Raw genomic sequence first — 72089 nt, 5'->3', positions numbered from 1 at the left:
ACTCAAGGACAGGGGCCATAAAGGAAAAGACAAAAGTAAGATGTACTAAAGGAAATAAGAGAGTAAAGTGAAGGTTTTATTTCCGGCTATTTTTAATGGGAAACATTGTGTATGTTTGAGAAAAAGGGAGAAATAAACCGGTATAAAAGATTGAAGGTGTTGGGGCCAGCCCGATGGCGCAGCAGTTAAGTGCGCACGTTCCACTTCAGTGGCTCGGGGTTTGCCGGTTTGGATCCTGGGTGTGGACCTATGCACCACTCATCAAGCCATGCTGTGGCAGGCATCCCACATATAAAGTAGAGGAAGATGGGCACGGATATTAGCTCAGGGCCAGTCTTCCTCAGCAAAAAGAGGAGGATTGGCAGTGGATGTTAGCTCAGGGCTAATCTTCCTCAAAAAAAAGAAAAAGAAAAAGATTGAAGGTGTTAATAAGGGATGGAGAACATGTGGAACAAAATACGCTAGGCAAGAAGGTTGTCTACCTCTAAAACCCAAATGGACACCACAATCAGAAAGAAATGCAAGATGAATTCAGATCAGCAGTTTCTCAGAAGGTCAGATCTACGCATGGTGGTGAAGCCGTCTGCCCACTTTTGTTTGCATGTGTTGGGAGAGGTGATTTGGGGGTTGAAGGGAGGAGGAAAATCTCTGTCCCTTAAGGAGAAAGTTAGTAAAGACTGACTAGAGATGACTGTTAAAGAATAAGATGCAATTCCAGGACAGTCCCAAAAGAATCTCACTGAATAATTGGCTGGTGTTTGTACAACAACTATGACTATGAATGTGGTCGACCAGCACATCAAATGACAAATCCCTATAAACAATATCATTACTGTATTATAGGAGAAATCCCACTTCTTTGAAGACCCATCTTGATATTGCAATTTTTCCTTCCAGTATGTTTTATTTTATGGAATTGGTATAATGAAGTTGAAAAAGGAATCTGGCATAACTAATTTATCAAATGAAAAATTCTGATATTAAGATAAAAACTCTAAGTGGTTTTAAATTTACAAAAGTATTTAATCAAATGAACAAATATACTATACACACCCATGCCCTTACAAATTCAGAGCATTTCCCTATAAAATCTTAATGAGGATTATGTTACATATATATATATATATATATATATATATATATATATATATACACACAGTGCCATCAAAATCCGACTTCTAATTGTAAGGACTCTGAATGTTTATTTAAGTGTTTTTATCGCTTGTAATTCACTTTGAAAATATGCCAAACTCCATCACATCCAGTAAAATTAAGACAGTGAAGGAATAAATAAAAATCAAATCACTTTGTGAAATCGCGTCATATGAGTATAATTGGATACACCTAGCTGCCTCATACTGATACTTAATAAACATTTTTTTCACGGTGCAGTATAATCATCAGTCCCCACCGAGCTGTGTATGCAAAACTGAGGGAACAGTTGGGCCTTAATGAACAGAGATATTTGCATTTCATTACTAGGTTGCATAATTCTCCTCATAAACTTTATGAAATATTTTTAATGCTCAATTCATTGCAGATGAAAGTGAAAAAATTGTGTAAAAAAATCTATCCTGAAGTCTTTTATTCCTCAGCAACGTCCTTTTGCTAATTTTCCTTCTTTCAATAAAGAAGATTGAACCCGGGTAAGATTACAAATGTAAAGTTCTGTAACTTTACCAATTACTCCCTAAGGTCGATGAAATGTTCATTAGTCAGTTGGATCAAGGCAGCATTTTAAAACATGTACATATTTACGTAACTCCTAAGGGTAGTGGACCTTAACTTATTTTGATTGGCATTAACTCTTTTAATAAAGACTGACATTATTTAAAACTTTTGGGTTTTGTAGTTCCACACCACTACTGCTGAGTATGAGAAGATTAACAGTGACTACTATTACAGTAATTTAAATTTTTTCCTGTTGAATTTTTCTTTGATGTTATTTTAGTTTTTTGCTCCGAGTAGAGCTCAAACCTCTTCTTTGTTTCTATGATGCTCTCAACAGAAGACAAGTGTCAAGATACTCTGGTTAGACCCTATTTCCCGGGGATGGAATTCCTTCTCCTGATTAAATGTCAGCACATTTGTGATTAAGTTCCTTTTCTTCCTCTGCTCCCAAAGAGAAGTGGGTAATCCCTATTTTTGGGTAATCCTTACCCCAGGAGAGACTTGGGTGGTGACCTTAGTCAAGCAGTGTTCTAGAAACTGGGACAAGTTTTTATTTCTCGGTCCTTTGTCGTTGGAATAGAAGGCATGCTTTCAATGGGTCTTTTCTTGGTTTAGAATCATAACCTGCTGACTAGGGGTAATAGTGAAAGAGGAAGACACATAACACATAACTTCGTTATGCTTTAAGTGTAACTATGATTGGAGAAAGTGAGTCTTTCTTTAGGTCTGAACTCAGTCAGAGCATCTTTCATTAGAATATGAGGCCCAACTTCCAATTGATCATTTGATGTTTAATTGCCTTGCTCCGTGGGATAATGTCCTATGTATATATTCCTTCAGGAACATTTATGGAGCTTTTCCTCATTACCCTGCTTAAAATAACCACTCTCCCTTTCTCTCTATATCTTTGTCTTTCCCTACTTCTTTTATAGCACTTATTACTTCCTGAAATTATTTTTTCCTTTATCTGTCTCCCATAACTGAACATGTACCCTGTGCGATCAAGGAATTTGTTCTGTCTTGATCACCTGGAACAGAATGGACACTCAATAAATATTTCTTGACAAAGGACATGTGTGGTGAATATATCCTAAAGTGATTTTCTCTCCTTGAGTGTAGACAGAACTTTTGATTTGCCTCTAGCTGGTAGAAAATGGATGAAAGGATTTTTCAGATTTGGTTAAGGTCCCAAATCAGTCAACTTTAAGTTAATTAAAAGCAAGATTAGGGGCTGGCCCCATGGCTGAGTGGTTAAGTTCAGTATGCTCCACTTTGGCAGTCTGGGTTTGTGGGTTCAGATCCTGGGCTCAGACCTACACTGCTCACCGGCAGCCATGCTGTGGTGGTGACCCACATACAAAATGGAGGAAGATTGGCACAGATGTTAGCTCAGGGATACTCTTCCTCAACAACAACAACAACAAAAAGATTATCCTGGATGGATCTGACAGGTGAAATTCTTAAAAATCTCAGTGCATTATTAATGTCACTATTTACTAGCATCCTATTCCGTTACTCCCAACCAGATGTTTATGGACACGAAAGAAAGAACTAGGGTTGTCAGGGTTTCTTCATACAAATATTTACTCTTTTAATTTTAAGATTTAATTTATGATTATTATAAACTTCTTCAAGAAGTTACAGCCTAATTATTGTAGTAAAACATTTGAACAAAACTTAAAGACACTTTCAAAGCTACATATGAACAAATACAAGAGTATAGCACAAACTAAGTTGATGAGGATTGATTGACTGGAGTATAAGGCAGAAATAAAAGTTAAAAGAGGAGGGGCTGGCCCTGCGGCCGAGTGGTTAAGTTTGCGTACCGTGCTTCAGCGGCCCAGGATTTTGCCAGTTCGCATCCTGGGCGCAGACATGGCACTGCTCATCAGGCCATGATAAGGTGGCGTCCCATGTAGCACAACCAGGGGTACTTACAACTAGAATATACAACTATGTACTGGGGGGCTTTGGGGAAAAGAAGAAGCAAAAAAAAAGGAAGATTGGCAACAGATGTTAGCTCAGGTGCCAATCTTTAAAAAATAAATAAATAAATAAAAAGTTAAAAGATGACAATTTTAGGGGCAAGCTTGGTGGTGCAGTGGTTATGTTTGCATGTTCTGCTTCAGTGGCCTGGGGTTCATGGGTTCAGATCCTGGGAGCAGACCTACATACTGCTCACCAAGCTGTGCTGTGGTGGCATCCCACACAGAAGAACTAGAAGGACTTACAACCAGGATGTACAACTATGTCCTGGGGCTCTGGGGAGGAAAAAAGAGGGAGATTGGCAGCACATGTTAGCTCGGGGCCAATCTTCCTCATCCCCCCCACAAACAAACCCTCAAAAAGACCCCAAGGTGATGGCTTCTGCCAGTAAGGCTTGGATTACATTAAAAAAAAAAAAAAGATGACAATTTTACCTTCTTTTCTGAGTCATCTTGCCTCTGAAGAATTATTCCTACTATGACTATTTATAATTTGCTTTCATTTTATATGATTTCATTCAAACCCTTGTCTACAGCTGCTATGCATATGGAGATGACTCCCTAAGTCCTTTGTCTATCCCAGATCTCTTTCCTGAGCCCTGGTCTTACAGATATAACTCTTTACAGGACTCACATCCTTGGGTCTCTTACTCTTATTCTGGTGATACCAGAGAGATCGTCCTATAGCATAAGTCTGCTCATGCTCAAATTCTTTAGCACCTACAAGGCCATCCATCCATTGTCTGTTCTTTCCTAATGTTCCAGTCTTGACTCTCATTTCTGTATCCTCTACTCCAGCTGCATTCAACTTCTTTCAGATCCTGAATGCACCAGGCAATTTCATCCTCTGTCTTGTGCCAATCCTTGTGCATGGAAATTGCCTCCATGTCTTTCACTACCTTTCATGGCTTCCTCCGTGATGATGTGTAGAAATGATAACATTTTTTTTTGATGTCCCAACTCCCATATTTTCCACAAACATGTATGCTAATAGCTGTCACAATAGGTTTCATGTCTGTATTCTCCACTTGAATCTAAGTGCCAATAGAGCAGAAACTGTTTCTAGATATCTCTATGACATCAGCACATACCATCTTACACATGATAAGTGCTCATTAAATATGTGATTAGTGAATGATTGAATAGGAAAGTGTGCCCTTGTCATTGGTATTTTACTTCTGTTAGTTTGAAGAAGTTATCTATGTTTGTTATTTTTAAAAAGTCAAAAACATTTTTTTTTCAACTAAAAAGTAATATATTCTTATTTTGATGATCTGAGAGTAGACTGGTATAACCATTCCAGAAAAACATCTGAGAATATTTAGTCAAATGAACAGCTGTGTCCCTTGGACTCTAGCAGCCTCTCTCCTGGTTACACATCACAGGGACATTCTCGCATGGGCCCAGGAGGGGACATGTGGTGGAATCTTCGTCACAGTCTTATTTGTGGTAATGAGGAGGCGGAGGCCATTTAGTTGCTCATCACTGGGGAGCAGAGAAGTAGCGTAACGTCGATACACATTTCAGGCTATTCTGCAGCATTCAGAAGCAACAGATATATGTCCAGAGATATGAACCTATCTTTAAAAATATAGTGCTGAGTTAAACTGTAGTACTCAGAATGGTATCTACAGAATGATGCTATCTATTTAAATTAAAATACATGCACAGAACAATACAAGAGTCATAATAATAGTTTCATTTAAAGGATATGCACCAAACATATTATTTTCCTATGAGAGGGAGGGGGTTGGGAAAGAGGCAAGTGAATGCAATGGATTAAGTTAGTCGAATAGGCCAATAATTGTAATGCGTCATGAAATGAGGATTATGATTGACTCAATATTCTGAACCTGAGGTACCTCTACTCACAAGCACAAAAAGAAACTTAGAAAATAGGAAAGTAGTACGAAGGAAAATTTACATTGTTTTTCAAAAGTATAAATGACCTAAATAGAATAATCTGGAATATATAACATAATAAAAATTGACCTAAGTGGAAATGGAAGTCAAGAATATCAGTAACCATAGAAAAACTTAAATTGTCGGAGAATTAACTCTAAAAATGACTCATAAGCACTTTTCTGTAAGTTCTAGCAAATCCTTAGGGAATAAATAATTCACATACTCATTAAATTATGCTGTAGAATAGAAAAATGTAGAAAGCTTCCCAAATCATCCTTACTCACTTTATATAGCACTGATTCCAGTACCTAACAATGATGGAACAGAAAGAAAAATAAACACTGTGGTAAAGACTCCGACCCCATTTTTACATTTGACAGCTCTCAGGCCCTGCCCCTTCCTTTCCCGTCTTGCCTCACAACTGCGCAAGCTGATAAGAAGTCCTGGGCACTCCCTCCCCTGGAGCTGGAGAAGTGAAGCCACGCAAACCCTGGCTTCAGTGCAAGAACCCTGATGCAGGTCTTTCGCCTTAAGCACAGTAAAAACCAAAGCCACCTGTGTCTTCATTCAACTCACTTTGGACCAGCTTTGGTGCCTGCCTTGCTCTCCCCAGAAGCCCCTCTATGTGAGTAACACATCTTTTCACGTGCTCTTATTGCACATGTGGCATCATCAGTCTCTTGATATCTGAACCAGTTTTAGGTTGGCGTTGATCCCACCCTTTGCAGGGCAACTACAAAACAGTGGGCATTGTGAGACCTGAGGGTCTTCCTTCTCTTGCTTTTTGGCTTGCTGATTGCCTCTGCTGCCCGCTGGCAAGCATGCGCTGAGCTGCTGCCTCCTGGCTAGCGTGTGTTTTGAGTTGTCTTGCTGTCTGCTGGTAAGCTTGCGTTTTGCTACATTTTGGGTTGTGCTCAGTTGTGATGTGTTTGCTGAGTCCTACTAAACATCTGTTATAGATTTAACGAATCAAATTGGAAGTTTTGATAATAAGCATTTACGGACAGGAGTATGGGATTTGAGGTCCTCCTCAAAGGGGCCCTGGGTCATGGGTTTTGACCTAGACGGTTTTATGTGTCTCATTTCCAGCCTGAGCCATGGCTGACTCTAGGCTCAGGTGAACAACTCTCACCCTGTGACCACTGGCTGTGTGTCTCAACCTGGCATTGGCCCCCTGGGCCGTATGCGGGCCCATTAGTTGGTTGCTTGTGTGAGGAAGAGTGGTCACTATGTTGCATGCCGAGATCTACATTCCTAAATTCACAGAGCTCACCAGGACTCTTCAATGCCTTAAAATGCCTCTGCTGCTGCTGCCCACACCTCTGTTGCAACACAGATCCTGATTCTCAAGATCATAGAGGACGAAATCCCATGGCAACCTACGGCGTGGCCAGAGGATACCACCACGCTACCGGATAACTGTGAAGCAAACCGAAAAAGACTGAGCTGAATGAGTACCGAACCTTATCAATGTATCACGTGATCAATTCAAACCCGACTTAATCCCAAGGTGCCTAAACCCCAAAAACCATTCACCATGGGGGAGGCCCCTAACCCTGATGGTACTGATGTGGTACTCTCTGAAGATGAGACTGACAGACAGTATCAGGATGGAGAGGACCCCCTCTTCCCCACAGTGTACGCAGTAACCGAAAACCAAAGCAAAACAAAATAAAACAAAACGACCTCTTCATAGAGTGGGAGGGAACAGGAGCTGTAGCAAGGGTCTGTGACTTGACCTAATTGGAAATTCAAAATTTACTAAAAGAATTTATGCAAAAGAAAGATAAAAAGGGTGCCTGGTAGCTATTGTGTCACTACAATATGGGTTCTAAATTAACTTTAAGATCTGCTGAGATGCACCAATTGGCAAACCTTCATGGTCTAAATTGATACTGGAGTTCGAGTAACAGTTACACCCGGAGATCCTACTAAATTTAAAGAAGGTACCCCCTAACTTTTAGAGTTACCGACCACAAAATAAGGAGAAAGAGTTATGCCTCACCTCGACTGTGAGAAGTATTGCCTTGCATAAATTCCTAAGGGTCGTAGTGCCCAGTGCCCTAAACTATCCCATGGTGGGCGTGGATGTTCTGACCCATCAAGTCATGAAATAAAATTAAGCCTTTGGCACCTACAATTGGCTTAATAAAACGGAGCTCCCTGGAGTCCCCTTCCCCCGCCCCTGCAGGTTAAACAGTTAATATGGTCCACTATAGATTTAAACGGGGTTTGCAGAAATTAAGACCCACCATAAAAGACCTACTGAAGGAAGAGGTCATTGTTCCTAACAGCTGATTTTGCTAATGCTAATCCTTATAAAAATGAATGGTGCCTAACAGTGGGTCACAGCAAGCATCTTATTTTAGCAGAATAACAATAGATTATGTAATGGGAAAAAAGATCTCTATCTCACATTCTACACCAAAATAAATTCAGATCAAGTAAAGAGCTCATTATAAAAATGAAATAATAAAAATTCTAGAAGGTCATCTAGGTCAATATTTGGATAGTCTTGCTTTGAGGAAAGACTTTTTTAGAGTGACACTAAACCAGAAATCATAAAGGAGAGAAATGCTGGATTTGCACACCTAAATAAAATTTCCTCATAAAATAATAAAAATAAACAGAATTACAGGAAAAAAACCTGGGAACATGTGTGGTGTATATGACAAAAAATTGATACCTGTGAGTTACAAATCATCTTTACAAAGTACTTCTACATAAATAAAAAAGTAGACAAATGAAGAGAACTCATTAAAGAAAAAATGGAAATAACATTAAGGATATAGTATCTATTTTTACTAATAAAAATGTAAATTAAAGCAACAATGTGACAGTGCTGTTACTGAATCAAATTGCTGAATGCAGAGAATTATGAACACAGCTTCAGCTTCGGGGCAGGCAGATGGGAACTGTCATATGCTGCTGGTGGCAGGATGAACTCATAGGCCCTCCTTAAAGCCTACGTATGAGTCCAGGTTCTCTAGAGAAACAGAACTAATAGGATGAATATCTATCTATATGCAGAAAGAGCTTTATTAAGAAGAATTGGCTCACGAGATTACGGAGGCTGATAAGTTCCAGGATCTGCAGTCAGCAAGCTGGAGACCCAGGAGAGCTGATGGCTCAGTCTAGTCCGAAGGCTGGCGAGCTGGAGATCCAGGAAGAGCTGGTGTTTCAGTTCCAGTCTGAAGGCAGGAAAAAGCCAGTTCCAGCTGGATGTGTCAGTTCCAGTTCAAAGGCAGTTAGACAGGAGGAATTTTCTCTTATTCTGGGCAGGATCAACTTTTTTGTTCTATTCAGGCCTTCCACTGATGGGATGAGGCCCACCCACATTAAGGAGAGCAATCTGTTTTACTCAGTCTATCAATTTAAACGTTAAGCTCATCCAAAAGTACCCTCACGGAAACACCCATAGTTATGTATGACCAAAGATCTGGGCACCCTGTGGCCCAGTCAAGTTGACATGTAAAATTGACCATATATATTTTATATATCTATATCTATATCTATCTATCTATCTATCTATCTATCTATATATAATATGCTAAAAGTGTGTGCAGTTTGAACGACAAAATCTATTTGTAAAATTTATTCTAAGGAAATTATTAACAGTAAAGGCAAAAATTTAGTTCAAAGGTATTTGCAATATGATACAATTTTTATTTAAAAAACACATAGGAAAATATCCAGAAGTATATATACCTCACCTGTTAATATTATTCTTCTCTGTTTGATAGAATTAAAGGTGATTTTCTTTTCTTTTTTGCTTATATGTATTTTCTGATTATTATTAAACAAATATGAACTAGATGTGTAATAAAATATTTTTAAAAAATAGGTAAGGGCCAGCCTGGTGGTACAGCAGTTAAGTTTGCACGTTCCGCTTTGGCGGCCTGGGGTTCACTGGTTTGGATCCTGGGTGCGGACATGATATGGCTTGACAAGCCATGCTGTGGCAGGTGTCCCTATATAGAGGAAGATGGGCACGGATGTTAGCTCAGGGCCAGTCTTCCTCAGCAAAAAGAGGAGAATTGGCAGCAGAGGTTAGCTCAGGGCTAATCTTCCTCAAAAAAAAGAAAAATAAAAAATAAAAAATAGATGAACTCTCACATTTTGATGCATTTTTTCTGCTCTGTATCTATATCTACCCAACAAATTAAGTACACTGCTTTGTTCCTCTTAATATTTTAATTATACGTTAGACTTTGCCATGGCATTTAAATGATTTGAAAGCATTGTTTTAAATGTCTGCATGAAGCTTCATTGTTTGTATAAACTATCCTTCATTTAATCATATTCTATTGTTAAACAATGGGAGTATTTGTAACAGGGAAAAATTGGAACCACTGTGTTGTATATATATTTTGAGCCATAGTTCTGAATATCTTCTTAGGACAGATCTCTGAAAGTGGAATTACTTAATCAAATTTAATTTTAAGCTTTTGATATGTGTTACGAAATTGTCTCCTAGCTCAGCTCCAACTTAGGCTTTCTGCCTAACTGTTATTGTCCCATCTTAGAGATGAGGAGAGTAAGGCGTAGTGATTAAGTGTTTTGTCTGATGCCACAGACTCTGGCATCACCCTGTCTGGATCTAATCCCAGCCCCACGAATTGAGAAGCGGATGACTTCCCATTGTCCTGGGATCTCAGAATGGGTGGACAACAGGAAAGAGCCACATTCAGGAGCAGCTGGATACGTGATAACAATAATAGTGGCGTTTTCCTCCATAGATTGAAGGGCGTCACCTCGTTGAATTTAACGTACCTCAAAGATCTGCATCTCCATCCAGTTCGATATATCCCTGTGCTAAAACAAAGAGAGGTTGCCATCGTTGGGCTGTATTTTCTTATGTTTTTACTCATTGAACATTTGAAGGAAGCTATGAATATTTACGCCCCTCAGAGTCAGTCCTACACCAATGGATCCCCAGGTCCTCCTTACTCTCACTTGTTCAAGATTTGAAATTTAAAATGGTATTTGTAGTTCATTTTGTGACTTTAACGTGTGATTTGCACTGACAATTTGTCTCCATTAGAGAAGGGGATGTGTTTGCCTGTGTGCTCACCACAGAGGATTACCAGATGAACAAGCGTTACCATTGCATCGTATCTGCCACAGGTGTGTATATTTTCGGTAAGGAGTTGACATCCACTTTATTGTTGCTTTCCAGCCTTCTTATTCTGTCTCTACCAGCAGCCAATATTAAGAATTTTGTATGTATTTTTCTGGCTCACTTTTCATATTTCTATTGTGAAAATAAATATACATTTTAAACAAATAGCATATATACATATATATCTTTGAGATATATAGCATTTTATGTATGTTTTTAAAAATTAAATCAGAGCCAAAGCAACAGCAACATGTTTTATTAAATGCAGAATATGTATTGAGATGTACCCGTATTTCTAATGTATCTTGTTTACTCATTTTGGCAACTGTCTATTATTTATTAAATAAATCTACCCTAACTTATTTATTTATTACCATAGTGAACATTTAGGGGTTTTCTACTTTTTTCCATTATTACCAAAATATACTGTATATGTAGCAGTTCTCAAACTTAGTGGTCTCAAGATCCCTTTCCATTCAAATAATATTCAGAGCCCCAAAGAGCTTTCATTTGTGTCTTGTTATATCTGCTAATATTTACTGTATTAAACTGATAAATTAAAAAATATATTTAGCTATTTAATTTTCTTAAAAGTAACAATAATAAACTAATTATACGCTAACAGAAATAATACATTTTTTTATGAAAAGTGGCTAGATTGCGTTTGGAATTTGTAAGGATTTCTTTCGTGGTCTTGGCAAGGCTTGGCAAACTGCAGCCTGTGGGCAAAATCGTGCTCAATGGATGTTTTGGGACATCCTATAAGCTAAGAATAGTATTTACACTTTTAAATGGTTGAAAGAATCAAAAGAAGAAGAATATTTCATGACATGTAATAATGACATGGAATGTCATGATGATGACAAATGTCAGTGTCTGTGAAGAAAGTTTGATTGGAACACAGCCACGCTCACTCATCACGTGATGTCCACGGCTGCTTTAGCGCTGCAAGGTCAGAGGTGAGGAGTTTGTGAAATGAGGGCTACATATTAAGACTATCCAAATCTTCTACATCCTTGCTTCTTTTCTGACCTGCTTCATCTCTCGGTTTTAGAGAGAGATGTATTAAAGTACCCCATTCTAATTGTGGATTTATCAGTTTTCTCAATTCTGTTAGTTTTGCTTTCCATATATTGAGGCCAAGTTATTTTGTGCTAGCAAGTTCATGCTTGTTGTATTTATATCACTTGATGTTTGATGTTTCTTTTATCACGAAATTTCATGGTGTCACTTTTTATCCTTGTGAGGGATTTTTAAAATTCAATTTTATCTAGTATTAATATTATTACAACTTTTGTTAGTAGTCTCCATTGTATTTGTTAATCCTTTTATTTTCAATATTTTTGTACCTTTTGTTTGTTTGAATTAATTATATCTCTTTTACGGAGTATATAGCTAAATTGTAAAATTCATGCTAATATTCTCTTTTTTTTTTAAAGATTGGCTCTGAGCTAACATCTGTTGCCAATCTTTTTTTTTCTTCTTCTCCCTAAAGCACCCCACTACATAACTGTATATTCTAGTTGTGGGTCCTTCTAGTTGTGGCTTGTGGGATGCCTCCTCAGCATGGCCTGATGAGCGGTGCCATGTCCACGCCCAGGATCTGAACCGGTAAAACCCTGGGCCACCGGAGCAAAGCGAGCGAACTTAAGGACTCGGCCCCTTATCTGTCTTTTAATAGATAAATTTAAAGCACTTACATTATTGCAATTACTAAAATACTTGGACTTATTTGCTCTTTTTTTTTTTTTAAAGATTTTACTTTTTCGTTTTTCTCCCCAAAGCCCCCCGGTACATAGTTGTATATTCTTAGTTGTGGGTCCTTCTAGTTGTGGCATGTGGGACGCTGCCTCAGCATGGCTTGATGAGCAGTGCCATGTCCGTGTCCAGGATTCGAACCTGAGAAACACCGGGCTGCCACAGCAGAGCACGGGAACTTAACCACTCGGCCACAGAGCCAGCCCTTGGACTTATTTATTCTAATTTATTTTGTGTTTTCTATCCATCATATTACTTATTTGACTTGTTCTTACCCTCTTCATTTCTTCATTCGTTTTAAATGAATAGAGAGTTCTCTATTGTATTCTTCCTCCTCGGCGTTTGAAAATTATACATTATATTCCTATTTTGTTGACAGCTTCTCTCAAAATTTTAATACATATATATTTAAATTAACAAAACATAATTTACATCTTTGTTTCTTGAACAAGATGATGACCTTGGATTGCTTTAACACTAATCTTCCATATTCTGGGTTCTTTATCTATTTATCTCTTTTTTTGCACACCATTCTCCTTGCATCTTATGTTTACCTTCTTGGTTCAGTTTTCTTTCTGTGGTACTTACTTTAACAGTTCTAGCTGATGGTGTCGTGAATAATAAACTCAGCATTTGGCCAGGAATGTCTTCTTTTCACTCTAACTTTTGCACTGTAGTTTACATAGTCAGAATTCTAGGTTGATTTTCATTCCTTTGTTCATAATTTTATTTCTGGATGTTTATAAAATCTTTCTCCTCAGTTTTCATGATTTCTGGTGTCCCTATAATTTATTATTTAAATGTTTTCAAATTAACATTTTGTTGTCCTGCTCAGGACTTGTACATCTTCAATTCACCCTTTATCAAGTCTTAAAAATTGGCAGTCATTACCTCTTTGAATATTGCCTTTCTCCCATTCTTTTTACTTTAATTCTTGAATTCCTCTTAGATATATGCTTGAACTTTTCATTTTAGCATCTATTTCTCCTGATTGCTTATTTATATTTTCTATTTCTGTAGCTCATCCTCAGTGATTTATTCGCATCTAGATTCCATTTGACCATTTTTCTCTTCACTCATATCTAACTTATTTTCAAAACTATCCATCCCTTTTTCTTTTTTTAGTTTAGGTAAATTCTTTTTTAAAACAGTTTCATTGAAATATAATTCACATACCATAAATTTTAAAGTACATGATTTAGTGATTTTTAGTGTACTCATAGAATCGTACAACCATCATCACTATCTAATTTTAGGGCATTTCATTACATGGAAAAGAAACCTGGTGCCCATTCCAGTCGCTCTCTATATCCTCCTCCCCTCCTCCAGCAACCACTAATTCACTTTTTATCTCTATGGATTTGCCTATGCTGGGCATTTCATATAAATGGAGTCATGCGATATATAGTCTTTTGTGATTGGCTTCTTTCATTTAGTATAATGTTTTCAAGGTTCATCCATGGTGTAGCCTGTATCAGTACTACATTCCTTTTTATTGCCAAATAATATTCCACTGTGTGGGTATACCACATTTTATTTATCCATTCATCACTTGATGGATTGCTTTCACTTTTTGGCTATCTTGAACAATGCTACTATAAACATTAGGGTACAAGTTTTTGTGTGGATATATGTTTGCATCTCTCTTGGGTATGTACCTTGCAGTAGAACTGCTTGGTTATGGTGCAAATCTGTGTTCAGTATTTTGAGAAACTGCCCAACTGTTCTCCACAGTGGCTGCACCATTTTAAATTCATACCAGCAACATGTGAGGTTTCCACTTTCTCAACACTCAGTACTTATTCCTAGTGTCGTTTGCTTATAGCCATCCTAATGTGTGTGAAGTGGTATCTCATTGTGGTTTCGATTTCATTTTCCCAGTGATTAAAGACATTGAGCATCATTTCAGGTGCTAATTGTCCATCTGTATGTGTTCCTTGGAGCAGTGTCCAATCAAATCATTTGCTCGTTTTTAATTGTATAATTTATCTTCTTACTTTTGAGTTGTGAGTTCTTTATATATTCTGGATAAAAAAAACCCTTATTAGATTTATGATTTGAAAATCTTTCTCCAGTTCTGTGGGTTATCTTTTCACTTTTTTGATGGTATCCTTTGAAGCACGAAAGTTTTTAATATTCATGAAATCCGATGTATCTGGTTTTTCATTTGTCACTTGTGCTATTTGTGTCATATCTAAGCAATCATTGCCTAAACCAAGGTCATAAAGATTTTAATCCTATGTTTTCTTCTAAAGTTTAATAGTTTTATTTCTTACACTTAGGTATGATCCATGTTTAGTTAATTTTTGTATATGATGTGAGGTAGGAGTCCAACTTCATTCTTTTGCATGTGGATACCTTTATTAGTTCATATCTTGTTTGAATATGTATAAATATGGGTCATGCTTATATTGATCTAGCGTTTATGTGTACTTGAGACGGGAGACGTAGTTTTCCACGTCATCTCAATTGCTACTGTGACTCAAAGAAAATTCTGAAAACATTTTCTAACGTCGAGAGAATTTATGCAAAAATCGCAGACCTGAGCCGTGTGCTAGCACTGAGTAGAGTCGTCTCAGTTTTCCCAAGCCCATTCACTAGACTGCTGTTTACTAAATGGATGAATGGTTCTACACGTAAAATAAATAATAAATAATAAAAAAGACTATCATTTCTGTGGTCTTTACAAATATTAGCTTTTGTGACTTTAAAACTTGGATCTTATTAAAAGAACTCCTTCTTCTAAATCAACTCCTTACCTGTGCAGAATGAGAACTGATATTTATAAGGATAATCCCTTTATTGTACATGTAACTATTATTTTCCAAATCTTTTCCCCCATTTTTATTGACATATAATTGACACATAGCACTGCATAAATTTAAGGTATAGAGCATAATGATTTGACTTACCTATATTGTGAAATGAATACCACAATAAGTTTAGTTAACATCCATCATCTCATATAGATACCAATATTTTCTTAAAGTTAAAGGAAGATTTTAAAAAAAATTTTAATTGCATTTTACATTGGGAAGAGATCTTAGGACTTATCAGGCCTGATGCCACTCTTTCTCAGATCAGGCCGCTGAGGTGAAGAGTGCTGAAGCGACTTGTTCAAGGACATATAAGTAGTTAGTAAGAGACCCCAGAGTTGAATGCAAATGTGCTGACTTCTTTTAGGATCAGTACTTTCCCCCAGTCACATCACATTGCTCTTCAGAAAATGAGACTGAATAATACAAACTTGGAGGACACCTGTTGGGTTATGATGCCCCTAGGGAATGCTCCCACGTCTGTGCTGGAAATGAATTCCAAAGCGGTACAAAGACTAGCATAAAAATGATCAATACTGGAGCCCATAAGTGATGAAAATCATAAATGAATACTTAAGATATTTTATTTTAACTGAATATTCCTCCCTTACTATTTATACTTGAGTTTGTTCTTAAAATTGTTTTTCACAGACCTACAAGTAAAAAGCTGCATAGGTAGATGTCTATATCTTAACATTCCCCCGTTCTTGGGGTCCACCATGGAAAAAGTTTAGGTTGAGTATCCACCTTTCTTGCGGTTAAATAGCACCTTCTTAAGACACAGTTTAGAATGAATGGGGTCACTTTCTATTGAGGATTTGTTTAGCTTATGATTAAGAAAATCTAAAAGAAACCATTAGTAAAATTTTGTAGGTGAGAGATGGATGAACTGTGTAGGGGTGGAAGGATCCAGAAAACTAGCAATCTAAAATAGCAGTGTGTTTTTATAGCTTTATTGTTCAAAAGTGGTTTTATTTTTGTGTTTTTAATTTAATGGGCACATATAATGAGAAACTAATTAGTAACATATCAGCAAAAGAAAGTTTCAATTTTGTAAGAGAAATTAAAAGAAGGAATGTCTCCTTGCATTACTACAAACATTTCTTTCTGCTTAATTGCATTACATGGTGATGGTTTTAAATTGCAAGAAACGAAAGGAAAATATGTTTGTGCAGTCCTGAGAATAATTGTTTTAGTTATTTTTGCTTTTTTATCCAGAATTAATAAACCATCCATATTTTTTTAAAAATAAAAAGTTAGGCAATGTACCCTATACCTCTTCACATGAAGTAAGAACCATAATAACTTACCTTTGTTTTATAGATTTTTTTCCCAAGGAACTTAACTGCACTGGTCTTCATGACATCTTTAGGCAAAGAGAATCAGTAATCTACAGGTGAAAAGTAGAAATAGCAGGTCAAATCTGGTGTCTTCTTAAAGGCTTTTAAACAGTAAGTGAAGTAGGTTTTCTGCACTTTATCCTGTTTGTTTATGGAACGACTGGTCTAGAATTAAGATAATACTTCCTGACTTTTTATTCATTCACTCATTTATTCTTTCGTTTCAAAGTTATTAAGTGCCAACCAGGTATTGAACTACGTATTGACAGGCATTGGGCAAAGCATTGGTGACACAAAGATAAAAGAGAAAACATTTCTGCCCTCAAATTATTCACGGTCTAATGGAGAACAAAGAAGATGGACTCTTGTAGTGTAACACATGAAAAGGAAAATTCAGAGAATTTGGGGAACACCCAGAGGGGATCATGTCCAGTCTGGAGGACTCAAGAACATGGGAGACCCCTTGCTGCAGAGTCTAACTTACTGCAGTGTCTAGCAGTTCCAAGTTGTTTTTCAAGACCCTCTAGAGACATTACCTAGAAGGAATTATAAGTCCCAAGCATCACAATGTTCTCATTCCATGATCTGTTTTTGCAGAAGTATTTTACTCATGGGTAAGATGCAAAGCGGAAGAGAAGAACACGGACCTTGGAGTAATCACTCCTAGGTCCAAATCATGGCTTACCCACTTAGTGGCATTGCAACTTTGGAAAAATGACTACATGTTCCTGGACCCCAGCTTTCTAATTTGTAAAATGACAGTAATAATGAGGTAATTTGTAGGTTTACATGAGGCAACATTTAATGTGCTGATACAGTTCCTTCCTGGCACTTAACAAATGTTTTAAATCCATGAATATTCATTAACATTCGTTACCTTTTGAAGTTATTACCATAGCTAAAATTATTAATAGTAAAATTCAAAAACTTTCAACAGTTTTCAAATAATTTAATCTTATGGAGCAGTGTTTTAAAGTGGATACAACATCCAGGATGGCAAAGGGATTTCTCAAGTTACAAATAGCCTTTATTCTAAACATGTATATGTAAAGCCATTATTTGGATCTTATAATCACATTGTCACACATAAACAATGTTACTAATCCACGGAACCATCATCAAACACGTATTGAATATATGTTTTTGTGTTGGTGTTTCAGGTTAGAACGCAAAATCCTATTTAACCCACAATGTAAGTGAAAGGCAAGAAATTCCTTCCATTTGCTCCTTCACACATTGCAGCTTAAATCTCTTGATGCAGCTGAGTTAACGGCCAGTTTCACCACTTGCACCCACTTCTGCGAGAGTATTAACATTGTGGTTAATGAGTGTGGTTTTTGCACGGATGTAACACAGACAATGAAATATACACAAACATGTCTACATTGTGCAGTTTCACTATACATAATATTTTATTAGTCTTTACATTGGTTCTTTATAATGACTTGGTAATTCGTGTTGTGCATTATCAAAAATTTATGAAATGCTCTGAGAGTTCTCACCAAAGCCTTAAATAATTTTATTCATTCATTCAATAAACATACCTATTATGCTCTAGCTCTGTGCTAGGTGTTAGTTATAACTAATAAATAAAGGCATTTTCCAGCTCTGCAATTTCTGTAAAATTCCAAAAGAAAATACACCGCCACAGCATCATGTGCTATTCAGTGACGGACAAAACACCAGCTCTGCTTGACTGAAGTTCACAGCCCACAAGCTCGCATGTGGTATGGTGATAATCCTTTATCGTACAGAGGGGTATGTGTGTTTGTAGCGTTATATGCAATGTGTAGATTAATATAGCGTAAGTGGTTATTATAGCTTAAATTTGATTCATTAATCATTTTTTTTTTTAACAAAAATGTTTTACTAGTCTTCCTTCAAGCTTTTGGATAAGTTCAATTTAAAAATCTTGAAATTACAATCTATTACTTTAACTATTGGCATTTGCATTCCTGTGTATTAATATTTTCTCAATACTATGCAGCCAGGAAAACATCACAGAAATAAATTAGATGCTGAAGTTGATAAAAAGGTGCAGCTGTTATTAACTGCTCCTATTTTCACATTTTTGTGTTCAACTGAATACACCTAGCATTCTCACTGATTGAATCTGTAATAAGTAACATTTTTTAACTTGAGCTTATTAAAATACATCTATACTAATTAATTTTTGGATGTATTTTTAAACGTTGGGATTACCTGTAGGTGTTAAAAGGTTTTTTCCTGAAAGTCTTCTGAAAACCTGAACCAAGGAGATAGAACAAAAACAAATTATTTTTATTGTCATTGTCATCAATAACAAGAAACACAACAATAAGGAAAATACTTGGGAAGTAGACACCTATAAGATCCTATAGAAAAGCCATAAGGTCAAAAAGAGTGGAGATTGTTTCTGCTTACTAAATGGAAAAGTTTTGAAGGAAAAGCAATGTATCAATTCAAACCTTTGTGACAGATATTACTTGAGACAATTTATAAATTATCCAAATTATATTTCTCCCAAATCTCTACTAAATGCTAAGAAGTAAAAAAAAATTATAGAATTATTCATTAATATTTACTGTAGACATTACATTAGTTTTAGGTCAATTTTATGATATGATTTATTTGTTTAGTTAAATATATACTGAGAGATACAGATACACATATATTGAGGCCCTTTGTATAATTGGCATATATATATATATCCATTGTATATTACTTTTATGTCCATTTTATATGACTGGAAGTCACATTTTACCACGAAAATGAGAATATAGTAGTATTTTTGTTATTTTCATCATTATGAATTTTTTGTTATCACTATGATTTATTAAATGACATCTCCTCCCATTGCGGCGTTATTCTTTTGGAAACACGTAACCTCCTTCAGGGCAACCTGCCTTGCGTTGTGATTTCCAGGCAAAAAAATGTAATGAAAATGTGGGACCCTCCTGAAAAGTGTTTGTAATGAAAGTAGGAAATGATTTTCTTGAAATATTAGTAGATAAGAAAAGATTAAAATTAAATAAGAAATGGTTTTTGAAAACATCGAACGCTGACATTGGAGACAAAATAATTAACCAGCTTGTTCCACGAGAGTCATTGTTGCAGTAGCAGAGAAAAGTTACACGGAGGAGACTCTTGCGTGAGAAAGGCCTGCCTCTCTCCATCGCTCTTTCTTATAAGGCGCTGAACATTAGGTTAGACGGTTGAAAATGACAAACATTTCTCATCAGAAAACCAGGTGAGCCTAGAGACCTGTCATAGTTACCCCAAACCATGGCTGAGCTCACAATCCTGCTGGGACTCAGGGGCTACAGCTGACGGGTGGTGTCCCTTTGAACAGGGCTTGGGGTCACGTACCTCAGGTTCCACCACTGTCAGAACAGTTACTGAGGCACTGACTCCTGGCCTGCCCCACTTGTCTACCTTTCCTGTGGCATTGTGTTTGTGACCTCTGTGGGCGATGCACGGAGGGGCATATTCCGACTGAATATGCTGCAATGAGGCTACTGCGAAGGGGAGGGGATGACCCCGAAGGTGGTAGCTCTGAAATCTCGAGGTAAGTCTCAAAACTTTCTCACCACAACAGTCTTATGTTTATCCTCTATGGGAGCAATAATAAACTTTACTTTCCTTTTGTCAAGTTGCCTTATCTATAGTGACATCATATTTACGCTTCTAATAATAAGAATGTCACTGATGGCCTCGTACATTTTGCTGGAAAGAGACTTCCTCTTCCCTTCTTTCTGTATCTATGAGAAGTGCCCCAGCGGAAAGCCGCAATCCATGGGTCATGTGTATGCATTTGGCATGTTTTATGGGGTATACATTGCACTTCCCTGAACTGCAAACTCAAAATATGCCACTGAGAAAACTTGCTAGGCTCCATCCAAAGAGAGAAGTCCAGATCAGCTAGGTGGCTTTCTACAGAGCATAAATGGACACATGAAACGTTGGAATCTTTTCCTGACTGACTACAGGCGCTTCCAGGTTCAATAAAACATCTGGGCTATGTTAGTTGGAAAGGTATTCTTAATCAACTCATTTTTCTTCAGCAGCTCTCTGGGTGGCCAGAGGGTAGAGAGGAGAGGGAGAGAAGAGAAAGAAATATGCTATCACAAAGGGGCTGCAAAGTTTATCAGAGCCATATTTCTCTAATTTTCATTGGACATATTCTTCTAAAATTAGAAGCCACTCCTCTTATGTAAAACTGAAAAAAGAAAAACTCCGAAAAGGACATGCCGGGGAATGCTTGCCTTAAATGAAACTCGGGTGTGAAAGGTTTTTCACAGATGTCTGCAAGATCCAGACAGATAATGTAAATGCACGAAGTTGACCAGGTGAGGACTGTAGTGAGCTGAAGAGCAGAGCACAGGTCCCATCTGAAAGTGGCAGCGGTTACCGCATTCCAGCTGACAGTTGGCAGGTGGACCCGCAGGCCAAGTGTTTCCAGATTTGCTGATTTTTCAAAGAAATGAAAATTTTTTGTTCCTGTGAAAACAACTGATTTTAAAGACAGGGTAAGTACATTTAACACTGTGTAGACGAAACAAAAATGTCTATGGGCCATCAACTTATCCCCTCTGAGTTATCACGAGAAATGTCAAATATCGCTGTGGGTATCAGTAAGGATGCTTTGAGCTGCAAACCCAATGAATGCAAGGATATCAATAGTTCACTTGGCTGTCCCGGGGTTGATGCAGTGGCTCAATGACGTCTTCTAGAGGTCAGGCTCTTTCCATCCTCTGTTCTCCCATTCTCGGCATTTAGCTTTTTATCCTGAGGCTTGTTGTTTCATGGCTGACACATCCCCTGACATCTCTTCTTCACACATCCACATCAGGAGAGGTGAGAAAAGAGCTTTCTCACCATGCCCCTCTCCCTTGATCAAGGAGGAAGTGTTTTTTCCCCATAACACCTCACCTCACTTAGCTCTCGTCTCATAGACCAGCACTGGATCAAATGCAAGAGAGGCTGGGAAAGTGAAAAGTTGGTCTTTTCAACCTTAAAATAGGAGGTGGGCAAGATGAAAGAGGCTTGATGATGGATGCTGGGAGGACAACCAGGGTGGTGTCTGTTGTATCATCCAAATCATTATAAATCTGCATTTCTTTCAGTTATACTTTCATAGCTGAGTTAGGACTCATACACTGCTTGATATCAACATATTTGTCCTTCAGAAAGAGGGAGATAATATCACTGTTGAGGAAGTCACAACTGCAAGATTCTAGAAATTCTTGATGGAAAAGGTCATGGTAGCCTTGCTGATGTCATTTTATTAGAGTAGACTTTGAATTAATTTGGAGGTGGAGTCATTTCAAAAGACTTAGGGCAATTATCAATTTTATCTTCAAAAACTAAGTGGATGTTCTGAGAATGGCACTTCAGCTCTGTGGGTTTTGTTCACCAAAAACCCTGACCCTGGTCTAACCATTAGAAAAACATCAGACAAACCCAAATTAGGGACATTCAGAAAAAAAGAAAAACCTGACGAGCTGTCCTTAAAACTCTCAAGGTCAGCAAGGACAAGGAAATTCTGAGAAACTGTCACAGCTGAGAGGAGCCTAAGGTGACATGATGAGTAGCTGCAATGTGGTACCCTGGATGTGATCCTGGAAAATAAAAAGGTTACTGGGGGAAAACTGGTAAAATCTGAATAAATTATCAAATTTAGTTAATTGCAACATATCAACATAGTTTCTTAGATTCAAAAAATGTACTTTGGGAATGGAAGATATTAACAATAGGGTAAACTGGTTAAGGGACGTATGGAAATTCTCTGTACGTCTTTGAAATCTTTCTGTAAATTCTGTAGGAAAAAAAAACCAGTCTGGTTTCCCCTCCAATTTCCCAATAAAGCTCAGTTGTCAACATCTCTGTAATGCAAGAGTTTGGCACCAGCTTCATTCTGCAGGAAAACTTTTGACCAATCCATGTTTACGTTTTAGGTCATGTTTATTAGTAACCAGCATTTTAGGGCAGCGACTTCTCTTATCTGTCTAGATTATTTCATTTTAAGAAGCTTTATTGATATTTCTCTTTGCTATGTCTCCCTCTGTTTTGAATTCCCATAAATCCCTTTAGCTGCTCTCTTACTTTCAAGCCCAGGTAACAATGACGAATTCTAACTGGTTTGCCTCTTCTTCCCTGGGCCTCAGCCTCGTTCCTCTTGCTCTCCTGATTTGCTTATACCCCTGATAGGATTGAAATGATGGTCCAGAGAGACAAACCTTTGTCCACGGCCAGTGTATTTGGAAATTTATTTGAACAAAGTGACTTTGGATTCCTGCCTGGAATTCTTAGCTTCCTCTCTCTAGCGTCCAAGAAAACAACAGATGCTGAAGGAGACAGACATTGTGAATTTGGAGCGCAATAAACAAGGCAACATCAAGATAGAATGACGTGATAATCTGCGGGAAAACAGAGTCAAGTACCAAATCAAAGAAGAGGCCCTAGGTAGAGAGGTAAACGCAGAATCTAAGTATTTTGAAGGACTTCAAGTTTTAAAAATCTCATTTCTCCTTTGCCAGTTTACCTCATCATTTTCTCTCTCTCAGAGGAACGTTTCTTATTTCCATTCTACAGGCATAAGTGCATGTCATTGAAATGTGTGGGTGGACAGAGATCGCAAGTATGATTAATAGAAATTACTCCTCTAGGCTTCTGAGCCTTACATTTTCTTCTAAAAGATAGTTCCCAATCTTCTATAAATAGAATAGACTTCTCTTACATCAAATAGAGGTAAAGGTTTTTGATTTTTTAATCACTATAATCAGATCCAACAAATCTATTTTTTTCTCTGTCATGCACAGACAACAGCGAATGTGTGTTTAGAACGTACATTTTCTAAGTTTCCCAAACTGACAAAAATTCCAGTTCCATTGCTGTCTTCTTTCTGGATGAGTGGGGAGAATGCTACTGCCTTCTCAGAGACCATGTTTTCAGTGTGCTCACCCCCTTCTCTGTCGATACAGCTCCTGTTGAAGAAATAAGATCCTCTTCAGGAGAAAGTAGCCTTTCTCACATGTTTGTGCATATGGGGAGACCAGGATACTTTATACTCCATTGATTTCTTTTTGAGTGAACCTTGGGTTGTAATTTTTTGAGCCTACAAAGAAGAAAAGGGCTTTCAACAGAGTGAATATCTCTTAGGCAAGTATGTGAGTTATTGATGGTAGGAAACATTGTGTGCCGTTCGGCACCCAACTACACATGTATACAAGCATACATCGTATGAATAGTTCTCTACAGCTATAGGACATTTGCCTGCTGACCTGAGACACTGAAATGTCTTGATTCTCTGTGTACTTCCCATGTCATTTAGCTGGAGCTTGGAAATTTCTCATCTTTTTGACTATGAATGTCCCCTTTTCAACATGCAATGTTGTTTCATATTAGCAGGGAAACTAGTGGTCTTACAGCCTGTTGTAAAGGGCATAGAATGATAAAAAGTTTGAGAAGGCAATTTAGCAACATATTTTGAAAGCCTTAAAAATATATGCTTTTTGACTTAGCAACTTCACATGTAGGAATTTATCCTAAAAAAACTTTAAGGATGTACGTAATATTTAGCTATGGCAAGAATGTTTGCAACAGCATCATTTAGAATAGTGAAATACGAGAACAACTTAAATCTTCAGTAACAGGGGAATGTTTAGATAGAGTACAGAATAGAACAAAATACTAGTAAATATTTTGCAATGATTTATAAACTGGACGTTTGTTCACATAAAAATGTATTTTTATTTTTTCATATATTTATTTTTTTATATTATTTTTATAATGTATTAACTATAAATGCAGACAAAATAGCCATATAGTATAATGCATATAAATTTGACTTGATTTGGTCTGAATAAGACAATGAAATGATAGGAAATTTCAGTAGTTATTCTTTCAGTATAACTGATTGAAAAATGCAGTAGCGCTGTTAAGTGAATATGTTCTTTATCACTTGCAGTGGCTTTATAAAGATGGTGGTTCATATTTGCAGGTGAGGTGATTTATTAATTCTGTTACCTGGGCTTGGATTCCATTCAAGGGCTCCTTGCAATAATTCAGTGGTCCCTCTAGAGGGCTGAAGTTCTCAGGCTGTGAACCATTAATTTATTTTAGAACTTTCTGTATGTTCTTATTTCAAGTATCTTGGCTTAATTAATTCACACATGTCTCCTAGCTAGAAATTCATTTCTAGCATTAAGTCTCATTTTCTTACGTAGGTGGGCAGGAACCATTGTTCTGCGGGCCCTGAAATAGCTGATTCTTCTTACTTAGACGCTTTGCCCCCCGCCCCCCACCCTGCAGACATGGCCTTTAAAATGTAAAGAATCCTTCGAAGCCCAGTTCAGACTCCGTCTTCTCCATAAAGTCTTCCCTGATCACACATTTCCTGAAGCTTATTAGATATTAAGCTTCTTAAAAACAAGGGCTGAGCTATAAACTTCCTTTCATTCCCATCCCCACATCTATCACATTATCTTATATACATTAATTGTTCAATAATCATTCTTTGAATTGATTATTCGATAGTGACAATGATATAGGAAACCCGAGTGATCAATTTAAAGCAACTCGTTGAAAAGGAATCAAATGAATTATAACATTAATAATGTCTAGGAGTCAGCCCTGTGGCTGAGTGGTTAAGTTCACGTGCTCCACTTCGGTGGCCCAGGGTTTCACCGGTTCAGATCCTGGGTGTGGACCTAGCACCGCTCATCAAGCCATGCTGTGGCAGCGTCCCGCATCGTAGAACCAGAAGGACCTGCAACTAGAATGTACAGCTGTGTACTGGGGGCTTTGGGGAGAAGAAGAAGAGGAAGAAAAAGATTGGCAACAGATGTTAGCTCAGGGCCAATCTTTTAAAAAAAAAATAACAGCGTCTAAATGCAGCCGCTACTATAAAAATAACAATGCATCTTTTTAGAGGTGCTTTAATTTAAAAAAATCTCTAAAAGTCCTCTGGGGATTAAAATACTATTCTATGCTTTTGGCATTAATTAAACCTATTTAGAATATTTTATTCTGCAAGGACCCTCTCTCTGTAAGGGTTAACTATGATGTTTTTAAAAAGTCCAGGAGGAGAATCTATCAACGTTTAGTGAAACTACATGCTGTTATTACTTGGAGAAGGTCCAATGACTGACTTCACAACCTTCATTCCAAAATTCTCTATTTCTTCTAGCTTCTAGGCTAAAATTACTCATGTCTGAGACCTACTTTAGTATTCATCCACCAAAAATGAAAATTTACAAAAAATGGAAGGGGATGGCAGAAGCCTGCTGCTTTATCATAAAAGTCAGAAAAATGTGTCTTGATACTACTCTGATTTCCTTTTTTTAAAATAACAGATGCCTAATCACATTTAATTAAGAGAATCCTTTGTCTCTAAAGTCCTTTCACCGCCTGCTTTCCTATCTCACACTTATCCTGTCGTTTTTAATTTTGTGTGCAGTTTCCTTATCCACCAATGTCATCTGCCCATTTCCTTCAGGAGGGCCAAGCCAACCCCAGCCTCTTGCTAATAATACCATCTGAACAGCCTATTATAGGATTCTGAATTTGGCAGACAGGCTGCATTATTTATGCAGAACTGATAAGACACAAAACACATGGTTGAGTTTCCCGAGGAATTTCACTATCTAACACTTCCACAAGGCTGAATCTTTTAAACGTAGTTTGTTCCATTTGTTTCTAAGCTTTCTTTATTCCACTGACGTTTTGGAAAATGGTACAAATAAATGGAATGCAGATAATACGTCTGTAGCTTTCAAACATTCAGTATATTCTGTGAGTTTGAGTAATATAATCAGGTGTTTATGGGTTCATTTCATATTTTTGGACATCTTTCTTACCCAGAACTAAGAATTGAAATGATGATCCACTCGATTTTTTTCCCTCTAATTTTTTTGTTCCCTGCAGATTGTCCAGGAGAGTTTGAATCATAAACGTCACAAAATCTTTCTTTAGAAGTTGCAACTCTTACTCCTACTCCATTTGGTTGGCAACATAGATTCGTCTTTTAGAATTGCCATGATAAGCAAATCATGATCTAATATCATTCCCAGAATAATTTCCTCTGCAGGTTTTGCCAAACCCTATGAAACAATGACAATATCTGTTCCCATTTTAAATGTGTGAGTTTTAACATTGTATCCTTTAGTGTCACATGGATGTAATATGTTTCATCTTGTCACAAAAGATACATTTTTCTTATAGTAATGGCCATTTTGCCACTTTTACATAATAATCTAATTTTCAAAAAATTATTATAGTTGCTCATTCTGTTGGTTAAGCTGCAACCTCACCAATATAAATGCTTACGGTGGTATGTGGCTAATTCATTTAAAACTCTTTTGTTAAGACAAATTTAATTATAAATTTTCCTAAATTAATTTGCTATATTTATATATATATATCTCTATCTCATATTTTTGTGGTGTTTAAGTTTCCTTCTGGTTGAATGTTAAGCATCTTTTAAAATTTATTTTAGATCATGTGGGTACAATTAATGACATTTGTGCTGACAGTTACCAAGTTGAGCTTTAATAAAATTTAGACACTGGGAAAATCTACTGTTCACCAGGAATTTGCTCCTTACTTTCTTTTTTTTTTTAAATTGCCGTAACATTGGTTTGTAACACTATACAAATTTCTGGTGAACATCATTATATTTCGATTTCTGTGTAGATTACGTCGCGTTCACCACCCAAACACTGATCACCATCCACCCCTACACACATGTGCCCACTCATGCCTTTCGTCCCCCTCCCTCCCTGCTTCCCTGCTGGTAACCACCAATCCAGTCTCTGTCTCTCTGTGTTTGTTTGTTGTCATTTTTCCCCTTGCTTTTTTAGATGGGATTGAGGATGTCACAGATGGCCTTAGCTAAGGTAGTAATGTTTGACAGTGGTCTTTTTCAGGGACAATGATAAGTGAAAGCTGAGAACTGCATTCCTTTGGTTAGAAAGGGAGAAACGCGAGAACACGTGAGCTCTATAACATGATAACGAAGTGGTTAACGTGCCAACAGCAAGATACAGCTCCGTTCTAGTCATAATCGACCCAGATGCTCAGATGATCATAAGAAAATATATGTGGAGGCAATTGATTTCTTTTTCCATTTAATGTTTTAATAAAATATTTCAGACTAGCAAAATACAATATCCACCCATATATTTGTTTCCCAGATTTAACCAATTTTAGCATTTTGTCATATTTGCATCTGCTCTCTCCCTCTCTTTTTCGAGATGAAATTTTATAGATACACCTAAATCCTAATTCTTCCATCCATTTTCTTTCTCCCCAAAGATAATCACTATCCAGGAGTTGGAGTGTGTCATTCCCATATGTATTTTAATGTTTTTTTTCTATCTGTGTCTGTATCCATAAACAACATATACTATTGCTGTGAGATATATGTATCTCGTATTCTATATGTATCTCTTTTGCAATGTTCTTGATTTTTCACTTGACATTATGTTTTTGAAGTTTATCCATACAGACATATTTTAGCTACCATATAGTATTCCAAGGTGTGAATAAACTCTAACGTATCCCTTACAGATGGGTTGTTTCCTTTTCATATTTTTGAGTACTACAATTTTCCTCAAATTGAGCAAAGTGAACAATTTTGCTCAAATCTGGTTTAGAGACATTCAGAGCATCAAGGATAGGGAATTTCACTTCAGGAGACAATCGGCTATGTGCAGAGAAATCAAACCACAGTTTTCTGTACTCCTGTTTCTGTTTGAATCTCTGACTTCAGTTTCATCCCAGGTATGCCTTGGTTAGTTATGTCCATATTAAGCTTTGTCTGATTAATATGAAGACCATACATTTTACAATTAAGTGCTATACTGTTACACTAAGCACTGAGAACAATAACCATGAAAAATGACTTTTCTGAAAGTCAATGCTCTGTAGCACTGTAGAAAGATATCTACTAAGTTAAATTCACTGCCTTAGGTAACTTGTATTTTTATATATTTGTCCTCCGCTTGGCTTACTCTATGATTTATAGTGCCGGAAAGAGAGAAGAAAACATTTTTCCTCTCCTATTTTAGTTGTGATTTTCCAATATGTTACACCAGTAAAATTTGTTTCTATCTCTTATAGTCCGTGATAAAGCAAAAACGTTACATGATTTACTTGAAAGAGAGAAAGCTATTTGCTCGTAAAGGTCATTTAAAGGGCTTACAAAAGTAAATTAGTTTGAGGTGATTTTATAACATTTAATTATGGTTGATCTCAACAAGAACAAAACTTAATTTCTCATTGGATGATTTTAAAAGATCTTCAATCCAACTACATTCTTGTATATTAGAGCGTTTAAAAAATGCACTCCATCTGACCATCACACTGGCTGGCTGTGCTGTGTGAGGTCTGCCAGAAACCCCAGGAGGATGGACACTGCCTGCTCTGCATGCTGTAGACCCAACCCTCTAGCCCTCACAACAGCACGGTCCTGGGGTGGCGGCAGGCTATTGCTGTCTTACCACTGTCCTCTCAGTGGCCACTGTGAAAGTTGTAAATGAAGTGCCACTGCCAGCAGTCTGGAGGGCTAGTTATAAATGAGTCCTTCTCCCCATAAATCTGGCCTCTGAGTGGATGCTGTGGGAGATTTTTGACGGAAATAATTGACTCACCATTCAACTTGAAGCTAATTCTAACCACCTTTCCTTATCCTGTGGGTCAGCTAGATATATTTTAGCCTTTCCTCTGCCCTTCAGAAGGTATTTTTAAGAAGAATGGGAACAGGAAACATTTGGCAGTGTATCCTTTGTTATGTAAACAGGAGAGAAGTCATTGATGACCTCAATCCAATCTGGAAGGATAATTCTTTTAAGACAAACTTTCAATTAAAAGCAATCACTTCTGCCATATGGGAAGACATTCTTTAAGCTGTGATGCATGTAACCCCTCTGGGGCTAAGAATTTATATGGCATAAAATACCATGAGGAAAGGAGTGGGGCTCATGGTTCCCCTGATACTGAGGCAGCAATGAGCAAGTTTCCTCTATCCTTGGATAACTGTACTGAATTAACTGTGGTTTTTAGTTTTTTGTTATTAAAGGAAAGAATACTCTCTTGGTGATTACATCTGTGGTTTCCTAGAATATACTTAAGGCATGGAGAAGCTTAAAAAATGTTTTAGATGTCACCCACTCCCTCTAAAAGGCAAACTAGTTACAAATTCATTGCTTTATTACAACTCCAGTGCAATAGGAACTAATTCTTTTATTGCAATACTCACTGTATCCATGCAAAGAATACTTAGCAGGGTGAGACCAACGACTGCCTTCATAAATGATTAACTCTGGGCAGAACTATTTATAAAAGCCAAGAGCACATTTTTGTAAGAGATTCTTAAGAAATAACACGTTGGAATAAAATGTGGATAAACATTTATTTACTAAAATACCTACAGTTTCAATTTCTTATGCATGGACCATGTTGTATAAGATCCCTGCGTGGAGACAAATATTACAGCCTTTCGGGTAAACACCACTTTTCCCAAGAAGACCAAGTTCAATAGGAGTCATTTGTCAGCTTCAAGCATCTTAATTACTTAGCCCCCTCCGTTCGGTTCTTCAAGCCGTAAGGCTGGCTGTGTTCTGACCTCCTGACTTGATAAGCTTCGTTTCTCACTGTTGCCTCATTTCTGATCATCATAGCAGGAAGCTGTGACTGTCAAAACTCCAATTAGTTGTCAGAGGTAAAAAACTCACATGGATGGCACCAGGTAGAATTGCCCTACTGAGGATTAAATGAGTAAACACTTGTGAAATGCTTAAAACTGCCTGACACTAAGTAAATGTTAGCTGTGATTATAATTATTTGATATTCTGAATGATTCCCAAAACAATGAGTCAAATCAATGAAGTACATTTTGAGGAGGAATGTTGGAAAAATATTCCCCAAACTGATCCTGCTGCCTCAGAGTGGGTAGAATAACTTCACAATTCTGGGCAACCAGCCGCTCAGAAATATTTTTCTTCCTGGAACTATAAATGTATGTCTGAACTGCTCTGAATATCAAAACAAAACAAACGCATTTGTTCATCTCCACAATAGCTGGCAATCTGTGAGGAGCGAGCGAAGATGCTTTTTGGTTTTGGAAGTTGTAGGATAATGGAGTTTCTAGCCCAGCAGTTTTATTTCAGAGAGCCTGTGTGATTTGCACGTGTAAAAATAATCCTTTTTCTGTTGAATCCCAGAGGGCCTTGATTTCAGTAGGACCAGCAGCTCCACACAAGTGCACAGAGGAGAGATTGTTCTAAGAAATGAGCTCTCTGAAAATGTCACAACATTCCACCGCAGCACGGTCATTTGGTGACTATTTCTCGTTATAGCTGGCCTTCTTAATCCCACGGATCTTTTTAAAATGCCTAAGATACTCTTCCAAAAATACACATGAATCAGTCATTTGCATTTGCTCATCAAACTCTTTGCCTTTTCAAAGAGCAGTGGGTTGGAGACAAGGGCATCTTTCTGTCTTTTCACTGAGAACCACTCACTCAGAACACCGTACAGTTTCCCTAATTTATTTATGTAAGTGCATCGTGCGGCACTAGTCCCTTCATCCTCTGAAAGATCGAACATCTATTCAGCCTTTAAATATCAGCTGTCCTGCTCCCTGCTGTTTTATATACTATGTGGAAGAATATTGATTATCTACTAACACTTTCCTATGACCAGCCCTATCCAGTGGTAAAGGGGTATCCATTTTCTCCTTAGTTCATCATTGCCTCGCCAGGCTTCTATCAGTTGGCTTTTACCAGAGGAAGACTTTTTTTTTCCCATCTCAGTTTTAATTATCACTTCCACAGCTCCTTTCATCACCTGTCTGGCTCTCTGGTCTCTAGTTGATACTTTCTTCCTTCTTTCTCTAATTGAATTATTTCTTCCTTTTTGTCTCCTTTGTCCCTTTGTGGTTCTCCATTGCTCTGTCACAAAAGGCTGCCATTTTGTGGATGTGGAGAAGAGCAGCTTAGTTCTGCATGTGACGTGTGCGCTCAGCATTGTGCCTCAGGTGCAAATCTTCTTGGGCTGTGTTCTTTCTTCCTGAGCAGGCAAGGCCCTTTGGGGGCATTGCTTCTGGAACAGAGGAGTCCTGGCAGCTTCTGTGTTGCACTGGATTGATGTCTGGATCTCCGCTTCTGGGAGCAGAGGTGGTGCTGAGGTTGGGACTTGCAGAGTTTGGTGAGGTAGCAAGCTGGAGTGACAGTGAGGTCAGGAGATTTGGTTCCCATGGCTCAGACTGAGAGCCAGGGGTTGACACCATACAGACATTAAGAGTGAGACCAGGAGAAGAGGTGACAGTAAGTACAGGAGTTGAGACTACTCAGGATCTGTGGGCTCCTAGAGCCCTTGCAGACAGTAGAATGCAGAGTCAAGGCAAGTGGCCCCAGTTTAGGGGCCTGCTGTGGACGCTATCAGAGAAGGGCACTGAATCACCCTTAATTCAGGACCTGAAGTGAATCTTGCTCTGGGTTGGGCCTCAGGGCTGCAGGATTAGCCTTATATAGGGGTTGGCCCCCAGCAGGGAGGCTGACTATGGAACTGACATTTTCCCTGTGACATCTTCTGAAAGGTGAGATCCTGGGAAATGAGTCACCCACACCAAAACTTTGCATTGTAGCAGACTGAAGCACATTTGCCTGAGTTCTTGTCCCAAAAAGGAGTCCTGGCTGGCTCCCTCCAAAGGGTTGGAAGGGACTGATGAATCTTCATTTTATTTTTCCCTCATGTTATTCCACACATGTTAACTATTAAAAACATACTGTGCTGATTGAATGGGGGGTGATAAAGGTGACACTCTTACAAGTTGACTGTTAGGGCTCTACAAAGATTTATCTAATTATTGCCATTCACAAAAGTCAATGCTAATTTTTAAAATTAAATGGTCACTTGATTTCAGAGATGCATCTGCAAGAGGAGACGAGACAGACCAGGCATCTGAAAATACTAACTCTAATTTGTGTGTGATTGTGCTGTGTCTTTGTGTAATAATTTACAACATGTAGACAGTAAGACTTATAGAATTCTGTCTCTATACCGAGGAAGGAAGGAACTAAGACATTTTTATTTTGACATCCATTCTTTGTCATTTCTGCAGGGTATTTTTATTTCAGATGGTTCATTCTTTTCAGAGCCCATAAGTCTCCTTAGACAAAATGTTCATCTTGGGGAGGAAGAAACTCCATACTGAATCTTACATGACTCTTTTCCTAGCCATGGGACATTTAGGAGAAATGGGCCCCAAGGAGGTATGAGTGTCCTTATGCTCTGCATTTCAAGGATGATCCAAGTATGTCAAATGCATTTGCAGTAAAGCACCCCTTGCTTCTTGAGGTCTCCTTGAACACCACTGAATGTCTCATCAGCTCTCTAATACCTGTGGCTGAGAAGAATCTAACAACCGTGAGGCTATAAAACGTAAGTACTCCCCAAGGTAAGAGTAAGACAAATGCAGAAGCATATTAGTAATGCTGCCCTGGAGCTAGACTCTGCTGGAGCTTATCGTGTGTTTAATGATACCATCAGACCAATTAAGCTCCATATTTTTATTCATATCAGTGCAATTCTTCCTTAGTCATACCCTTCCATGAGAAGCCAAGTTGCACCCCTGCTGCCCCCTGGCCCACCTGTCCATCCCTCTTCTCATGAACAAGAGCACAGGCAGCCCACCCACAGAGGGCCTAAGATGAATGCAACGCTGCTGCTGCCCTGCAGAGGGGAGAGCAACTGTCCTCAGGTCAGGTCACTGTTAGTCTTCTTATTTTCCTAAGTCAGCCACAAGCATGTGTCTCTTGGATCTAGAAACATCTTGGAGCGCTGGTGAACAGGAAGGCACACACAGGGTCTCCTTGCTGGTCCTCACTGCTGCTCATTGTTGGGGAAAAGGAAGTCTAAATGTCTAAAGAAACCTTCCATGGAGGAGGTGGAGAAGACACATAGGACCCAAGCTTTGACAGATTTATTTACAGAGGAAGCCTGTTAAAGGCTCACCCCGCCCCGCTCAGGGGTGTGCTGGTAACCCATCAGAAATCCTTCCTTCAGTCAGATTGGCAGGTTATGGAAGTAAGACTGAACTTCCGCTCTGAGTCGCATTATTTAGTTTGCTTCTGTCGGGACATTGGCCGTTTGTTCTGTGTGTCTCTTGTAGACAGTGTGTAGTTATGTTTGGCTTTGTGGTTCAAAAATGTCTTTTTCTTTTCACTGGAAAATTCAGACCTTTATTGACATGACAGTAATGTTTGTTCTTCGTTCTATCACCACATTTTATGTTATGCTTTCTGTGTTCATGATGTATAAAATTTTTCACTTTATTTTTTTTTCGAATGATTAACTTTGTTCAATGTATGGAATCCTCTGCTTTTTAGACGCGTCTAGTGATTGCTTTTTATGATCAAGAACGAATTTGAGACCTGTCCGTTCTAGCCCTCCTCTCTCCCTCTCCTCTACTACCTGAATTTAAGTTGGTTATATGTTTTCTTAGTTTACTTTTATATTTTAAACATATTTCTACTTTTATTTCTTACTTTATCCTCTTTAATATCTTGACTCCTTGGCTACGGAAGATCAGCTGACTTACACTAACTGCCCCAACCTCTCCCTTTTCTTACCAGCCATTGTGATTTTAATTGTTTCTATGTTGTCAGAGATGAAGACATTTACATTCTGGTCTGCAGTAAAAAATTTACTGTGTGCTTTTTAAGTCCTGGGAGTCTATGGCTGTAGTGATCACAGCCATGCCTTTTACCGCGGAAAGTTAAAGCTCGTTCTCTTTCACTTTTTTTAGAAGCAGCTCAGGGAGTGTGTATTCATTGCATGTTTTAAAAAGTTTGTCTTCTGCCTTTATACCTAATTTACATTTTGTCTGGGTACATAAATCCCAGTTTGCTCTTTTTCTTTGAGGACTTTTATAGCACTGCTCTGCTGCCTTTAGGGAACTGTTAGTAGCTTCTTATAAATTTCGGGATATACTTATCAGGCAATTGACCCAGAAATTCCACTTCTAGGTATTCACCCAAGAGAAATGAAAGCATATGCCCACAAAGAAACTTGGATATGAGTGTTCATATGAGCTATATTCACAAAGCCGAAGACTCATGACAATCCAGATGCATATCAGCGGGAGAATGGATGAACAAGTCATGGTGTATTCATACAATGAAATATTACTCTGCAATTAAAAGGAATAAACCATTGATACACGCATCAACACGGGTGAATTTCGCAGATCTCATATGGAGCAAAAGAAGGGAACCCCAGAGTGATCAAATGCAGGTTTTGCTATTTTCTCAAAGGAAGAATGTTGCCCTAGAAGTCCAGAGACCTATGTTCTAAGCCTGAGTGTGCAACCAGCTTGTGAGACTCCAGACTTTGGAGGTTTTACTTTCATCATCTATAAAAGGAGAAGGTTAGATGATACTATTTTCACTTTTTTGCAGTTCTAAAATTTGGAGGATATAGCCATTTGCAGCCTGCATGAAAAACTTTGACTAAGTCTTCCATTCCTTGTAATGTGTGAGCTATAATCTCCAAGACCTTCCACTTTTAACACAATGGTTTCTAAACCATTGTGCAGAATTGCTACATTCCCTAAAAATGAAGAGCGCAGGGCTGTTAGTGAATAAGATCAAGTTACATCAGATTAACCAAAGTATTTCCTTACATATTTCTTATTATCGTTTCCTCTTCCACTCTCATAATAGCCAAGCTTTTCTTATATTTAGTTATTAATTCAACAAGTACTTATTGAATGTCTACCTTGGAACTGTACAACCCCATATGCTTTATTATTGGTTAGGAAATTGACTTTATTACATCTGATTTCCTCCTAACGAGACATGTGAAAGGTGTCTACTCTTTCTGAATGAACTTAAAGAAACCTCTGATTAATATAACTTCTCTACATGCTGAGTTTTTCTTTCCTCTAGTGAGGTCTCTGTTCATCAAGGAGTTTGGAGCTCATGGAGGATGTAGCTCTTGGAGAAAAGAGAAAAGAACATAATAGCAAATATCTCTAGGGATTTGGATGATTTATAGGCCACACAGTAAGTCTTATTTAAAGTCATAATTCAGACACAGGTTATGACGATTTAGAAGAACTTTATTTACTTTCTAAAGGAAATTTGCTTGATTCCAAGAGTATCCTGCTGTGGCCCCGAGGGACTGAAAAATTCTAGATTTCAGTGCTGCTGCTATTGTGCTCGGCAAACCCTAGAGATTCAGTCACACTTTGGTTTTCTCAGTGCTGCTTGCACTAGAGAGCACCAGGCCTGATCGTCCAGGTCTGTCGGGCTCCAGAAGCCAATTCTCACACAAGCCAACAAACAGACATCACCATCCTACATCTCAGGCTGGTCTAAGGGAGAAGTTCCTCTGTGGGTCAGGAGTCTTTATTCTGATCATTAGGACCTCAATTATAACTGCCTGCAGGTTGTGGGACAGCCCTCTTATTCTTAGTGAAGGCAATTGTGAGATAAAATGAGAGGACTAGAGTTCTCAGTTCCTGGAGAGGACTAATTTTTCAGAGCTGACCTCCAAATCTTTTAAGGACTTTTGGTGGGAGCCTCTTTCTCTGACAGAAGTACATTCTGTGGTATTTGGGGGCCTGCTCTGATGCTCTGGTTATGACGAGGGGTCCCATATTCCATTCGTGAGAAACTTTGTCTCCTCCTGTCTGTGTGTCTTGTGACAGGTTGGCTGTTTTATAAGGGCAGAGACCTCATCGTACCCTCTGCTTTTCTCATGGGTCTTCACCCAGTGGCTTGGACACCACGGGCAGCTACTAAACATTTGATTAACTGACGTTTCCTGCTAAACGTTGTGTTTCCTCTAAATACAAAAAGAAAACAACAAACTTTACTTAAGCACCTTTCTTAAGTATTTCTCAAAATAAGGAAAAGATCTATCAATATCTTCACTGGAAATATTTAAGAAAGGGTGTAGAGCTTCATGTCTCAAATACTTAGTGTCAAGCCACCCTTGGATTGGAGAGAATGACAGTGAACTACATGGCATATTTGTTCCCAATCCTTCATGCTTTCCCAACATCTCACCCTTTACCCTATGACTTTGAGGTTCTCCCACTGGGAGTGGAGAATACTTCCCATCTCATTGAAGTCGTGATTGCTGTGACCAGTACACCGTGGGTGGGAGTGCCAGTGTGCCTGTCCTGGACAAGGCCTTGTGAAGCAGCTTGATGTTCTGTTCACCCCTCTGGCACTTCTGCCATTGCCGTGAAAAGGACAGGCACAGACAGTCCACGGGTCCCAGAGCAGCGAGAGAATGTGACGCCAAAGTGCTCCAGCGACCAGCAGACCAGCAAGTGTGATTATATTTGCTTATTGTTGTCTGCCACTGTGTTTTGAGAGTGATTTATAACAGCATTATTGTGACAATAGCTGACTGATCCAGGCAAGAAACACAGAAGACAGGACAGTATCATCTCCTGAGGTTCATTTTAACAGAAATCCCTCTCAGATATGATACACAGGTCATTCAGATCAAGAGCTTTTCAGCCTGTGATAAAGACATTTTTCACCAAGCCATGGTGCTAAGTATTAATTTTAGTTTAAGAGTAAGTGGTTGCAAGTCACCTTCTGAGACCTCCTCATTGTTTAGCTCACTCAAAAGCAGTAGACAAAGATCTGTGTGTGCATTTAAGACAGACACATTCTATTCTATTTTCTTATGAAGACACAAAACTCTACAGTCCACCTTTGTAGACTATAAAACCACGTCCCAGAAACCTCCATGGGTGATCTGACCATTCCAACTGCCAGACAGACACAATCTTCAAAGGAGAGACAAGCAAGTGTAATGAAGAAGACCTAAAAAGACTTCCCTATCTTTTGGCCACTATTGAAAAATATATGTGCATGAGAGGGAGGGGACAGATTGATTTTTAACAGAAAGACATACACGAAGTTCTGCACAATTTAAGACACGGTCCTGGGGGAAGACAGGTTGCAGAGGCAAAGAGGAATATACAACAAATTGAAGAGAAACCATTGACCATCAACAATATGTAGACAGAAAAGAAAGAAAAGATGATAACAAGTTGCAAGTAGCTGACTCCCGGTATGGAGACAAGCCATAAGCTTTTGTTCTCTTAAGGCCCAAGGCAGACAGCAAATCAACTTATCTGTGCGGAAGAAAAACATCAACAGGGTCACAATGTCCTCTAATAGCCACTTGAAAGGAGAGGTGAAGGTGAGGCATGTTAGAGGCCGGGACTTAGAGTACCACAAGAGAGGTACACTGAGGGGGACGGAGAGGCACAGGATGTAAGTCCTGTTCCCGTTTACCAAGAAGGACAGTCACTCAGCGGTGCTTACGCAGCAGGGAAGATCCAGTCTGACAGGCAAGGACAAGGGGCAAATGTCTTCGAGGGCAGGGGAGAGGAGCGGTTAGAGAGCAGGCCAGATGCAGATAGCTGTTCAAAGCCTAGTAAGAAGGGAGGACAAATAAGTACTGAATGAAAAATGAAAAAGGCAAAAAGGAACCAAAACACAAAACTTTGTTATTAACAGGAGCAATCAAAAATATTAACAAGTGTAGAAAGTTTGATCTTTTATTTCCCCAGAAAGAAGTAAAGTTCTTGGATCTTTCTGGAACACGTATGATACCCTTTCCAAGGAATAACTGCACTTGTTTCTTTCTTTTCAATTCATTTTTCACATTATTGTCTTTTTGAAATGTAATAATTGTTACATTCAAAAGAATTTTTGTGTCTACACACACACACGAATTGGAAAGTGCAATCATGAAATGAATACCTGTAGACACATCACACACACGAAAGCCCCGGCACGTTCTGATAATTTGCATCCACCAACGTGCTGCTCCCCGTTCCCTGCCCTCTGGCCCCTCTCGCAGATAACCATTATCTTGAATTTTCACATTGCTTCTCTGCACAATGTGTTCCTAATGAGATTTTACAAAGTGCTACGACTTCCCCACCAGGTTGACTTCAATGTATTCCCAAACTTGTTTTTGCTTTTAAACATCAGGAAAGAATGAAAATTCCAAGTCAATTCAGTATTTTCACATTTCTTAACCAGCCACTCTCCCATGGTCTCTGGAGCTCTCCTCGCAAGCCTGGCCCCCTAAACGTTGGTGTGGGGTAGAGCCAGATATCCTACAGCTGTCACTATGGCACAAGCTGAACAAAATTTTTAACGGCTTCCAGCACCTGGAGATAATGCCTCACAATACTGCCTGGTTGAATGTAGCACAGATTCTGATTTTCAGGGCTATATTTCAGCTGATTTTAAAAAATCAAAACTGTTTCCCCAAATGTGTCCATTTCGCCCAGCTGTCGGGACAATGATTTCTCCTATTGGCCTCTAGGATGCCCTTCTTAGCTAAATATGTTCCCTCCCTGCCCCCTTGAAATTTCCCATAACCACTACAAATCCCTTATTTCATTTGATTGCAGAATTTTTAAGTCATTATTATTTTTTAAAACGTGTTAAATTACTTGTTCTCTAAATTATGTTCCAGATTATCCAACAGTGAGCTTAAAAATCTTAACTTTACAAAAGGTAATTAGAGAATACATTAAGTTGTACAATCAATAAAACATCAGAAAAATCAGCTCCTGGTCTTATATCTGAGCTAATGTAATTCAAGAGAAAAGTCTTTATTATTTGCTTTTGTGCTTTCAAAGCGTTATGGAAATCCATAAATACAATAATTACATTTTGAATAGCTGTTCCTTCTCGGAAGCACAAAATCTGTGATTGAGTTTTGCCAGATAATCGGTGAAAACTGACATGGATTACTGCCGCCTTTTTTGTTTCATTTCTCAGAACGTTTTATCACTTCAGCTTTTCATTCTGCATTTAGCACATAATTGAATGAAATGTACTTTAAAATGACATCTATTCCCTTTTACGAGAACATTCGCTTATTAGAGGTTAAATAAAAGTTGGAGAACATTAACTTATCTTCAATACAAATGACTTAGCTTTGACTATTTAAACATTTAAATATTTAATGATCAATTTCCACCAGTAACCAGGATTTTCCATCTAAACATTTAGGAGTACATCTTTTTAAGAATTAAGTGATGTGGAACTTACATTGATTTTCTTAATATTTTTGGAATGATTTTAGCAAGTAATTTAGAGAATCTCTTATTAGTTCTGCAATCTTGTGTTCAAATACATATATAAAATATTAGAAAATCTATTACTCTTTTATGTACTTATGCTATTATATTAAAGTTAATATAATATTTTCTTACTTAGTGTCTTTTTTCTTAGTTTAAAAACTTAAAGAAGATTAATGGATGATTTTTAAAATTTCTTAGAAAGATTTAGTAATAAACTTTCATTGGGAGTTAACGTTTCATGCTACCAGGAATCTAATTCTATCTATTTATCTATCTACCTTATGAATTTTCCTTCTGATAACTTTGTATGAAAAGGATTTTGGAAAAAAATACAATTAATCATATTTAAAATAATCCAGAAAGAAAGAAAGAAATGACATTCACATAGTTGAGTAGTGGAGCAAATTAAAATTGCAGAACTTGTTTCATTGCTGTGCATGTCTTAGAAAATTGTGCCCTGAAATAATTTTCACATTTAGTCAAACTACTGCATAAGAGAGCAGTAATTAAAACATGTGAAAGCATCATCTTTAATTATGCCTAATTTGTATGTTGCCTGTAAACACTGTTGAGATGATCTCAATTGGGATAGAGTAACACATATTTAAAGTAATATCCATAATTTAAAAAATTTTCGGCTATAATAGCTTTTGTTACATAGACAGTGTTTACTAACTAGTCTTATTTAGAGAGGAAATAGAATATCAGTAAACAATGTGAGAGTTAAGAAATTTTCCTGGGTTGTTAGCAAAGAATGACCTCTTAGATGTATTGATGTGGAAGATGTTTTTCTTTTTTCGCTGATAACTGTAAAACTGCTTTGAGTTAACATGACATTTCCTTTTCAAGAACGCAAAAGACTCACCATTGTTGTTTCAATAATATTCCTGTGAGAAGTAGGTAGGGAAATTTTAAATGTGCAGAATTCAATACTTTATGGATAAGTGACTAAGCATCAGAGCCAGTGTTTGAAAGAAGCTTAGACATTATCATGCCCAGTATTCCCCTCAACCTCTCCGATGGGTGGGCATTCGTTCTGTGCTTAAATGTTAAGAGTGACAGGGAACTCACTTCTTCAGAAGGGTGTTCATTCAGTTGTGATTTGGGGTAACTGTAATTACTCCCAAAGGTCCTCTCTACTAAGACATTCTCTACCTCTTTGTGATTTTTTATGCGTTAATCTTAACTTTGACTTCTAATGTCACACAAATAAGATTCATGCTCCATGCCTCTCGAGAGGCGTTGTGCTCTGGTGGGAGGAGAAATGGGCCACAAGTCAGCCCCAACTTCACCACTTTCAGCCGTGGGACATTAGGCAAGCGGCAGCTCTGTGCCTCAGTTTCCTTATCTATCGACTAAGAATGATGATGCATGCCTGCTCTCCTTCCTAAGTTATACAGCTATTGTGAAAATCAAATAAAATAGCATATGGAAACCCTTTCCGAACTATAAAATGCCAAGCAAATAGACTATTATTATTTGCATTAATAGTTCTTGACCTATCACGTTTTCCTCGAAGTCTTCCCTTCTTTAGGGCAAACGTGCCAAGCCTCCTTAACTACTCCCTTCTGATAGGCGTTTATGTTTCTTCACCATTCTTGACTCTGGTTTGTCAGTATTTTTATTCATCTGATTTCCAGAAGGATAACAGTGCTGAGTATTTACATTTATCATTTAATCCTCAAAACATCTATTATTATCTCAGACAAAGAAACCCATGCTTAGAGAGGTTAGAAGAGATGCCAGAGGTCACACAGCTTGCATGTGGTGGGGCCGATGTTCTAACTCAAGCCTGACAAGTTCTCTCTACCCAACATGAAAACCTCACTTGCCCTAGACGTGTGTCGTCACTGGTTCTCTCATTCAACATTTGTTCACTGAGTATGTTGCACTAGATCCCAGGAATACAAAGGTTGACAGGGCAGAGATTCTGCTCAAAGAACTCACAGTGCAGTAGAGAAGTTAGATAAGGATACAATGTTGGTCAAACATGCAATGTGGCAAATGTCATAGTAGGACACTCACACGAGGATCCCCTCGTCTATTTTCACTGAGACAAGTGAAGATTACTTTATTTTATTTAAAAATTTTTCTTGTCAGCTAGCACCTGGCTGACAAAGTCATGGAAGTGCACACAGAAGACAGAATGTCCCTTACCTGTCACACTGTTGCGGGACTCGTGATGCACAGAGAGAGTTAAACAAGGGGAGCTGTAATGTGCTTTTAAACTTTTGGATTCTATAAGGTGAGCCAGAGTCAAATAAACCCTGAAGTCATATTTACCTAAACTAATAGTCCCCAGCCCTACACACCTGCAGTTGATTTTGATTGTTTAGAAGCTAAGAGCAAAACTTGACATTTTTCCTTTATGAAATTCCTTCCTGTCAGATGTAGTTTGATGTTCTTTCAGAAAGTGCTTTTATCATCCAGCGTGAGTGCTCTTAAGTCCAGCCTTGTGTCTTCTGTAAATGTTATCTGCATGCCCTCTCCGTCCTCATTCATCCAACAGAATTTATTAAGCCTTTACTCTGGGCCAGGTGCCACGCTGATGCTGGTAGCAGAGGGACGCTCGGATTAGTTAACAGAAAAGCACAGTGTCATGGTCAATGCCATGACTGAAAGACACACAGGGGTCTAGGGGAGCACAAAGAGGGTGGTGCCCAATCAAGGCTTGGGGTGGAGATGGGACGAAGAGGGAAGGCTGCTTGGCTTGGTCTTGAGGTACATGTAGCCGTGGGGGAGGGGCGAAGCAGAGAAGAAGCCTGTGCAGTGAGGAGTGGGGGCAGGAGGAAATTTAAGGATGTGTGAATGCATTCAGTAGGGCTGTAGCGTGGAGTCTAAGGGAGAGATAGTGACAATGATGCTGGACAGGTGTTTTTTTAGAGCCAATGAATGGAGAACACTCAGCCGACTGCAATTGAGAACTCAGCCCAGACATCTCAGTGAGCCCCTTTGTGACTTAGGCCTGGTCTTTAACCAAAGGACTATACTATTCACTCATCGTTGGTGCTATTGTATCGATCAAGAAGAAAAGGAAGGAAAGGATAACGAAGGGGAGAAGAAGAACAAGGAAAAGAATAGGGACTTCTGACTACAAAGTATGAAAATGCAAAACTGCAAGGGAAGCACCTCAGGCAACAGAGGGAGTGCACCTTAAATGTCAAAAACGAGAGAATTATCTGGAAGGACGCCAAACTCTCAATCTTGAAGCAACAGCCAAATTCTGCTTCTAAAATGTCTTGCACATTGTGTATGTTCATTTAAAATTAGGTGAGAAACTAGAAATAGATCCACCATGGCAACTAGGCCAGCCTAAGGTAAAAATGAATTCTACAGACATCCTCTCTTACAGATAATCTTGCTCAACTGTCAAGATTAGAGGACAGCCAGTCCTATGTTCAACCCAGGTAGTTTTTTGATAAGGAATGATGGGAAAATCTTTAGAAAACATGATGGAGAAAGCTAGGGACAATTTTTAACTTTGATCATTTATCCTAATTTCATTAAATGCTATGTATCTCTAATGATAAATTGTCACCAAGACATCTTGGTTTATTTAAGTTTTCCAGGCATTGTGGCAATTGAATGGAACCAAAATTAGATAGTAGTTTAACCACTTCAATAGATTCATAATGAACCTGGCTTCTATGACCACATAGCCTACGGGACTGCCCCAGAGTTTTATTCAAATGAAACGTGGAAATTCAAAGAAGCTTCAGGAATTCCTTATCTTCTTACATATTTGATGCTTTCCAAGGGTACTTACCTCCTTCAGGAATTCCCTGCAGTTCCACCCACCACTTAGTAATTGTTGTGTACTTGGCACTTACATCATAAAGCCCTATATATATAGTTTTCTTGTCTTGTATATGGTGTGGATTTTTCTCTCCCTCTCTAGATTGCAGGTTATGGAAAACTGGGGAAACACTCTGGACAGTGTCAGACCTCTTTTCTCTGACTGGACATCAGCCAGAAGAATTTGTACAAAATACGTATGCAGTGAAATTGAAGTTCTCTGTCTGTAATTAGCTCAGAAAATGATAGAGCCCGATGTGCTCAGCCCTATCCTCTTCCACAGAGCCTTTCCCTGAAACCCCAGGGAATATACTGTGGGTAACTTTACCTTCGCATGGGCTGTTCACAGACCTCCCGTCACCCTGTCTCCTCTCCTGTCTCCTTGGCTCTCTCCTGTTCTCTGCTGCAGGTGCCATCATTTGGGAACCAAAAGTTTAGCTTGCTGTTAGCCAGCCCTTTGTTATGTAAAGCGGCACACAATGACTCTGCTTTGCCCTGATTCTGCTATTTCCAATGCCCTCTTAAAAAATTTAAAAAAGAAAATCTTTCTCCTCTATCCTTCTTTCATGCATTTCTTTCTGAGCTGCTGTCCCCTACACTGCCATCCACTTAAGCACGGTCTACTGGTAAGTCTTCTTTTGTAGTTTTGACTGTGTTTGTGTGCATGGGGGACTTCACACTGATCCATACACTTATCGTGGAGATATATGAGAAAACACTGAGATATGCAGTGGTAGCAAACACCACCAGCTTGATGCATTTGATACAATTTCGAGAGTTTACCTTCTCATTATCCTAATTTCATCTTCTTCTCCATCAAAGGATCCTGAAGACATCTGACCACTTCTTCTTCTATTTTTAAACTATCAGTACAATTGAATTTTCCTTGGTTTCTCCTTCTGGGTTAACTTTTTATTTTCTTGCCTTTTATCTAAGTTCCCTGGCATGCATTTACTCCTCTGGAGGTATCCATCCATGTTATACCTGAATTGGCACATCCTTTTTTGTGGCCCCATTGCATACTACACGGACATCCTGCATCTATGATGCTTTCATTTGCAAAGAGTAAGCATCGTCCTCACTTGCTTTTCTATCCTAACAACCTGCCTAATGGCGCAGTGGCTAGCACATAATAAAAGTAAAATGCATACTCACTAAGTAAATGGATAAATGTTCTCATCCTCAACTGGGCTGGGCTTACATAGGCTCATGTTTATCTCCAGTCAATTCGGGCAACTACTTGGTCCTTTCCTACCCCATGCACTGTACATTAGACCTCACTGAATGCCACTTGGCTTACTTTATAATGCAGAGCTCTCCATTGTGCACATGACAATCATGTTACCCTTCATTCATGTGAGTTAAGCTTCTACAAACTGTAAAACATGAATTTTCACATATATTTAGCCCTTTTTTCCATGAGAGACAGATTTTAGATGTTTCAACTGTGATTGACAGTAAAATGGATGGCCAGATGTTTTACTTAGAATTAATAAAAACAAGTGCATACTATGTGTAGCATATGGAGGCAGGAGAGTGTAATAGGACAGGATCTGGAGTTGGAGTTGTGGGTTCAAATCCTCACTCCTTCCTTTATTAGTTCTGTGACTGTAACGGGCAGAATTGTGTCCCCCTCAAAATTCCTATGTATAAACCCCAGCCCCCAGTGTGACTGTATATGGAGATACGGCCTTTCAGGAAGTAATTAAGGTAAAATTGGGTCATAAGGGTGGGCCCTAATCCAATAGGATCGGTGTCCTTGTAAGAAGAGGAAGAGATACCAGAGAACTCTCTCTCTCTGCACACAGAGGAAAGGCCGTGTGAGGACAGAGCAAGAAGGCAGCTGTCTATAAGCCAGGAAGAGATCTCACCCAAACCAACCTGGCCAGCCCCTTGAGCTTCGCGTTCTAGCCTCCAGACCTGTGAGAAAATAAATTTCTGTTGTTTAAACTACCCAATCTGTGATATCTTGTTATGACAGCTCCAGCAGACTGATGCAGCAACCCTCAGCAGATTATTTAAATTTTTTGATCCTTAGTTTTTTTTTCCTTTTCGTTAGAAAATGGGTATGATAGTACTATGCTATATGTCATTGAACCGCAGTGAAAAGATAATCAGATGATATATCTGGCTCTTACACAGAGCCCGGCCCATAGTAAGTTAGCTATCGTTATTACTTCACTGCAGAATCCTCCACTGTGGCCTATATTCTCGTGACTGAGAGTCCCTGAGTTGCATCTGGGACAATTAGGTGAAGAAAAATTCAACCAGTAAGAATTCTGCAAGGTCCTGGTCCTCCCAAGTGTATACACACACAGCTTGGTTGTCCTTGCTAAACTTAGAAACTCCAAAGATGCTGTCGTAATAGCTGATGAGGCACTTCACAGGGACATCAATCAATTAAAAAGTAATTTACCATGGCTGGGAAGTAATTCTTAGCAATTAGTAATAAATTGATAAGGTTATAACCATACAAAGAAGAATGGGAAAGAAGGTGAAAAAGGCAAAGAATGTGAATCAGAAGGCTCAGTTTGAAAAACGATAAAAGCAGATGACTTCAGAAAAGCTCACCTTGCCCCATGGACAGTTTCCACCAGGATCTCCTTTGTCTCAAGCTGCCTCTCCTTCCATGTCACGGTGCCTGCTTTCATCTGTGTATGGAACCGATTAAAGTGGAGAGGAACTTTCTCTGACGGATAGCAGCACACATTAAATTACCCATTCACTTTAATTTCTTTCTCTCTCTCCTGGTCACCTTGGTATATGATGTCCTCAAAGTTCATCTGGAATATTTTTGTGGAAAGAATTGTTGTCCATTGAAAGCTTTTATTCTTGATCTAATCATAAGCAACCCTCCCTCCACCTCCTCCATCTCTTAGCTAATTCCTGTCTCTGTGGCTCTTTGCAGTGGGCTGTGTTCCGCCCTCATCTCGCAGCCCACACAGTAGGATTTCTGCAGTTTGGGTGGGGGCTGGTATTGACAGTGTCCCCCACTGCCCGCCCTCCTCCCGTTCTCCTTCTGAGCACATCAGGGCTGGCAAGGCTTGTTTCACGGCACCGCTCACTCTTCCCTTTCTTCCCGGGCTAATAAAGATCACCCAGTGTTCGCCCAGGCTGCGCTCAGAAGCGTTGCTGGAAGCAGTTCTGAGGTCATTCAACGCTCTCACGCGTTTCCTCCTCAGGTCAGCAAGTTGACTGTGTTCACTTTATGAACTGTGATGTCCGCAGTTAAATCACATGACTTTTCCTTTTCAGAATGACAGATGACACTCCTCTCTAAGCATTTCTTTTTCTTAAAATAGCTCTCTAAAAAATACTTCCATTTTCCCACAGTTGCTCATTAATGTCAATTTTGCTGCCACACTGACATCCACCTTCATTTTGTCTCTTTGTGCATGTCTCTGACACATCTGTCCCTTTTGCCTTTTTTTTGGTATTTTTATGATTCTGATCACGTCTATATTGGTGCCACCCATTTACTGAATCATCTTTACTCTTTCTGCTTTAACTTCTTTACTTTTCCCCAAATGTCTCCATTAATTATGTCTGCAAGTGAGGGCATCTCTTTCACTCTTTATGATTTTATACCTTTTTAAGTTGCCCCACAAGCCCCTGGCGTCTTGAAAGTGGGATAAGGCTCACCCACCCTTAATTATCTCTCATATTTTAAATTTTGCCCTTTTCTAAGAGGATATTCCATACTCAGCACTTGCATTAAGTATTGTATTATTATGGATGGATAACTCTAAATATTTGAGTTTGAGTCAATTTTTTATTACTTTCCAACCCATTCCATATTTCTATAAATACACTTAAATTCTCCATTTGGCATTACCCATCTTAATAAATGCAGGGATGGTGTCATATTATTGAACAAACTCCTCTTTTTTATATTTCTTTTGAGAAGTATAAACTTTCACAAATTTGATCTTCCTCAACTTGCTTCCTATCTTCAGCACTATATTTTCTGAACAAGATCACATATCTTTTAACCATGTTCATCATGGAGAGTAAAGACAAAAATAAACCTTTTTGAGGTTCTTCCTTTGAGGAAAACTTTTTTTTTTTTTAGGAAGAAACTCTCATTCTTATGTTTTAATGAAAGGCTTTTCGATCCGCTCACCAATAGAAGGACACATCGAAGAAAAATTTCTATACTGAACTTTTCATTAAATTGGAGAATACTGCAATGAATTCACTCAGTCTCTCAGTGGGAAAAGAATTAATCCATCCAGTTGGTGGGGCTGGAACAGCCGAGAGCTTGGCATCCACCGAGCCCTGGCAGCCAGAGAGGTGGCTGCACTGACATCAAGGGCCTTGTGACTTGTTGGCTTTCAAATCGTGTGCCGCTGCTTCTTTACCTTTCTCTGGGTGAAGAACACAAAAGAGCAGACTCTCCCCAGTGTGGAGGGAAGCATTTTGCTCTGCTGCTTCTCTGAGAGGCCTGAGTATTTAACTGTGGGAGACGTGTGGCCTGGGGCCCAGGCTCAGTGAGGGCGTTGGAGGCTCCACTGTGCTCTCCAGCCACACTGATGAGTGTGTGCTCTTTAAAGCTGATGAATTAGCCTCTTATCTCAGTTGTTTGTAAGCATTAGAATTCCAGAATTCTGGACAGGAAGAGAGACCCATGGTGGTATTTGGACACCAAACCCCAAGTGAGCCCTTTTTATGTTTGGCCAAGTGTGTGTGAGATTTGCATATATTTTTAAATTTTAAAATGATTTTAGACTTACAGAGGAGTTGCAGAGATAGTACAAAGAGTTCCCACGTACCCTTCACCCGGCATCCCTCAGTATTGACGTCTTACAATAACTGTGACACATTTATCAAAACTAAGAAACTAACACTGGTACAATACTATTAACTAAACTACAGACAATTCCTAGTTCTGCTCCAGTGTTGAATCCAGAATCCCGCATTGCACTAGCTGTCACGTCTTCTTAGGTGCCTCTGACCTGTGATGGTTTCTCTGTCTTTTCTCGTCTTTCATGGCCTTGACACGAAAGGAGTTATGTAGAATGTTCCTCCTTTTGGGTTTATCTGATGTTGGCTCAGATCTTACTACTGGTAGTGTTAACCTTGATCACTTGGTTACCAAGTTGATACCTGCCAGAGTTCAACACTTTCCCTTTGTAATTAATAAATATTTGGAAGAAATATTTAGAAGCTATTTCAGGTCTGTACAAATATCCTGCCTCTCCATAAACTTTCTCTCACTAACTTTGTTATTTATGGGTTGATCATGCCTGTAGCGATGATTACTGTGGTGTTCTAATGGTGTTTTCTATTCTCCTCATTTCTTCTGCACGTAACAATTACAGCTCTGTAAGGAACCGTTGTCCTTCCTCCCCATTAACTGATTTATTCAATCATTTATTTATATCTATGTAATCATGGATATTTATTTTATTCTTTGGATTATAAGTCAATTCTATCATCATTTGGCCATTAGGAACTGTTTCAGTTGACTCCTGTGTCCTTTTGACACACTATCTTTTTTTTTAAATAAACTACTTTAATATAGAATAATTTTAGATTGACAGAGAAGTTGCGAAGATAGTACAGCGAGTTCCATACAGAATACCTTTCACCTGATCTCCCCTATTGTTAGCATCTTACATTACTGTGGTATATTTTTTAAAACTAAAAAGATATATAGATAGATATATAGATAGATAGGTTACTATTAACTAACTCCAGACTTTATTTGGATTTCACCAGCTTTTCCATTTATGTCCTCTTTCTGTTTCAGGCTCCAGGCTAGTGCGCCACATTACATCAGTTGTCATGTCTCCTAGTCTCCTCTGGTCTGTGACAGTCTCTTGGTCTGTCCTTGTTTTTCATGACCTTGACAGTCTTGAGGAGTACTGGTCAGGTATGCCACAGAATGTCGCCGATTCTGGGTTTGTCTCATGTTGCTCATGACTAGAATGGAGTTATGGGTTTTTGGAAAGAATACCACAGAGGTGAAGTGCCCTTCTCGTCACATCACATCAGAGGGTCCATGACATCCATCTGATGTCACTAGAGTGATGTTAACCTTCATCACTTGACTAAGGTGTGTTTGCCAGGCTTCTCCTACTCTGTTCTGTGGGAGCAAGTCACTAAGCAAGCCCACCCATGGGGAAGGAGGGCTAGGAATTCAAATAGTCCTCTTAGAGGGTGAGTATCTACACGCATTATTTAGAATTCTCCTATAAGGAATATTTGTCTCTTCTCCTCCATCAGCCTTTGCTTTTGCACTAAGAATACATGCGATTTCTCTTCTCTGAGAGTCACTTAGGCCACGTCTCCAGCTTATTGCATTCTTATTTGTGTTATTTTCTTCCTGTAGGTTGTCCTTACTCTATGTGAGTTTTTGATCAGTGCTTCACAGCTACTTTGGAATGCCGTTTCCTTCCCTTTTGACTCATCTCTCCCACTGTCTCAGGCCCCAACTGAATGCCTAGGCTATGCTGCATTTAATGCACTGTCTCTGTCTTCATTGCGGCTGCTCTCTGCTTTCTCTTCACCACCACAATTTCTGTAGATGCTTTCCTTGCATCTTTGTTCCTAATCTGAGGATTTTAGTCCCAGGAAGAATAATCTTAGGGCCAGCCCTGTGGCCGAGTGGTTAAGTTTGCATGTTCTGCTTCGGTGGCCCAGGGTTTCGCCGGTTCAGATCCTAGGCGTGGACTGAGCACTGCTCATCAGGCCATGCTGTGGCAGCGTCCCACATAGCAGAACTAGAAGGACCTACGACTAGAATATACAGCTATGTACTGGGGGGGCGGGGGGGGGGCGGTTTGCTATGTGCTGGGGTGTTTTGGGGAGAAGGAGGAAGAAAAATAAAGGTTGGCAACAGATGTTAGCTCAGAGCCAATCTTTAAAAAAAAATAAAAAATAGAAAGAATAGTCTCTTCTGATCAAGCTCACCTGGCGTCATCCTGTTGTGGTGGTTTGGTGGTTGTTGTTTTTTCTCAGCTGTTGTTTGTCTCTCATCCTTCTGTTTTCTTTCCCTTTTCCGGCCACTCTGCCGTCTGGAAGTCAGTGTGTTTAATTTCTCCTTCTTTCTCTCTTCTTGGTGCCCTGAGAAGTCTCCTTGAGTTCGTCTGGGTCGATGTTACCTGCTCAATTGTTGGGCATCCCGTTCATCATGATGACCCGACCCTTGTGCAGCTCCACCTGTTTTCCTCTGGGTTTCCTATGTTTCAGGTTTCAGGTTTTTTAATATTACAACTTATACACAATTTACTTTGTGTGACAGTTTTGCTCTTGTCCTCTATACTGCAGAACACATAAACAATAATTATAATAATCCTCCTAGTAAAAATAGCCATCATTTATTGAGCACCCAGCCTGTGCCAAGCATGGTGCTGTCTACCCTGTATTCATAGACTTGCTGAATTCTCACAAGATATTGCTATCATGCCCATTTTATAAATGGAAAAGTAAGACTCAGAAGGTTAACTAACTCTCCAGGTCCACACAGTTAATTTTAAAATTTCAAAGCCATTTTTCTTTACCACATAATTCTGAGTCTTTCAATCATTATTCAGATTCATGTTGAGCTATCTGCATAGCACATCTTTAGCTCTCTGGATAGCATTTGAATTCTTGATCCTGTTTAAATGAAAGCACCCCATTTGGTGGGTAAACTTATTCTCTTCTTGTTATGAAATTTGAAGTTTCCATCAAAACAATGACCTTGAGCAATAATGAATGATGCATTGTCTTATGTAATCCTCTTAACAACTCTTTCAGTAGGTATAGTATTAACCTCATTCTACATATAAGAAACTGAATTGTAAAGAATTTTGGTAATCTGCTCAATTCAATTATTACAAACAAGTTAGCGGCAAACTAGGATTTGAACTCGGGTTGTTTAACTGGGTGGCCATATGCTTAACTCGCTGTATATTGCAATGTTTCTGGGAGCTCACTCTAGCTAGGCCCCTATTCCTTCCCCTTAGTTACCTGTGCATACATTTTCTGTCTCCTTACGCATTCATCCTTAGTCTTAACTAAGAATTATCATGTGGGAAATAAAATTTTGTGTGGGTCTCCAAGGTTAAATGAAGCACTTCATTTAGAAAGCATCATTTAACATATTCTCAGACTATGATATATATTTATCTCCAGACCATTGAGGACAGTTAGTCCTAATGGAATATTAAGAATATAAAAAGGTATTAGTGAGAAAAGAAAAGAGATCTTAGCCTCCTCTTTGATTCACGGATTCTGGGTCATAGAAAGACGATAGTCACCTTAAGCCCTACAGATCCATTTCTAAGCGACATATTCTTACAAATTTCTAAGTATTAGTAATGCTCTCCTTCAACAAGCATTTTGAAGGGGATGCATAAATACTTGCATTTGCTTGGACTAGCGTTGTGTTCACCACCAGGTCTAACAAGTGAGCCAGGCGTTAGGACTTGAAAATCTTTGAGTTTACAGAGATTTCATTATTAGGGGATTGATTGTAATGGGATTTACGATGAGGGCAGGTTTTCTTTCTTTTTTTTTGGCCGGGAGAAGACTGACCCTGAGCTATATCTGTGCCCATCTTCCTCTATTTTGTATATGGGACGCCTACCACAGCATGGCTTTTGCCAAGCGGTGCCATGTCCACACCCGGGATCCGAACCAGCAGACCCCAGGCGGCTGACGCGGAACGTGTGCACTTAACCGCTGCCCCACCGGGCCGGACCGAGGGCAGGTTTTCTAAGTGGAGCAGAAGCTTGACAGTTCTTTAGCAATTCTACTTGTATGGAAAGCCATCTATATAAAAAATAAACCCACTCAGATTCCGAAAAAGCACAAGGAATTAGAGAATTGGAAGAAATAAAAAGCTGCAGGTGAGGCGAACATTTTTTCCAACAGTTTGCTCTTGAATTGCTACATTTATGGTATCCAATAGAAACAAGGATGGCGAAATGACTGAAATATAAAGTGTGGACAATACGTTACTCTCCAAAACCTGAATGATCACTCCTGCATCAAATAAATGAAGAACTCAGGGGCCAGCCCGGTGGCGCAGCAGTTAAGTTCATATTATCTGCTTCGGAGGCCTGGAGTTTGCTGGTTCAAATCCCAGGTGCGGACATATGCACCACTTGTCAAGCCTTGCGTCAGACATCCCACATATAACGTCGAGGGAGATGGGCACGATTGTTAGCTCAGAGCCAGTCTTCCTCAGCAAAAAGAGGAGGATTGGCGGCAGATGTCAGCTCAGGGATAATCTTTCTCAAGAAAAAAAAATCTTAAAAAATAATGAAGACCTCAGACTTCCCACCCTAGCTTAGCTCTCTCCCTACAAGGAAATATGCAGGTGCCTTGATCGCAGGCTCTGCATACTCCTCTCTTCAAGTTCCTTGATTCCAGGATATTGCTGCTCAAATATTGTTCCACAATGTGAAAATGACCATTTCTGAAAATAGTCAGAATTGCAGCATTTACCTCTCAGGCAATCCTTTCTAGTGACCCCATTACTGTTAATGACCTCATTACTAACAACGGCAGCCAAGTATTTTCTAGTAACCAAGAGACACAGAAGGTTGTTAGGTGTTTATGTTTTGAATAGTGCTTACATGCACACAGTATAAAATCCACAGAGAACAAAGCATCACACAGTAAGAGGGCCTCTTCCTCCCGCCTCAGCTCTTCGTGCCCAATTCCCTCCAGAGGCGACCACTGCTGGCAGTTTGCCCTGTGCTTCTGGAGGTAGTCTGCCCTTTTCCACAAGTGGTAGCATTTCAAACACGATGCCTTGCAGCATATTTAAAACAACATTGGCAGCTTTATTGAGGCATAATTCACACACTGTTAAATTCATCCATTTTTAAGTAACATTTGTTGATTGTTAGTAAGTTTACAGAGTCATGCAACCATTGGCACAGTCCAATTTTTAGAAAATTCACATCACTTCCAAAAAAAATCCCTGGTGACTGTTTGCAATCATTTCCTGTTCCCACCCCAGCCCCAGGAAACCGCTAATCTACTTTCTGTCTTCGTAGATTGGCCTTTTCTGGACAGTTTGTATAAATGCAATCCTATAATATATGGTCTTCTGTGGCTGGCTTCTTTCACTTAGCCTAATGTTTTTAAGATTCATACATATTGCAGCATATGGCAGTTTTTTATTTGTTTTTTTATTGCTGAGTGGTATTCCATTGTGTGGATGTACTGCGTGTGGTTTATCCATTAACAGTTGATGGCCATTTGGTTTGTTTCCACTTTTTAGCTGTTATGAGTAATGCTGCTATGAATGTTCATACACAAGTCTTTGTGTGGACGTATGTTTTCATTTTTCCTTGGTATACGAAATAGTAGAATTCCTGGGCTGTATGGCATATTTATGTTTAACACTTTATGTAGCTGCCAACCTGTTTCCAAAATGACTGTACCATTTTTCATTGCCAATAACAAGGAGAGGGTTAACTCAATTGGCCCGGCTTGCTCAAAACATGCATATTCCCAAGAAAGATTTGTCTTAGGACTGACCCTTGGCTGACTCTTGAAAGTCAAGCTCTGAGTTCTGAGAATATTCTGCCCCATAAGGGTGTTTTTGTATGCCTGATACCTTGGGCGATAATTTGATCAGATAGTTTACGTTAACAGTGTTCTGTTTTCCTCTGGGGGACTGGAGTCTGAGTAGTTGAGGTCAGTGGCACAGATGTAACTGACCCCCCATCAAAGCCCTGACCGCCAAGGCTCAGGTGGGCTTCCCAGGCTGCTAACACTTTGCATGTATTTTGTGTCCATGTGACTCCACCGGGAGAGGACACCTGGAAGCGTGTACCTGGTTCTCCTGGCCTTCATCCATGTGCCTCTCCCTCTTGTTGATTTTCATCTGTATTCTTTCACTGTAATAAACAGTAATGGTGAGTATAATAGCTTTGCTTAGTCTTGAGTCCTAGTGAGTCATCAAGCCTGAGGGTGGGCTTGGGGACCCCTGACATGCAAACCTTTTTCCAATTTTTCTATTTATTGTTTGTCTTATTGTTATTTTATAAGATGTTTATAGTAGATTAAGAAAATTAACTCCTATCTGTGATATGAATTAAAAGTATTTTTTCTCATTTGTTTTTTGTCTTTTGACTTTGTTTATGGTGTTTTATTCAATGCAAAACCTTTTTACTTTTGTTGAATCTATCATTTTTTTGGCTTCTATGTCTTATATCATAATTAGAAAAGTCTTACCTGGGCTGATTTTATTGAAACTTTTTGTACATTTCCTTCAGAATTTTTAAAAGATTTAAACCTTTGATCCATCAAGAATCTATTTTGGTGTAAGGTATGAGGTAGGGATCTAAATTAATTGTTTTCACTATGACTAGTCATTATTCCAACATCCTTTATTGACTAATTCGTCTTTTCTCCACTAATTTGAAATGTCTCTCTGTCATATATTAGTTTTTTAAATGTATTTTGGCCTATTTGTGTTCCATTGATCTGTTTGATTATTCATGCCAAACTCTTAATATTCCACTTTATAATAAGTTTTGATATTTTGTGGGGCTGGATCTCCGTCTCCTCAGCTTATTACGTTTATGTTTCAGAAATTTCTTGGTTATTCTTACTTTTTAAGTTTTTTAAATTTTAACTTTTTCTGTCATAGCTCCAAAACACATCCTTTGGCATTATCATTTAAATTGTATTACATTTATAGATTCACCCACCAAGATGTTGAATCTTCTTCCTTGAATCAATGGTATATTTTCCATTTGTGTAAATCTTGTCTCTCAGAGGTGTTTTAAATTTTATTTCATATAACACTTGAGTATTTTAGCTAAGTTTATTTCCATCTACTTTTGTTATCTTTCCACTTTGCAGATATATTCTGCATTGTGTCCTGATTTCTAGGAGCAATTGCTTTATTTAGGTTTTGTTTTTCTTGACCCTCTGCTTGGTTACCCATCCAATCCATGGCAACATTATTCCAATTCATTGTACTTTTTGGTTCTTTACTTATTTTCTTTCCTCACAGGGTAGTTATATAAATTCTATTCTACCCTTAATGAGATGGTTTCTGCCTGGAGAAGTTACTTCGAGGAGTATTCTTGAGGGGTGCCTGAGGAAGGGACCCATGACATAGTGTTTTGGGTATGGTTGGGTTTTTTAAGCCTTTTCTTTCCCCATGGCAACTAAGATATGATCTCAGGGTAGCTAATGATGCAGAATATTTCCCCTTCACCTGGCCTCAGTGACAGTTTCTTACAAATAAGTTTGTCTGTGTGATTCTTCACTTCCTACATCTTACCTCACTCCTGGGTCTTTCTTGAGAAACTAGGTCCAATGACTCCTGCTGCCGTTGCACATGCGCATTCTTGTACTCGTGTCTGGGATTACTGTGGGCAATGATGCTTTGCCATCTTTTTCGGAGCCCTGCAGTGTGGTCAGCCTCTCTCAGCATCTTCCACGATCCTATTTGACCTCCCTCATGCAGTGTCATTTAGAATTAATGACCTCCCCAGCTTTCGGTGAAGATGGAGTTTTCACCTTTCTTCTTGTTACTTTTATTTGATTTTCAAGAGGCAAAGCAAAATTTGTCACCTTGATTTCACAATGAAAAAATGCATAGTCTACCCTCATTAATGAATTGTTTTAATACTATAATAATATTTAAATATTTTAAAAGTTTCTTCATACTGTGCTGGAGAGAGTGGAAATTAAGGTAGACCCAATGCTGCCTTCTGAGTTCCCCTGGATGCTCCAGAAACACTCAGGTGGCTTGGTTCACTCTTTTTCTGGAGGGGAGCCCCCTTTCCCTAAATGTTTCCAAATCTGAAAGCATCAAACTTTCCCTTCTTCTTCTTCTCGAGTTATTCATCAAAACTCTCTTTAGCCAATGAGAAGAACAGGAACAAGTTAGCTTATTCTACTTCCAGTAATTTCCTCCCTGGACCTAATGCTGCCCTCTCTAACCTTTGGCCATCAATAAACAATCTATGTTCATCTCTCAAAATCTACAGCACACTCACCTGTTATCTGAGATGGGCTCTGGTTCCTTAGGATGATTCGCCTCAAAGTGGCACATGTCACTTTCATTACATTCATTGGCTAAAGTAAATCAGATGGCAGTCCTGATTTTAATGAGAGAGGTACTATAACCCTCCCCCAGGAAGAAGAAGGGGAAACAGATATTGGTGAGTAGTGATCAATCTGGCAGTTTAACAAACGCTTGTTGAATACTTGCTATGTATAAAATATTTTCAAGGATATTTCACAAAGAATTTTAATACTATAAGGGAGAAATCAAACTCCAAGGAGGAGGATTATATTAGCTCTAATATTTCGCACAATGCTAAACTTTTCTGAATTATTTTCATTAATTACATCAGAATGTTTGCTTAATTTAAGTGCACTCATGGAGTAAGTTTGATAGGAAGGGGCTATTAATATTTTGCGAAGTGGTTCTCTTTGAGGGAGGGTAGAAATGGTGATGGTGAGGAAAGGATGCGACAACCAGAGGATTATGTAATGCAGATGTTGGCTCTCCCTCATCCTCCAGCTTCTCCATCCACATGTGCTGTCTGTTTTAGCCTATGTTGACCATAACTGAGAATTCAATACTTCTAGTCTCCTCCAGATTAACCTACAATCCCATCATAGTCCATTTGGGCTACTGTAACAAAATGCCATAGACTGTGTAGCTTATAAATAACATAAATTTATTTCTCACAGTTCTGGAGGCTGAGAAGTCCAAGATCAAGGTGGCAGTATGGACATGTTCCGGTGAGGGCCCTCTTCCTGGTTTATAGCCAGGACCTTCCTGCTGTGTCCTCATGTGGTTGGAAGGGGCTAGGGAGCTCTGTGGAGTCTCTTCTACAAGAGCCTTAATCTCATACATGGGGGCTCCACTCTCATGACCTAAGCACCTCCCAAAGGCCCCACCTCTTAAAACCATTCATTGGGTATTAAGATTCAATGTACGAATTTGGTGGGCGGTGGCGAGGGGACACAAAAATTCAGACCATAATATCTCAAAAACTTTGCTGAGTTTTATAGTAAATTTTCTTTAAGGAAGCAGAAGAGGGTGTTTACATTATACCTTTCAACCAACCAATTGGACAACCACTAACGTACATTAGTTTTGTCCCATGACTCTTTTTGGAGTATATCCTAAGAGCTTCATTCTCTGGCATTTTCATTGCTCAGGACCCCCAGCTTGTTAGCTCTCTATCTTTCTTTCGCCTTTATTTCAGCTTTCCCTTCTCCCTCTCAGAAACGACATTTCCTGTCTTTGACTTATGTGTAGGACACTAGCAACGCTTGTTTGCTACAGTTCCCCGCACTTACAGCATTTCCTCTAATGACTCCTCAAAGCCTTTCTTCCTAATATAAACGGTGGCTCCCTAGGAAGTGTTTTGGTGACTAATCTCTTTATCCCTTTCTTATTGCATTAGTATGGGGGAGCTCTTGGGAAGCATATAACAGGAGAAGGGCTGATGAAACTGAGACAAAGTCAAATGTAATTGCAGCCTTTTGCAAAAGTGTCCATGACCATTTTAACATGCCAAGAAGCGTGTACATCTTCCATTTGGCCCCGCCAGACCTCCATGTATTCAGATACAAGAACACATGGTATTTGAGTGCCTTAATAGTTATGTGGTAAAATCTTTATTAGAAGGAGCAAGAGGCTTTAGAGCTGAACAGATCTGGCCTCAAATCCCAGCTCCACTAAACAAAAAAAAGGAATAATAATACACACTTCATCATGTAAGGATCTACAGATGAAGTATACAAAACACCTAGAACAGTGTTTGGCACTGAGCAGGTGCTCAATAAGTGGCAGTTGTTATTTTCACATTTCTAGAAAGAAGAAATAACTGTCTTTCTCTACTGACAATTTAAAAAATCTTTTTCCATCACTAGTGGATAGATATATCCCAAGACAATCATTAAATAAATTAAATTCTCAGTCTTCATTAGTAAACAAAACTATAGAAACTTCTTTCCCTCGACTTAATAAAATGATTAAGTTTGTTTTTAAAGTCTTTGATAGTTCCAATGTGAGGACAACGGGGCCATTCTTGCCATCAATCACCATCAAAAAATGGTAAATGATTAATTCATAGGTTATAGTTTAATAGAATCTGCTATGAAAATAGCACCTAAGAATGGAATGGAAATTGTTTTCACATACCATTGTATCCTTTGACATTTATAACTGTCCCTTGAGGTAAGTAGAGTTTGTATGATTGTCTCTACCACGGCTGGGGAAACCAAGGCTCAGACACGTGAACGAAGACCTTTGGAATCTGAATTCAGGGCCTTTCTTCCTACATTGTAAAATGTGATTAAATGAAATAATGAAAGTGAAAAGCTTCATAAGTTATATATAAATTATAAAGCACTGTGAAAATATAAGTAGTTATTGCAATTGTTCTTATCTTGGAGTACACGATCTAATAAATCCTAGAACCTGAAACTTGCCATTTCTGGTTCAAACCAAAGCATTTAATTCCACCAAGAAAAACTTCAGAAGGTTGAGCTCTTCCAAACTGCCTTCATCTTGGTTCTTATTGTAAACCAAGGATCCTCCTTTCTTCTAGAGCTTTGGAATAAGTGGGGGTTAGAAGACACCTGACCTTTAAGCATTCTCTGGAGTCCTTGGGGAAGTGGGTTATCCAGGACCAGGTCCCCAACAGGATTCAGCTAAAACTTTTGTAAACAGAAGGCACATCTAACCCTTAAACTTTAGGTTATGAATGCAGAATTGGATACTGGAATCCTGTGGGCTGCGACGTTTCTTCTCCCTAATGCCTCCTGTTCAGAGTGGGATTTCAAGGCCTTACAATTTTATGATGCTTCTGCCCTGCCGCGCTCCTTTCAGATGCGTGGTATGTGCGTCTCACTACATATTCGTCGTTCTTCCAATATTCAAGTTGACCCACAGTTCCCTCTCCAGGGTTACAGTCACCAAGAACTATTGAGCATTAAAGAGTTTGCGAAAGCAACTTGCAAGCCTATTTCACATCTTTATTTTAGTGAACTTTTGTAACTCTACCGTTTTTATAGAATTCCAGGAAAATAGACAATGCTTGTTTCCCCTTTAGCTGAAAGTGTACTCATTTCATTTATGAAAAGAATTTAGACTATTTCTGGGTGGGTTTAATCAGTTTTGCATTTCAGAGGCTAGAATACTTTACAATCTTGAGGGAATACATTTACATACAGATTTTTAATAAAAATCTCCAGTACCTTTCCATCAATAGACATTCTGAATAATTCTGTCTTTCCTATTGACAAAACTGAAGCATCCCTTTCAACTTAAAAAAATCTTATGAAACCAACTTAAAGACGTAAAAGCTCAACACTTGATATGCCTGTCAACTTAAATTAGTCTTAGCTTTAAAAATTCAGGAGTTTCAAAAGCATTTTCCTTCTTTTCTGTCATGTAGTAGAGAGTGGATGGCAGAAGTGTTTCTGAATTGCTGCCAGAACTGACTAGTTGGTTATCTTCTAACTAAACTTTCCTCCCTAAGTACTCTGTTGCAATACCCACTAGTGAGCCAGGTGCTGCTGCTTCCTGCTCTCCCTCTTCCCATGTCTGAGACACAGAGGCAAGCGGATGGGGAAGGTGATTAGAGTAAAAGAGAGCCAGGTGTCATCACACTGCTGCCTCGGTGGATTCCTCACTCGGCTCATATAAGTTTAGACTTTACCTCTATGGTTCAGTGGGAAAGAGATTTGTCAACGTCTGCATTAAGGGGATTTTAAGTAACAATGCTAAGTAACAGTTATGGGCTGAGTTGTATGTTCCCTGCCCCCTGAATTCACGTGCTGAAGTCCTAACCCTGCAGTATCTTAGAATGTTACTATATTTGGAGAGAGCGTCTTTAAAGAGGAAATTAAGTTGAAATGAGATCATTAGGGTAGACCCTAATCCAATATGACCAGTGTCCTTATAAGAAGAAGAAATTAGAACAGTGACACACACAGATGGATGACCGTATGAAGACACAGGGAGAAGGTAGCCATCTACAAGCCAAGCAGTGAGGCCTCAGAAAAAACCAACCCTGCTGACACTGATCTTGGACTTCTAGATTCCAAAATTGTGAGCAAATAAATTTCTGTTGTTTAAGGCACTCAGTCTGTGGTACTTTGTTTTGGCAGCCCTAGCAAACTAATACAGGAAAACTAAAAACACACACACACACACATTTAGACTACTTTAGAGTCCATAAGTCGAGCTCCGAGAAATAGCAGGCCATTGCCACTGATTCTGTTATTAATCCTGGCCCCTCTTCCACCAAAAGTTGAAAGGTGCTGTTCTCTATAATCCATTGGCCAAAGTGCTGTGAAAGGGGCAAAGATTAAAATGCCAGCTCTTACCATGCGATCTTTAGGAAGTGACAAGCCCTTGGATCCTCCGGATTCTCCCCTACATCCCTCTCGGGATGACAACACAACAGACTTGGGAGCTATTTACCCTCTGATTGTCGTGAGTGACTGTCATATGATTATTAAAGTGCTGTGTGTGTGGACTATAACAGTTCAGGACACATAGGAAGCATTATGTAAGTGTCTTGCCTTGTTATTTTCATCATCGTAGGCTTCTTGAATGAATTTAATAAGGTAACATATGTAAACCATAGTCCTTGCAACATTACAGGTGTTCAATAAATGAAAGCTGGTGTGCTGACTTGTTGCGGTTAAGGATACACGCTTTGAAATCAGACAAATCTAAATTAGAACTATGACTCTTTTCCCCTCCTCCCTCCTTCTCTCCTTCCCTCCCCGCAAAGTTTGCCTCTCCCAGTCTCTCCCTCTCAGTTAATGGGAATTCCATTCTTCCTGTTGCTCAGGCTAATGGTCTTGATGTCATCCTTGATTATTCTTTGTCTCACAAGTCTCACAAGTCTCACAAACAATCTGCCATCAGATCCTGTTGATTCTACCTTCAAAATATATCCAGAAACTAAGCACTTTTCACACCTTCTCCCCTGCGGCTACCACGATATTCCAAACCGCTCTCGTCTCTCTCCTGGCTTATTTCAATAGCATCCTAAATAATTTTCCTATTTCTCTACCTACTCCCCTCCAGTTTGTTCTGAATACAGCAGCCAGAATCCCTTTAAAATATGTCACACATCCGCTCAGAACCATGCAATGGCTCCTCAAGGTAAGAGCCAAACTCACAATGAATGACTAGGCCCTATTTAATTTGCACACCTCCATAACCCCGCATTACCTATCTGACCTCATTTCCTACCTCTTCCTCCTTGCTCACTCCACTTGGACAGCACTGGCCTCATTAGCTCCTTTTTGAACATGCCGGTCAGACACCTGCCTCAGAGCCATTGCACTTGTAGTTCCTTCTTCCTAGAATGTTCTTCTCCCAGACAACTCCTCGCTTCTCTTTTTCACCACTCTCAGCTTGCAGTTGCCCTGGGAGCCCTATTTAAATTGGCAACCCTCATCCAACTGTCTTTATTTCATCCTCCTAGATTATTTTTTCACAGATTTATCATCTAAAACACTATGTATTTTAGTTTTTATCTTGTTAATTATCTATCCTTCCCCACTAGAATAAAAACTCCTTGAGAGAAGGGACTGTGATCTCTTGTGTTAAGTGCAGTATTGCCAGTGTTTGAAGCACCCCCACTGGCACATAATAGGTGCTCAAGAAACATGCTCACTAGATGAATGAAAAGATTATCTTAAGTTAGGTACCAATAGGTTGAATAAACTGGCGTTTAGACATTCTAGAAAAGATTAAAGGGTGGACGAAAGGAGAATTTTAAGAAATTTAAGGAGCTTAAAAAACTCAGCATGTGGGTTTTATTATCTTCACATTCTGACACATCAGTAGTTCCAATGAGCTTTATGAGTTATACCTGAATGTCAATATATAAAAGTTTTGTATTTCAACAAGATATTCAGCTCTCTTTCTCTGAGGAGCTTTCTTTTGTTGTTGTTATTTATAGTATATTATAGTATATATAAATATACTATAAAATCTCCATATATTTCACCTCATATATATAAACAGCAATAATAACAATAGAATCCATTTAGTATATAATTAATATATTCAAGGAATACATTATCTTCTTTGAGCATCACAAAAATGCTCAGCGTATTTCCCATTTCAGAAATGAATGGCAGATCTGCGATCCATATACAATTTGGAATCCTTATCTAGCACTAATTCCAAAACTTGATTCTTACCATTACTCTATGTACCATCCACTTAGTAGTATAGTTTTTCCCTTGGGAAATATACAATGTGTTCATCATTATTTGAAATAAAATTCCTAGGAAGCAATAATTTTTATAGTAAGAGTTTGTTTAATAGAAAGCTTTGTTTTATTTTTAGAAACTGTTAACTGTTTCTTGCCTAATTTGAGTATAAGCCAATAGACAAGGACCAGTTGTGGGTTTTGCTTAAGACTACTTTCCCTAAATGTTCATACTGCCCCCAAAATGTTCCAAATTGATTGTAAAATAATCTAGCAAGACATAAGACTTCATAGGCTTTGTGTAATAAAAAATTTGGCTGGCCTTTTTCCCTGGTTTCCAGGAGTGACCTCTAAACCTTTGGGATTTCCCAAGTAATAGGAGTTTCTTTGTTAATTATGGTGGGTTCATAGATAGTTTATGTTAACAAGGACTCAGGATGGGGTCTGACAATGCCAGAAAGACCAATCATGTAGATTGGAGGGTTGGGGATTTGAGCCCCTTGATACCAGCCCAATCTCCAGGGAGAGGAGGGGAGTTAGAGATTGAGTTCAACCTTGGGGCCAATGATTCAACCAATCAAGCCTACATATGAAATCCCAATAAAAATTCTGGACACAGAAGCTCAACTGTGCATATTGCCACACATCCATGTGCCCTGGCTCCATGGGGAGAGGACAGCGTAAGCTTCATATTTGGGCCCCTCCCAGACCTCATCCAATGCAGCTTTCTCTGGCTGGGTCTGATTTATATCCTTTTGCTGTAATAAAACTGTAATCACATGTATAGCACTTTCCCGAGTCCATGAGTCACTTTGGTGACTTGTTGACTCTGATGGATAGTGGAAACCTCTAAATCTGTAGCCAGCTGGTCAGAAGTGAGGGTAGCCTGGGGACTCCTGAACTTGTGGCTGATCTCTGAAATAAGAACAGTCTTCTGAAAGACTGTGCCTTTAGCCTGTGGTGTTTGGCCCAGCTCTGGGTAGTTGGTGTCAGAAGTCAGTGCAGCTTGCATTTCCTACCTCTATCCAAATAGTTAAACCTCTTTTAGTAGAGGTAACTCCTGGCTAAATATTGACGCTTTTAAACATAAGAAGGCACTTCTCCTTTGTTAAAAGGAGATGGTATTTTCACAGTGACAGATTCATTCACATGATTCATTTTGCGTGATAACTGGATTGTCACCATCACCTTGAGAAGATACAAAATGAGAGAAATCAGCCGTATCTCAAATATCTAAGGACTTCGCTTTGAATCTTCAAATGAGTATAAAATAAGAAGTCTGATAAGAGGAAATTGTAACTCATGATCATTTCAATAGGAAGATGAAAAAATGGATTACCATGGTTCCATCAAGAAAGCGCAAAATGTATAAGATCTCTGTGTGCTTCTAAAATATCTTTGAACTTAGTTTCTAAATAAATTAAAAATTTAAAGACCTTAACATGAAGATACCACTCATGGCCATTCCTAAACAATGCTAAAAATAAGCCTGAACACACAGTTCTCTTAATCTGGAAGGGCTGGGAAATTCGATTTCAGTCTGCAGTGTGCTCTTTTTCAGATTGTTGTAGCAGGAGCAGCCTCAGTCAATCACAGTGAAGTTTTTTCTTTACATCTCGTCTTATGGAGGACAGAGTAAGTGCATCCCATCAGATCTGATGTCCGCATTCTTACTGCAAAGTCTATATGAAGACATCTAATATTCTAAATCACATTATACACAAAAGTAACTCATTTGAGCCAATAGATTGCCGATCTAATGATAAACGCACTTTAAAAAAGACTCTATAGTTAAGAAGGTTTTTATGACACAGTCAACTCACATTGTCACCATCACGGGGTCAGCTCAAGGAAGACCACTTTGTTAGGCATGCTACTGACATTATTTCTGCATAAACGTTAAAGTAAGCACTTAGATGGCCAGCTGACTAGCTTGCCTGCTGTTCATTTTTGTTTAATTACTTTATGGGATGAAGCTTTTAAATGAGAACATTTCGACAGGAAAATTTGCCTCAGTACGAAAGTGAATGCCTCAGGTCTGCCTTTTTCATAAATACCATGGCATTTTGTTACAGCAGGAGATGGATGGTCCATCTCAAAATACTCTCCCTTTGTTATGTTCTTTAATTAGACTAGATGGAATTGGTATTCAACAGTTGGAATGCTAGCTGGTAGACTCAATTATTGTTGTTTATTGCTTTTTTATTCCACCCAAGTAAACCACCTCCTCCCCCTCTGTCAGCACATTCTGTATTTTCCTCCCAGGAGGTAGAAAATTTTATTCCTTTGTCTTTCTGCTTGTTTTCCGTTGCACTAGTGTTTTAACAAAATTTAACTAGATTTCAACTCTATGAAGATTTTAGTTAGAAGGTTTCTGTTTTATCTTCACTAACATTAGCGTTTTTGGTAATTACATGGTTCATTACAAAGAAGGCAGGCTTTGTTTGATTGCTGCACACTTTTTGTTGTTTTTGCTTATTTGTTCTTATATTCAGCACACTTAAAGGGAACTTTATTATCCTGGTGTTCTCAGTTACCTGGTGAATTAGCATACAGTTTGTTTACCAGGGGTTGCTAGTATCTTCTGCAAATGCAGTCATTAGAATGTCTTCTCCGCTACTTAATTAGGTGGAAATTGTATTCCTGGTTATTTTACAGTCTAAAGATTACAATTTAATGTAACTTGTAATGCTGTTTTTCTGTTTTGTCCTTTTTTTAGGGGATGAAATGACTAGATATAAACTGTTCTACCATCAGGATAAAAGCTATTCTAGAACTCTGAGACAGCTGGTAAATGAACTTGTGAAATTCCAGGGGAATCAAAAATATCATTGTCATACAATAGGACTGAGTAACCAAAACATCCCCAATGTCTACCTTATGACACTAGGTTGCCCAGAATACAGCAAAGACTCATTTGTCTGATATTCACAAAACCAGTGCAGAACTTATGATGCTGTATTGTATATAGATAATTGGTGTTTGAAAGAATAACCTTAAAGCAATTTGAATATTTCAGGAAATAGCAAAGAAAGACAGTCATTATTCAAGCACTTTTTAAGGATTATGTTTTATTATGTTCAAATTATTTAATTCATACATTGTGTTTACACACACACATGAATACAATATATTTTATATACTAATTCTGAAATAATGAGATGACGGTATGTCTAGTCACTTGGGACAAATGAGTTTTGCTATAAGGAATATGTTTGTAACCTAAAGGAGTCCGACATCACTCTGTGTTCTACTGAACTTTGCACTATAGCAGATGGCATCCAGAGTCAGTTCCAGTGTATTATACACTCATGCTATGATAACTGGGACAATTAGCCATTACTAGCACTATGTATTTTAAGTTCTTTATCTCTCCTTCCATTCTGAATGACAACCTTGATGGATAGAGTATTCTTGGGCATAGGTTTTTTTCCCTTTAGCATTTTAAATATGTCATGCTATTCTCTTCTCGCCTGTAGGGTCTCGGCTGAGAAGTCCACTGATAGCCTTATGGGCTTTCCTTTGTATGTCACTTGTGGCCTTTCTCTTGCTACTTTTAGGATTCTCTCTTTATCTTTAATTTTGGACATTTTAATTATAATATGTCTTGGTGTGGGCCTCTTTGGGCTTATCTTGTTTGGAGCTCTCTGTGCTTCCTGTACTTGGATGTCTGTTTCCTTCCTTAGGTTAGGAAAATTTTCATCTATTATTTCTTCAAATAAATTTTCTGCCCCTTTGTCTGTCTCTTCTCCTTCTGGGACCCCTATAATCCAAATGTTAGTGCACTTGATATTGTCCCAGAGTTCCCTTAGACTATTCTCATTCTGTCTAATTCTTTTTTCTTTTATGTGTTCTGCTTGGGTGATTTCCTCTAGTCTTTCATCTAGCTCACTGATCCGTTCTTCTGCATCCTCAACTCTGCTATTGAGTCCCTCTAGTGAATTTCTCATTTCCAGTATCGTATTCTTCATTTCTAATTGGTTCTTTTTTATATTTTCCAGCTGTTTGCTGATCAGCTCATTGTGTTCATCCAGTCTTCTCCCAATATCTGTGAATATCCCTATGATATTTTGTTTGAACTCTTTGTTGAGTAGATCACTTATTTCTGTTTCATTTAGTCCTTTTTCTGGGGTTTTGTCCTGTTCCCTTGCTTGGAAAGTATTCCTTTGTCTTCTCATTATGCCTCTTTCTCTGTGCTTATTTCTATGTATTAGGTGAGCCGGCTGTGTCTCCTGATCTTGGAGAAGTGGCCTTATGTATGAGATGCCTTATGAGGCCCAGCAGTGTGCTTCCCTCTTGTCACCAGTCCAGAAAATCCAGGAGTGACCCCTTTGTGGGCTACTGGTGTCTTTCTGCTGAGGCAGGGTTGCTCTTACAGCAGGTACCCAGGGAGTCTAGCCTTTTCTTCCCTGGCCAGGTGTTTGTAAATCTGGTTTGGGGAACCTCAGCACCATTGGCTATGAAGTCTATCAACACAGTCCTGTTGCACTTTTCTTCTTAATTGGGTTGGTACTCAGTGTAGCTGTTTGCTAGGCTCAGGGGCTTACAGTTGCTCTGGGCCTCAGGCCTACAAGGCTGTTGTGAGTTCTCTTAGGAGTGCAGCTGAGTGGGGCTGGCCCTAGGCACAGGAGCACTCAATTGTTTCAGGCTTTGGAAGGTGGGGCTGATCCTTTTTTTTGGCTATTTGTGAAGTACAGGTCTTCTGCCGCTGATAAGCCTCAACCCCAGAGGACCACACACACTGTCAACACAGTCCTGGTCCTGTGCACACTTCCCAACCCCCTGGAGTGTACCCTGACGCCACACTGCAGAGGCCCCCACCTCTTCACCAATGCCCCCTCACAGTTCACCTGGTCCTCACACAGGCCCTGCCCCACAGAGGCAGACACCCTTGCCTGCCTGTAGACGATCAAGGCATTCAGTCAATGCAGGCGGAAAAGTAGCTTTCGGGCTTCTGTTAGGTGGGGCTGGCCCCTAGGGTTGCCTGCCCTGGCTGAACTGGATTAAACCTGTGCTCTAGTGGGCGTGGCAGACCCTTGGGCTAACAGGCCAAGGGAAGAACCTCAATGGCCCACTGGGGTCTGTGTCAGCACGCCTGGACCAGGTCAGAACAATGGTCCCCACCAATGTCTCAGGCTCTGGAGAGGTCCGTCCTCTCACCAAGATGCCCCTAGAACCCACCAGCTGAGTCTTGTTTCACCAAAGGACTGTCAGCCTTCTCTGTGTTGATTTTGGGTTGCTGAGATGCGTGAGTTTGTGCGTGGGCCCTTTAAGACCCGTGTCTTTTGGGCTTTCGGCCAATAGCTTTTCTGGGGGTACCCTCGCTGCAGTTAATAGCCAGCGAAGCCAGACAGTAAGACTCCTGTCTCAGTGGGGCTGAGTCCGAAGGATGCTTACAGCAGTATCGACCCCCGCTCTGGTCCTCACTCCTCCAGGGAGGGCTGCGTACCTTAGGGTGGCTCCCGCCTGGCCAGCTGAGAAGCTCCGCTGCTCCCAAAGGTGGCTTTTTCCACTCCAGCAGGAATTTCTTCCTCTTCTGCATTAGTCAGGACTGTCCCTTGTTGTGGGTTTTTTTTTTTTTTTTATCCAGTTTTCAGTTTTCTATCCAGGGTAAGTTTTCCAAAAATAGTTGTAACCTGGTTGTGTTTGTGGGAGGAGATGAGTTCAGAGTCTGCTAACGCCACCATCTTGGTGAGGTCTCTTTAAGTTCTGATGAATATAAACTAAACTTATTAAAATAATAGAGGACTCGTTGGCTTTGCATTAATTGGTTCTTAGACTAGATATTTCCCTTAGCTACAATATATGTCCACATACATTGTTTTCTCCACTCTTATCCAGATGTGGTTGATCTCTGGCCCTTTTTCATGGCTAACTAGTATTGTGAGTATTGATTTAGTGAACTTGCACTGTGCAGTCATAAGCAGCTGCAATCAGCTAGCTGTGTAGGGGAGACACCAGTATCTTCAGACTGCTCTCACTGCTATTTTCAGCATGTTTGAGGTTTCTTCTTTTTTTTTTTTTTTGAGGAAGATTAGCCCTGAGCTAACATCTGCTGCCAATCCTCCTCTTTTTTGCTAAGGAAGACTGGCCCTGAGCTAACATCCATGCCCATCTTCCTCTACTTTATATGTGGGACACCTGCCACAGCATGGCTTGATGAGCGGTGCATAGTAGGTCAGCACCCAGGATCCTAACCAGCAAACCCCAGGCCACCGAAGCGGAACATGTGAACTTAACTGCTGTGGCACCAGGAAGGCCCCTTGAGGTTTCTTTTTTTGACCAGCTACCATTCTGGAGTGACAAACGGGATTCCAAGTTTATACACATTTCCATGTGTGTGTGTTTGTGTGTGTGTGATGTGCATGATATGCATGTGTACCTTTGTGTATTTTGGGGGGTTTCAATATGATAAATAGCTATTTTAAAAATAGTCTTTTTCTTATGTAACTAATCTTAAAACACAAGCACCTTTTCAGAAATCTAATGAATAAATGATAAATAGTGTGCCCCTGCAGTAAAAAGTGGCTTCCTTATGGGGAACTGATATGTTAACAGACCCAGGCAGCACAAAATTAATTATTCATTTGACAGCTTTATCCTGAGTGGAAAAGAAACATTTTGTGATGATGCAATTAGATAAATGCAAAAAAGAAAGATTACCTATTGTGTTACACTTTTCTCAAAATTTTAGAGATTTAGCTGTATTTAATGAAGCTGAACTTTACTGATTTTTTAAAAAGATAACACACCCACCTTTATCAGAAATGAGTAATATCATCCAGTTTTCTTTATAATGAAAAGTATGAAGACTAAAAGTGATAGGATTATTACATGATGGGCCTAATGAACAGGGCTCGGGAAATGCTTGCTGAGTGAGTGAGTGAGCACGCCCGCAGCCACCAGGCTTGTTCAGCCATTAGGCGCATTGTCCAAAAGGAGCCAAATTCACATCCCCTAGCCTTCGTGATGTTCTTCTCTAAGGGAGGTGGTCTTTACTGTGGCTAATTTAATCACTATATCATATTACTCCCTTATAATTTTAGGATCTATGCTAATTTGATCAGAGAGTGAAATAAGTCCATTTTAGCTTGAGTCTCGAGAAAAAGCATGTTCTAAGTCAATTTAAAGTGTAGCTTTTATCCTCTGAGGGGGCCTCAGGAACTATGCCTTCCTGTGTCGCCTCACTCCAGCTCTTTTGCTACCCTAAGAGGAGGTAGATCCTGACTGCGCTCCATTACAGCGGATGGAGTTTTCAAGGAGTTCAAGGATGGCTCCTACTCACACGACCTGAGCTTAGATGAGAGCCCCACTTGAGGGGGGAGGTGTCACCAGAGAAGTGAACAACTCTGCTTTGGTTAGAAGCCAGAACAGGCTTACTTGGTATAGTAAAAAGAGTGTCCTCATGGCCTTGTCTAAATTATATTGGGTTTTGGGGCCCACATTCTAGATGTTATTTTAATTTGGAGATTTCACAAGAAGGCGGGATTATTGGGCCAAGTCAGGATTTCATTATTCTTGGGCCCCTTGTTCAAAGAGCATTCTAACTTCTCCTTAAACTCACCATCATTCCCTATAATAACAAATCCAGGGAGATATTTAGCTAGTGGAGAAATACCATTTTAAACACAAAATAGAACCTGTTTCTATACCACGTTTCATGATAATAGCTAACATTCACGTAGTGCTTACTATGTGTCAAGCACTACGATAAGAGTTTCACATGGAACACCTGATTTAATCTTCAGAATAACTGTATAAAGTAAACATTATTATTCCTGTTTTAGACTTAAGCCAGAAACCCAGGGCTACCCTTGAGTACTCGCTCTCCCTCCCCAGCGTCAGTTCTTCATTGTGCCCTCTGTGATCTTACTGCCAATAGATTTCTTGGCTTCAGTCTCTTCGCTTCCCCTTCCTTAGAGCATCAGGATCTTCTACTCACCTCATCGGAATGGACTTCTCACTGGGTCTCCTCACTTCCATGCTCGCTGCTCTCCAATCCGTTCTCCACTAGTAGCAAAAATGGTCTTACAGTGCAAATGGAATCATGTCAACACCTTGTTCAAAATCCTCCAGTGGCTTCCCATAACAACAAAATCAAATCCACACTCTGTGCCACAGCCCACAATTCCTGGCTCCTTTGTCCCCCGCCTGTGTCTCCACTTTCGCTCTGATGCCATGTCACCATCTTCTAGCTGCCCTGGTCATCTTCCAGCACTTTGAATGTGCCAAGCACATTCCTGCCTCATGTCTCAGCGTAAGCTTTCTCCTCTAAATGGAATGTTCTTCTCCCCACCTGTCATGTGGCTGGTTCCCTCTATCCTTTCAGGTCTCAGTCTTAAAGGTTACCTCCCACAGACACCTGCTCTGACCAGACCATCCAGAGTAAGTTTCTCCATTCTCATTCCTGACCTTGGTCCCCTCTTTGTTTCTTTAGTGACATAAATTACCATGTTGAGTCATTTTATTCACACACTTACTTGTCTTTTTTGGGGAGTGGGCTGTCTTCCCCTAAAATATGTATTCCAAACCGCAGGTGCTGTCACTGTCTTCTTTACCATTGCTTCTTCAGCAAAACCTGGGAGAGAATAAAAGGCATTCAGTAAATAATGTTTGAACGAATGATGGTGAGTTGTTCCCAGACTTTGAAATTTTTATGTGTGATATTTAAAACAGGAATTTGTGAAGATGAACATTGTGCTATTGAATTTACTTTTTACCATATAGTAACCTAGTATTAAAACTATACATAGAGAAGTATCTTCTTGTTACTCATGGTAGTTACATTCTATAAGGTTGCTGGGAACACTGAATTAGCAAGTACTGAACCATTGCTCCTAGGGGAATTACAAGGTTAGGTTCCCGAGAGGGCTCTGGTCACAGCATTGTCATCAATCAATCATACATAACCTAGTTTTATGTGTGTCTCTGTCTAAGGACGTCTTATTTAATACATATCGTTGATATAGTAACATTGAACTCATGGCCAACAGAGCCATAACTCATGCCTGAGCAAAGCTTATCTAACACAGATATTTTCTCCATGAGGCACATGGCAGCCTCTTGTGCTTAGGAACACTAGACAACACTTCGACACAATGCTTGGGGGCAATTTTAAACAGCAAAATCATTAACAAAAAACACAAAAATGCAAAGAATAAGGCACAAAATGGCCTGCAAAAAGGAAACATTTACAGTCTGAGAGCTAAAACAAGAAGGCAGAGTGGTGTCACCTCATCGGACCTCAGCTGGGAATGTGCCCATCGGGTGATTCTAATTTTTCTTTGCTCTGTGCATGTCTGCACATTTTAGCAAGTAGGCGAATTCATAAATATGGAATCTGCGAATTGTGAAGATAGACTGTAGGGGGCGGGTATGGAGCTGCTATCATTATCACTCAAAAGAAAGT

General features: G+C 39.1%; 1 long non-coding RNA gene across 1 annotated transcript; it reads right to left on the bottom strand.

The window, feature by feature from the left end:
- Positions 1 to 16540: 16540 nt before the first annotated feature.
- Positions 16541 to 46404, bottom strand: LOC139046372 (uncharacterized). Its single transcript, XR_011506350.1, has 3 exons — positions 46083 to 46404; positions 18800 to 18842; positions 16541 to 16647 (listed from the first exon to the last, which is right to left on the bottom strand). It is a non-coding gene; the product is annotated as an uncharacterized lncRNA (long non-coding RNA).
- Positions 46405 to 72089: the final 25685 nt, after the last annotated feature.

This window comes from Equus asinus, chromosome 2 (genome assembly GCF_041296235.1).
Source record: "Equus asinus isolate D_3611 breed Donkey chromosome 2, EquAss-T2T_v2, whole genome shotgun sequence".
In the NCBI taxonomy this organism is placed as follows: Eukaryota; Metazoa; Chordata; class Mammalia; order Perissodactyla; family Equidae; genus Equus; species Equus asinus.
This window is presented reverse-complemented; position numbering and strand designations above follow the sequence as displayed.